This window comes from Malania oleifera, chromosome 9, assembly GCF_029873635.1.
Source record: "Malania oleifera isolate guangnan ecotype guangnan chromosome 9, ASM2987363v1, whole genome shotgun sequence".
NCBI classification, from domain to species: Eukaryota; Viridiplantae; Streptophyta; class Magnoliopsida; order Santalales; family Ximeniaceae; genus Malania; species Malania oleifera.
The window spans coordinates 50,110,885-50,182,973 of NC_080425.1; the positions used below are offsets into that span (position 1 = coordinate 50,110,885).

The 72,089-nt window shown below is 35.7% G+C and overlaps 1 protein-coding gene across 1 annotated transcript; it reads right to left on the reverse strand.

Moving 5' to 3' along the window:
- Positions 1–20,599: 20,599 nt before the first annotated feature.
- LOC131163453 (serine/threonine-protein kinase RHS3-like) lies at positions 20,600–22,510 on the reverse strand. The gene is made up of 2 exons (XM_058120042.1): positions 21,756–22,510; positions 20,600–21,497 (listed from the first exon to the last, which is right to left on the reverse strand). Exons 1-2 carry the CDS (start codon positions 22,508–22,510, stop codon positions 20,600–20,602), a joined length of 1,653 nt encoding a protein of 550 aa, XP_057976025.1.
- Between the last annotated feature and the right edge of the window lie 49,579 nt (positions 22,511–72,089).

The following is a 72,089-nucleotide window of genomic DNA, read 5'->3' on the forward strand; positions in this document are numbered from 1 at the left end:
ATGAATACGGACATCTGATTTTTTCACGCGTGGTAGTTTGAACTGTTGAACATTGGTGGTTGATAAATGGATCGTCCATATGAAGAGGTGCTCACCGAATACTCCATTTGATCTTTTACGTTCTAGATTTTACTCCGAAAATACAAGCGCCACACTCTGATACCACTTGTTGGAAGTCCCAACTCGGAGTATATAGTCTAGAGGGGGGGTGAATAGACTCTTTTCGTGGAATACGTATTTTTCTACAAAATAAAAACTCTTGACAAGATACAAGAAATTATATCATAATATAAATATAAATTATGCACAAGATATAAAATAAAGAGTGTAAGGGAGAGAAAAAACAACACCGGTATTTTTATGTGATTCGGCACCAAACCTACGTCCACGCCTTAGCACCAAGCCAAGGATTCCACAATCCACTAAAGATATTCCTTCACTGGGGGAGAAGCCTTACAACTCGAGAACAAATCCCTACACTCGGGAACAAACCCCTACCGCGCTCACCAAGAGCCTTCGTTTCGGTTCACAAAAAACCTTACAACAATGGTTCACAAAGAACCTTACAAGAGATTGGAAATACAATTTAATGCTCCTTAAATGAGCTAATATGAAACACAACCAAATCCTCACTCTATTCTCTCAAGGAATGAATCTTACAAGATAAGTGAGCAAGAGAGGATTGAGCACTTGTGAAAAATAACTAAAATGCAAAGTGCAAAGTGCAAAGTGCTTAGGTTTGGGATAAAATGATATTTTTCACAAATATGATCAACAATGCTCAAAACCATGTGAATACAAGTTTAATAGCTTGTATTTATATCCCAAGAACCTTAGGAGCCGTTAACTAGTCATTGGGGGGAAGAAAAAATATTTTATTTGACAAACTAGCCATTTTCCGCCCGTTGGAGCGCTTCTGCCCGTTGAATTCGTCGATGAAATCTGAATTTAGTCAATGAAGTCCCTGAATCAGAAAAAGTCACCAAAATAAAAGTTGTGGCATTTTGTCTTAGCTTTCCAGGGACACCAAGATAGTCCCATTTGGACTTTTATAGAAAAATTTATACCTAAAATACCGTAAAGTATTCAGAACTCAAGACTGCACTACGGCAGTGACGATTACTTTGTTTTTCCTTGTCAAAAAGTGTTTTAATGACTCAAAACATTCTTAAACAAAAGTATATGAAATATATTAAGTCTAATGAAGATTAAAACTTGTCCAAATGAGTTTCCTTTTGAATATAAGATATTTTAATTAATAAAACACGTTTGAAAACCCATTTTGATATCTTATATGCTTAGTATGTCCTCTTGTAAATATACTTGACTTTATTTGAACCTTTAGGACATTAAAATTGTTTTAACACAATCGGGACTAAGTATAAAAATGTTCTTAAAACTAAGATGTTAAAAACTTGTCCCTTTGAAAACATATTTGAGTTTTAGGATGCATTTGACAAACTCTTGTTTTAACTTAGAAAGCCATGAAAGGTGAGTTTCGGTTTATGTCTTTAGTGCAATCCTATAAACTCATGTGTCCTAGTATGCATGTGCTTTGCTCAACTCTTGCTCAGAAATCATGTAAGAAACACACTCACAAGAGTTACAAAACATACTACCTCACACAACCCTTTTTACAAATAATTCTACAATTAAGCTTCCTTTGGTTTTGCTTGAGTCATTCCGAGTATGTGTCCATTTGATCTTTCCTTCTTAACATCTACTCGGTCCGATCTTTGCCTTCGATCCAATAATTCATGTACGAGTACCTATAGTAAGCATGATATGCAAAGACAGGAAAACACTCGGAACAACATATAGGTTAATATCATCAAAACACATTAAACAATGATGGTGTAGCCACTAAGGCTAACATTTATGATTTAGATTTTTAAAACATCCACGCAGTTGTATATGAACTGAAAATAAAGAATAGGGAAAAAGAGAGTGAGACGGGGATTTTACGAGGGTCGACTTATACTCAGCCTACGTCCTCGCCTTTGGTAAACCACCAAAGGATTCACTAAACCTGTTCCTTTAACGGCTTGAACAAACCTTAACAACACTCCTTGGTTAAGGCTAGAACCCGCCTTTTCCAAACGATATCCCCTCGTCCGGTCACTCTTTAACTAGGCTAGAGCCCGCCTCTCTAAGCAGTATCCCCTTACTTAGACAACGATTCAAACAACCCTTGGAATCGTCAATCTACAAGATAAAGATCAAATAGATGTGTACAAAGAACTTGCTTCTCAAAGAGCTAGTTAGTACAACAATTACAGCACAACTAATATACTTCAAAGTAAATCACAATATGGAATATAACTTGAAGCTCAATGAAGTATATCACAAATTAATTCTTTCAATGATTGAAATATTTAGAATTTGTAGCACAATTCTGGTGGAAGAAGATCAACAAAATCTCAATTGAATTTGTGCACAATATGTGAGCTTGAGAGCAAGAGAGAACCTTGAGAATTTGAGAGCAATTTGAGAGAGACTTTGTATTTTTTCATAATTTGAATTCTTAGTTGTATTGGTTCAATGATATTTGAGACTTATTTATAGACTTTAAAAGGTATGTAACTTGGTCCCCAAGTGGCTTGAAATATTCCCCAAGTTTCCATAAGTTTTGAGCCCTAAGCAAACCATTTAAAAAATGTTTCCGTTGAGGTTTTTTTCAAAATCTGTTCGTGGCAGTCGCCTGCCCCGATCCACCAGTCACCTGCCATGCTATTTTTAAAGGAGCAACAAGGGCAGTAGCATGGCAGTTGCTTGCCAGGACACAGCTAGTCGCTTTGCTTGACCACCCAGGCGCCTATCTTGGTTCAAGCAGTCTACTGGTTGCTGTCAGTTTCGAGTATCCTTCTACTTTTTGATCTAAATTTTTTTATGTAAGTCTAAATTTAATGATTTTGGGGTCAAATGAAAGATAAGAGAAAATCCTACAACTTTCATGTTGAACACGTTTAAAAATAAAGGGTTTCTAATAGAGAAAAATGCACCTCAATTCAAATGTATAAAAATTAACAGCATTTTGAAAGTCCTCTTTTTGATGCTTTTCGTTCCAAAAATGCTTCTAACCTTTTTGAAATAATTGTCGACCTTATAAAAATATTTTCCAAGTATGTTAAAAGGTATTTAGGTCCAATAAATTAAGTTATGAGTTTCATGTATCCATATTGAAATTATTTGAAGTACTTACATGAAATTTCCTATAGATTTTTTCAAATTTGCAATTCTTGAATTCCTTGAGGTCTTTATGCTTGCTTCATCTTTCTTTGAGATTTCCATGTTGATCACTTGAGCTTTCATTCTTGAAGCTTTTTCTTTAATATTAATGCTCTCATGATCTTCAAGTTTTATTCTATGCCTCAAGCTTTGGTATAATCATCATTTTTTGAAGTACAAGTTTTCATGAATTCTTTAACCTTGCATTTATCATTGAGTCTTGAAAATACATCATTTAAAAAAAGCATGTTAAGTTCTATTTGTTTGTTAGCATCAAAACAAGATATTAAGCCTTGTAAGACCAACAAGAAGATTATCAAATTGGAATGGTAAAAATTTACCAAATCAAGATTCAAACAAGATTTGGAAAATGACCAGATGTGAGAGTCAAATTATCAAGCAAAAGGGTTCAATTGAAAATCATGAATAATACTTTATCAAGATAATTAACAAGTCTATTTCATTAACAACAAATGAAGCAAGACAACAAAAGAGACTTTTAGATTTAGAAGATCTAGAGTCCCTTAGATCAAAATATGATAGGATCTATATTAGAATGGTCCAAGTAGGATTATTTCCTTTAACAAGAGCAGGCCTTAACAAACCAGTTTGTGTTGTCCTTCGTGATGCCAGACATCATGAGTTTAATGACTCACTTTTAGGCATGTTAGAATCAAATATTGCAGAAGGTCCAATTTATTTTGAATGTTACCCAAACATTAGGGCAAATGTTCAAGATAAATCATTATACAAGCTTTTAACACTTGATATTCAAACCAAAGGTTACGACATGGATTCATGAAGTTCAAATCTTGAAATGATTTACAAAATTTATTACAAATCAACAACTTCAACAGTTTTACCTAATTCACTTCAAACAAGTGAAAAAGGAGAAATAATTATGCTTCAGGCAAATTTTAACAGAAAACCCTTAGTATCTCATCCCAAGAAACTCCTATGGCATGAGATTCAAGCTGATGGGAGATTGGGAATTCAACAACTTAAAAGAAACAAATCATGAAATTATTCCAGATATTCAAAAGAAAGCTGCTACAAAAATTATTTAAGATGAAAGTGGAAATGTTAAGATTAACTTTCAACCATTATTAACAAGAAGTCAAAGTGTTGGACAATCTTCAAAATAATCAATTGATTTAGGAAGAAAAAGTATCTCAAGTCTTTATACATACAATGAACCTAGTAGAAATCTCAAACTTAAAGGAGTTGATTTTAGTCCTGAAATACCTCAAGATTATTATCAAGAAATCCTTGAGTCAAATTTTCCAACTGAATCTCAAATCTTAACAGAAGATCAAAGAGAAACACTTCAAGAAGAAAACCAAAGGAAAAATATTATGGTTTTAAACAAAAAATTTGAACCAAATATGGAAATTATAAAGAAGGATTTTTTCCATGAATTAAATGAGAAAAATAGAAATTTATTCTTTAAAAAATTTAATCAAGAAGAAAGAGAACAAATTAAAGCAGATTTATTCAAAGAAATGGAAGAATTAAAAGAAAATATCCCCTTTTTCAAATTTGTTAAAGAAAGACAATCAATTAATGTTATTCAAGATTGCAAGAAGAACTGGAAAACTTCCAATAATTATTATGTCAAATTAGTTCATCCTCCAGAAAACTCAATCAAATTTAATTACAAAGGAACAGAGGTTATTGCTTCACCATTCAAAGAATCAAAGGGAAAAACTGATATTGATCAAATAATTAGTCAAAACAATTATACAAATCAAATGTTAAGAACAATGGCTGCTCAAACAATAAGGATTGAAGAACAACTTGAAAATCTTACATAAATTAAAAATAATAGTACCTACAAAAAAGGAGAATCTAGCAAGTCAAAAGCAAGATTAGAAGAACCAATACCCTTTAATACATTAGACAAAAGCTTAAAGGATTTCAATTTTGAAAAACAAAATGATCTTCTTATTAAAAAGATTGATGAACTTGTCAGTCAAACCTCCAACCTCAAAATTAATATGATATCAAAAGAAGAAGCAATTAATGCTCTTGAATCAAGTTTCACAAACAATGAAGATTTTGAAATAAATAAAATTAAAACTGAAAAAGTCAAAATCAAAGAACTTATTAAAAAAGCCTACACCTCCAAGCCTCCTATCAGAAGAAACAAACGACCTTCTTCCTCAAAAGATTTTTCAAAGAAATGAAATTCATGAATGGAGAATTGATGGTTTAACAGAACATCAACTCCATGCTTTATTACATCAAATGGTCATGGTAGCAACTGCTTTCAAACTTCATTCATCTAGAGTGAGTGAAGAATAGATTGTTGCATTAATTACTCATGAATTTACAGGAACTCTTAAGGAATGGTGGGATCATTATCTTACCCCTTTTGAGAAAAGTCAAATTATGGAAGCAAAAAAGGTCAAAGAAGAAAATGGAATACAAAGCCAAGAGAGTGATGCAGTTGCAGCACATTTCTGGTCAATCTTTAAACAATTCATTGGGGACCAGAGTAGTCAACACGAAAAGAATAGTGTAATCCTACTCAATCTCACTTGTCCAAAATTATCAGATTTTCAATGGTACAAAGATGTTTTTATTGCAAAAGTTATGAGTAGACCAGATGGAAGATCTGGATTCTGGAAGGAAAAATTTATTAGTGGTCTACCAAAATTATTTGCTCAAAGAGTTAGAGATCGTGTCAAAGAAATTTTAGGAACAAATTATGAATCAATCACATATGGACAAATTGTTTGTACAATTAATCATGAAGGTTTGAAACTTTGTAATGAACTCAAAATACAATCACAAATGAAAACTGAGTTCAAAAGAAACAAAGGAGAACTTGGAGATTTCTGTGCTCAATACAAATATGAAAAAATTCAAAAACCTTCAAGAAAACATCAAAAGAAAACTCATAAAAAATACAAACCTTCAAAAGGATATTACAAAAATTACGACACAAAATTTTATAAGAAGAGAAGAAGAAAACGTGAAGGTACTTCAAAATCCCAAAATAAAGATAAAACTTAAAAAATTTAATAAAAATCAAAAAACTTGTTTTAAATGTGGAAAGAAAGGTCATTATGCAAGAGATTGTAGAGTTAAGTAAGAAATTAAAGAACTTAACATAGGGAAAGAATTAAAATGGCAAATGCTTAATTTAATCTTTAACAATGAGCTAGAAGATTCTGATACTACTTCATCATCCTCTGACAAGGAATTTATCAATGAAATTATCTCAAGTTCTGAATCTTCTGAAAGAAATACTTCTTCTAAAGAATCTTGTCAAGAAGAAATGGGGTTTTGCTCATGTGATAAATGTTCAAAATCAGTCAATGTTATTTCAAAAGAAAGTGAAATTATATTTGAAATGATTGAACATATTCAAGACCCGGAAATTAAAAATAAATACTTATAGCAATTGAAGAAAAATTTAGAAAAAGAAAAAATTCCAAAAATTAATAAAGAATATAATGTAGAAGAAATTATAAATAGATTCAAAGACAAAGAAGTTTCACTTAATAAAGAAATTAGTATTCAAGATTTACAAAGAGAAGTAAATCAGACAAAAGAAGAAATCAAAAAAATAAAAGAACAAAATGAAGAGTTTAAGCAAAATATGTTTCAACTTCACTTAAGAATAGATAAAATTGATTACAAAGGAAAGTCAAAAATCAATCCTAAAGATGAAGAAGAATTTCAATTTCAAGTTAATCAAGGATTTCTCAATTACTTATCAAAAGTCAATATTCACAAATGGTATTTAGAAATTAAAATTATTATTAATAAAACTTTTGTTCTCAAAGCATGTGCTTTGCTTGATACAGGAGCAGACTTGAATTGTATTCAGGAAGGACTCATTCCAACATGCTATAATAAAAAAACCAAAGTACAATTATTTAGCCCAACGAACTCGACCCTTAAAATACAAAATCTCAAATGCTCATGTCTGTAAACAAGATATTTGTCTTAAAACAACATTTATTCTTGTCAAAAACATGCAACAAGAAATTATTCTTAGAACACCATTCTTTACCATGATTTATCCATTTAAAGTCAATGAAAACGGTATTCATACAACAATTGGTGGTCAAGACATTTCATTTGAATTTATTGAAAAAATGCATGAAAAGGAAGTCAATACATTAAAAGATTTAGGAATTAGTAGAATAAATCTTATTCAAAATAAACAAAAGCATGTTCAGTCTTTATCAAGAGAAATTTATCACAAAAAAATTGAAGAACAAATTCAAACTCCTGAAATTAAATCTCAAATTTAAATATTTAAAGAAAAACTTGAAAAAGAAGTTTGTTCAAATCTTCCAAATGCATTTTGGAATAGGAAAAAACATTCGGTCAAACTTCCTTCAACAAAAGAATTTACATAAGATAAAATACCTACAAAAGCAAGACCTATACAAATGAATCAAGAATTACTTGAATATTGTAAAAAAGAAATACAAGATTTACTTGACAAAGGACTTATTTGAAAAAGCAAATCTCCATGGAGTTGTGCTACATTTTATGTACAAAATCAAGTAGAAATTGAAAGAGGTGCACCCAAATTAGTCATTAACTACAAACCACTTAACAAAGCTTTACAATGGATCAGGTACCCGATACCTAATAAAAGAGACTTACTCAATCAATTAAATACTGCTTTAATATACTCAAATTTTGACATGAAGTCAAGATTCTGGCAAGTACAAATTGATGAAGAAGATAAATATAAAACTGCTTTTACAGTTCCATTTGGTCATTACGAGTGGAATGTCATGCCTTTTGGATTGAAAAATGCTCCTTCAGAATTCCAGAATATTATGAATGAAAATTTTAATGCGTATACAAAATTTACAATTGTTTACATTGATGATGTTCTTGTTTATTCAAAATCAATTACTCAACATTTTAAACATCTTAACATTTTTTACGAAATCGTTAAAAGAAATGGATTGGTTGTTTCCCAACCAAAAATCAAATCATTCCAAACTAATATTAGCTTTTTAGGTCATCAAATTTATCAAAATAAAATTTCTCCTATTCAGAGATCATTAGAATTTGCCGACAAATTCCCAAACGAAATTACGAATAAAAATCAATTACAAAGATTTTTAGGATGTCTTAATTATGTCGCAGATTTTATTCCAAATATCATAATTCTTATTAAACCATTATTTAAAAGACTTAGGAAAAATCCTCCCGTCTGGTCAGAAGAATGTACTCAGGTTGTCATTAAAGTCAAAGCTTTAGTTAAAACCCTTCCTTGTCTTAGTCTCCCAGACCCTAAAGCATTCATGATTGTTGAAACAGATGCCTTTGATATTGGATTTGAGGGTATTCTCAAGTGTTGACTCTACGAGTCCAATCCTGTTTTGATAATGACAAATCACTTGATATTTGATCTGTGCATTGAGTTTGTGAATAGGAACCATATTAAGCATGCTCGGAAAGATAACAAATCATGGAAGTCACAAAGTAAAGCTAACAAATCTTAGCAAGATCCATGAAACTCAAAGAGTACGAGAATCAAGATGCAAGCAGCAAAGTTCAAGAATATCTTGGGAATGGGTATTTTAGAACTCATATACTTACATTTTCGTATAATTTGAGGCTCATCGTAACTTAGAATGATTTTAGGATTCATGCATTTCATGTATATCATTAGGGAACCTTCATGGACTTAGAAATTTTTTTGAAATCATGGAAAATATGTTTTATAAAAGGCCCAAGAAAAAGAGCAAAGCATTTTTTAAAATTAGAAAAAGGAAATAAAAAAAAATGGACTTCGGTAGCCTAAACTTCACCTCAGTAGCTTGAAGAATTTCTTCAATTGCATGAAGATTAAGTTCGGTAGCCTGAAGAATTAAATGGGAAAACAGAACCTAGCAGAGGTACTTCAGTCGCCTGACCCTGGAACCTCAGGCGCCTGAAGTTGCCACTTCAGGAGCCTGAACCCCACTTCGGTTGCCATAAGTCGCGGGAAAGTCTAAAAATCAGATTTTTATTAAAAGGACTCGCAAACTATTTTATTGATCCAACAGTTGAGATCAATCCTAAGGGTAATATACTATATATTCTGAATATCTAAACCCTAGAACATAGGTTAGACACACAAGAAAGAGAAGAACACACATTGTTGAAAGAACGTTGAAAATCTGCTCCTAGTGTTATACGATTGCCTACACTTCAATCTTGAATCTTCAAGCTTGGGCAAATCAACTCATATTTTCAAAGGGAACTTGTTTACTCAACTGTACTTCAATCTAGTATTGAGTTTGATCTTTCCAGTTATTATTCTTAAGAACATCTCATCTCATCTTATTACGTGCTCTTGACTATCATTAGAAAAGTTCTGATCTTGAGTGTGCATATTCGTATAAAAATTGAGTTTTGAAAAGATCATTACTTGAGAAAACTTATTTAACTTGGTTGATTGATTTTTTGATTCAAGTGAGTGTTTTCTAAAGGATTTATATTTTAGATATATTAAAGCTTGATTAAATATCCTTGGTACTTATAACTATACATTTAATTGAGGGATATTTTCTAAAAAATAATATACTCAGTTTGTGATTAAATACTTGAAATAAAACTTTGTGATTTTGATTGATTTAATATTCAAGACAAAGTTTTTGTTAACAAGTTCACTTCAAATAAATTTGTGCATTTTTGCAAAGTGAATCAAGAACCCTAGTTTATTCAAAAACATTTTAAATATACCTTTACTTGGGAGTTTTGGTTAAATAGGAATTTGTGTATTGAAGCATGTCATACATTAAAACGATTGCATCGTTTTCATACATTCATGAACTTCAAGTTATATCATATGTTAATGTATTAGGATTTTGAATTGTACTCACCAGCTTTTGTTAGAAGCATTGTTTTGAGTGTTAATTTTCAGATTCTATTGTATACACGGTTCGGTGTGTGAACCGGTGTGTGAGAAGAGAGTTGTATCTCTTGTAAGCAACGGAGTACGAGGAAGTTGTGTCTCTTGTAAGCAGCGGATTGTAAGGGAAGCTCTGTCCCACTTTAAGGAGCAGGATTTTAGTGAATCGTTGAGTGGTTGCTCAAGGCGAGGACGTAGGCCAAGTCGACTGAACCTCGTAAAACTGTGTTTGTCTTCTATCTTTCCTTTACTATTTATTTTCAGCATTGCATTTAAATTGTGTATATTGCATGCATAGGTTGGATAGTCTTGCACAAAAGTAATTGAGTAACTTTAATTTATTGGTAAATATATAAGAAGGGTTTAAGCAGTAAATTAGTGCCAAAGAATTTTTAAATACCTAATTCACCCCCCTTTTTAGGATTACACCTGATTCAACATTTGGTATCAAAGCGGGTATACTTAGACTTGATAGTTAATTTGTAAAACGATCACATGGAACACATTGGTGTAACTCCATTCGGTGAGGGACACTCATCCACTAGACCACCCATTTTCTGTGGTGTAAATTACACCTATTGGAAATGTAGGATGAGCATATATCTACTGAACGTAGATTGGAAGGTTTGGAAAATAGTGACTAAGAGAATCACATTCCCATAAAAGTAATTGATAAGATTAATGTAACTAAAACTGAAGATGAATATAATGAAGAGGATTGGAAGTCAGTTCAAATCAATGCCACTGCCATGAACTTACTTTTCTATGCATTAGATGTCAATGAATTTAATAAGGTAATGACATGTAACTCAGCTAAAGAAATTTGGGAAAAATTAGAAGTTACATATGAAGGCACTAAGGAAGTCAAGGATAGTAGGATAGACATGCTCACTAGTGAATATGAAACATTTAAAATGACGGTTGATGAATACATACAATCCATGTACACTAGATTCACACACATCATTAACTCTTTAAATGCTTTTGAAAAAACTTACCCTACTTATGAGTTGATCAGGAAAATACTCAGGGGATTACCTCCAGTGTGAGAAGCGAAAGCTACGTCAATAATAAAAGGGAGAAATCTCAAGGAGATGTCGGTGGACGAATTCATTGGATCACTCATCACCTATGAGCTGGCAATAAAATAGAGGAAAAATGAGCAGAGTAAAGCTAAGAAGGTCACTGCACTTAAGGCATCATCAAGCTATTCAAGTGAAGGAAGCGACTCCGAAATGGATGATGACATGGCCTTGCTAACAAAGAAGTTCGGGAAGTTCTTGAAGAAGAACAAAAAGTTCAACATAAAATTTCGGAACTCTAAATAGGAAAGAGGAGAGCAAAGCATGAAGAAAAAGAAGAACGATCCACCAACATGCTACAACTGCCGAGAAGTTGGACACATAAAGCCTGAGTACCCCAAGCTCATAAAATCTTCAAAGAAAAAGAAGAAGGCGCTAAGAGTCGGCTGGGATACACAAAGCACTAGCAGTTTAGAATCTGAATCCAGTGATGATGAGGTTGCCAATCTGTGTCTAATGGCACATGATGACCTTGAGGTACAATCATCTTTTTCATCATCTTCATACTATTCTAGTGAATCTGAAAATGAAAATGATATGATGTCATATGATGAACTGAAACAAGAATACCTATACACTATTAAAATTCTTGAGAAGAAAACAAAGAAAATTTCTGAATTGAGAAGCAAAGTCAAAGAGCTTTCAAATCTAGTTGAACACCAAAATGAAATCCCATGCATCTTTCATAAAAGATAAAGATTTGAAAATTAAGGAGTTAGAAAAGGATTTGAAAGATAAATTTGAAATTATTTGTAAATTTACTGAAGGGCAAAACAATTTTGAAAAGCTCCTAGGATCTCAAAGAAATTCCCTAGAAAAGGAAGGGTTCGGTTTTAATGGTAAGGAAAATATAAAGAAAAGACATCTTTACTTGGGGTATTTTACAAAAGAATCAAAGTCATATGTTCAAACTAAGAATCATTATAGATATACTACTTGCTTTAAATGTAGAAGTTTGGGTCACATACAATTCGACTATCCTTTCAAAAATAAAGATGTAAAAATAAAGAAAGTATTGAAGGTCAAAGGTCAATCCAGCACTAACCCCCCTGGACCCAAGACAATCTGAGTACCAAAGCTAGTTGTTTAATTGTGTCTTGCAGATTTGCTTAAGATCAACATCCTCAAAATACAAATGGTATATGGATAGCGGATGCTCACACCACATGACCGGGGATAAAGTAAAATTCATATCTATCATACTTAAGGATGAAGGGTTTGTTACTTTTAGAGATAATGCTAAGGGAAGGAACACTGGTGTCGGTAAAGTTGGTAATGATTCCTCACTCATTATTGATGATGTTTTATTAGTTGAAGGTCTAAAGCACAATTTATTGAACATAAGTCAACTATGTGATAAAGGCTACAAAGTATCATTTGAACATGACAAGTGCATAGTTGAACACAAAACTGATAATAAGATACTGTTTATTGCTAAGTGTCATGAAAACGTATATACCACAAGCTTTGATAACTTAATTGCACAGAGTGTGACATGCTTATCTGCAATGAATGAAATAAGTTGGATTTGGCATAGGAGACTAGGACACGTAAACATGGATTTTATCTCAAAACTAGTCAAGAAAGAATTAGTTAAGGGACTACCTAAGACTAAATTTGTGAAAGATAAAATCTATGATGCATGCCAACTAGGAAAACAAGCAAGACTAAGCTTTAAGAAGAAGAATAAGAACTCCACTACTAGGCCACTCCAAATGCTACACTTTGACTTATTTGGACCAAATCAAATTCAGAGTTTAGGAGGAAAATCATACGCTTTTGTCATAGTCGATGACTTTTCAAGATACACATGGGTACTATTCTTAGGTCATAAAGATGAAGCATGTGAAAAATTTATAAACCTGTGTAAGAAAGTCCAAAATGAAAAGGGATACACAATTACTAAAATTCGAAGTGATAGGGGTAGAGAATTTAAAAATTAAGGCATGGAAGACTATTGTAATTCATTAGGAATTTCCCATAATTTCTCAACTCCTAGAACACCATAATAGAATGGTGTAGTTGAAAGGAAGAATAGGTCTATACAAGAAATGGCCAGAACTATGCTTAACGAACATAAATTACCTAAATACTTCTGGGCCGAGGCAGTGAATACCGCCTGCTATATGCTAAATAGAGTTCTGATTAGACCATCACTTAATAAGACTCCTTACGAATTATGGAATGGCCATAGACCAAACATATCATATTTTCATGTCTTTGGCTGTAAGTGTTTTGTGCTTAGAGACAATGAGCATCTAGGAAAGTTTGATGTGAAATCAGATGAAGGTATCTTCCTAGGGTATGCTTTAGATAGTAAAGCTTATAGAGTGTATAACAAACGAACATTGACAATCATAGAATCTATTCATGTAGTGTTGGATGAGTTAAATCCCTTCTCCAAAAGAACAGATGAAGATGAAATTGAATTAAACAAGGAAATAGAAGAACTGTCAATTGAGAATGATTCAGAAAAGAAAAATGAACTTAAAGAACCATCCATTGAAATTGATCAAACTACAAATGAGGTTAATAAACCACCTAGAGAATGGAAATACATAAAGAATCATCCCATAGATCAAATAATAGGTGAACCATTACGTGGAGTAGCCACTCGCTCCTCTCTTAGGAACATGGTTAGTCATTTTGCATTTCTATCTCAAGAAGAACCTAAGAATGTGAGTGAAGCTTTAGAGGATGAATATTGAGTGCTGTCCATGCAAGAAGAATTAAATCAGTTTGAAAGAAACAAAGAATGGACTTTAGTTCCCAGACCAGAGGATAAGTCAATCATAGGGACCAAATGGATATATAAAAATAAGAAAGATGAACATTGAGTAGTTGTGAGAAATAAGACTAGATTAGTAGCTCAGGGATATAATCAAGAAGAAGGTATAGATTTTGAAGAAACATTTGCCCCTGTAGCTAGGATGGAAGCCATACGAATGCTTTTAGCATATGCAGCTTTTAAGGATTTCAAGCTATATCAAATGGACGTGAAAACCGCATTTTTAAATGGCTATATAAATGAAGAAGTGTATGTAGAACAACCCCCAGGTTTTAAAAACCATAAGAATCCAGATCACGTGTATAGACTGACAAAAGCCTTGTACGGTTTAAAACAAGCTCCTAGAGCTTGGTATGAAAGGCTAAGCGGTTTTTTAAAAGGAAAGATACAAGAAAATGGATTTATAAGAGGAAAGGTATATCTAGAAAATGGATTTATAAGAGGAAAGATAAATACAACCCTGTTCATAAAGTCTAAGAAAGATGATATTCTCCTAGTGCAAGTATATGTAGATGACATCATATTTGGTGCTACAAATAAAGAATTGTGTAATGAATTTGCCAATACCATGCAAAATGAATTTGGGATGAGCATGATGGGTGAACTAAATATCTTCCTAGGACTTCAGATCAAACAAGCAAATCATGGAATATTCATAAATCAATCAAAGTATATTAGAGACTTAAGTTCAATATGGAAGACATAAAAATACCAGGTATACCTATGAGCGCTTCATTAAAATTAGACAAAGATGAACAAGGTATAATAGTAGACGTTAAGCTATATCGTGGAATGATAGGTAGCTTGTTATACCTGACTGCCAATAGACTAGATATAATGTTTAGCGTATGTTTGTGTACGAGATTTTAGTTAGCTCCAAAAAATCTCATTTTCTAGCTATTAAACGGATACTTAGATATTTGATAGGAACCGTGGACATTGGGTTATGGTATCCTAAGTACACATCCTTTGAGATTCTTAGTTATTCAGATGCTGATTTTGCGGGTAGTAAAGTGGATAGGAAGAGCACTAGTGGTACTTGTCATTTCTTAGGACACTCCTAAACAAAATTCAGTTGCTTTTTCCATAGCTGAGGCTGAATACATAGCGGTAGGTAGTTGTTGTGCTCAAACGCTTTACATGAAGCAACAACTGAAGGATTTTAGATTAAGCTATGAAACAATCCCTATAAGATGTGATAATACGAGTACAATAAATATCTCAAAGAATCCCATATTACATTTATGAACTAAGCACATAGAAATATGACATCACTTTCTTCGTGACCATGTACAAAAAGGGGAAGTAACACTAGAACTTGTATGCACGGATGAACAATAGGCAGATATATTCACGAAACCACTTGCGGAGGATAGGTTGATCCAAATTAGGCATAAATTAGGTTTTATGCGTAGTCGAGAGGTTGCTTAGAATCATGTTAGATGATATAATTTAAGGGAAGCAACATCACTTACGATATAATCACTTGGTATTGCATTAATCAACAATTAGACACATTTAAAACCTTAAGATTTCTAAGGGGAGAAGAACATAAGGGTACGTTTACTCATACTTTATTAGTTTACACCTTTTTGTTGATGTCAAAAGGGGGAGAAAAATCGGGAGCAAAAATAATAACACACACAAATCGAAAGCAAAGAAAAATTGGGAGCAAAAATTGTGATTGAAGTTATGCAAAGGGTGAGATATACAAAGGGGGAGAAATCTAGCATATTATATTCATTATGAGCATATTTCATATTTCATTTGGATTCGGGCTAAACACTTTGTATATGAACATGAGCATATTGTCACTCATTGAATATTTAATGCATAAATTGAAGGGGAGCCTTGTTGGGCGTAACCCATTATATATTTTTTCTCGTGCATTTGTCGTTATCAAAAAGGGGGAGATTGTTGACTCTATGAGTCCAATCCTGTTTTGATAATGACAAATCACTTGGTATTTGATCTGTGCATTGAGTTTGTGAGTAGGAACCATATTAAGCATGCACGCAAAGATAACGAGTCATGGAAGTCACAAAGTAAAGCTAACAAATCTTGGCAAGATCCATGGAACTCAAAGAGTATGAGAATCAAGATGCAAGTGGTAAAGTTCAAGAATATCTTAGGAATGGGTATTTAAGAACTCATGTACTTACATTTTCGTATGATTTAATTTGAGGCTCATCATAACTTAGAATGATTTTAGGATTCATGCATTTCATGTATATCATTAGGGAACCTTCATGGACTTAGAAATGCTTTTGAAATCATGGAAAATATGTTTTATAAAAGGCCCAAGAAAAAGAGCAAAGCATTTTTTAAAATTAGAAAAAAGAAATAAAAAAAAAATGGACTTCGGTAGCCTGAACTTCACCTCAATAGCCTAAAGAATTTTTTCGGTTGCCTGAAGATTAAGTTCGGTAGCCTGAAGAATTAAATGGGAAAACAGAACCTAGCAGAGGTACTTCGGTCGCCTGACCCTGGAACCTCAGGCGCCTGAAGTTGCCACTTCAGGAGCCTGAACCTTACTTCGGTTGCCTGAAGTCGTGGGAAAGTCTAAAAATCAGATTTTTATTAAAAGGACTCGCGAGCTATTTTACTGATCCAACGGCTGAGATCAATCCTAAGGGTAATATACTATATATTCTGAATATCTAAACCCTAGAACATAGGTTAGACACACAAGAAAGAGAACAACACACATTGTTGAAAGAACGTTGAAAATTTGCTCCTAGTGCTATACGATTGCCTACACTTCAATTTCGAATCTTCAAGCTTGGGCAAATCAACTTAGATTCTTAAACGGAACTTGTTTACTCAATTGTACTTCAATCTAGTATTGAGGTTTGATCTTTCAAGTTATTGTTCTTAAGAATATCTTATCTCATTTTATTACATGCTCTTGACTATCATTAGAAAAATTCTGATCTTGATATTCGTATAAAAATTGAGTTTTGAAAATATCATTACTTGAGAAAACTTATTTAACTTGGTTGATTGATATTTTGATTCAAGTGGGTGTTTTCTAAAGGATTTATATTTTAGATATATTAAAGCTTGATTAAATATCCTTGGTACTTATAACTATACATTTAATTGAGGGATATTTTCTGAAAAATAATATACTCAGTTTGTGATTGAATACTTGAAATAAAACTTTGTGATATTGATTGATTTAATATTTAAGACAAAGTTTTTGTTAGCAAGTTCACTTCAAATATATTTGTGCATTTTTGCAAAGTAAATCAAGAACTCTAGTTTACTCAAAAACATTTTAAATATACCTTTACTTGGGAATTTTGGTTAAATAGAAATTTGTGTATTGAAGCATATCATACATAAAAACGATTGTATCGATTTTACGAATTAATTTTGATTGAAACCAACTCGGTTGCCATTGATCATACCTTCGATCTTCAAGATGCTCTGAAGATAAATTTTTTTAAAATCAAAATTTTGAAAATCATTTCTCCCTCTGAATGGGGACATCATCCATGTGCTTCGAAAAAGTTTAAAGGGGTTTATGTCCCTCAAACCTATGATTATCAAGATTATCAAAAGGCCTAGGTTTTTGTTATGTTTGTTAGAAATTTTACTCATTCTTGGTTCATCCGTTTTGACCAAAAAATTATCAAATATTTTCCTAGATGGTTTCTTTCATGGTTCAATTTCTTTGGTCCAGAAGTTGAAATTTTTCCAAAATAAAATCAGGATGATTTTGAGTTATTTAAAAAGAACTTCAAACTTCCCTTTGATTACTCAAAAGATTCAAAAGATTCAGCAAATCTACTTTTCTTTTGTTCAACTTTTATGATTACCTGGATTTCCTGCTGGGACTATATTCTAGTTCCTCCTTCTGAGAGTTCTTTTGGCCATACAAAGACTTTACGAAGAATTTTCAAAGTTCGATGGTGGGACAAATTTTCCATGCCTGAAGGATAAGTTCGTGCATGGCTTGCGCAGTCTCTTTGCCCCGAAACTCCTTATCAAATTCAAAAGGAAAAGAAGAAAGCTTTTGAAGACAATGATGCTATGTCGACAGTATCATCAAGAAGGTAAAAATCCTCTACAAAGTCTAAATTACTCAAAATGATTGCACAGCTCAACTCGGATGATTCAAAGTCCGATCCGGATTCTCCTGTTGCTCCAAATTTCAACCTACTGGGATCAGATATTAACACTTGGTACTTATTTACTCATAATCCAGAGGGAATTTCCTCAAAGAAGACTTGAATCAATTTTGTCAAAAGTTTCAACTCGAATTATTCAAAGTTGACAGGCCACCGTGTCACCTTTCAAGACTTATTCATGCAGCGACAAGCCGTTTGTCTACTTCTCAAAACTTGTCGAATAAGTTTTATAGCTGTCAGCCAATTGGCCCAGCTTGTAATTTATCATTTACATCTGTCCACCTTTCGGCTAGGATTGTATTTTCTTTTCTTTCAAGTCAGTCTGTTAAAGTTTGGGTTGTGGCTCAGCTTCAGAAATGCTGCCGTCCATCTGCAGTAACCCTTACTTTTTTGTGTTGGCTCAAGTGTCTTATCTAGGAACCCGTGATTACTTTAGTGGTTGATGGGGCCCATTGTGCACCCGCACTAATTTTCCTAGATTCCAAATGTTTTAAAGTCCGAGCCACATTGTCTATAAATTAGAAGTTTTCTTTCTTTTAGAGGGCGCACCAAATTGAGGGTTTAATTTCCATTAGGGAAAGCCTGAGTCTCCGAGCTCCACTCAACTTCTCTCTTCTCCCTCTTCTCCCTCCTTCTATAAGTTTTCTGTCTATGTAAGAAAGCTTTTAATAATACAACTTTTGTTTTATAAATCTGCTGTTTATTATTCATAAGTATGCTTTGTACTTGCGATTTTGATCGATCTGGTACATTAGAAACAATTGTTTGAATGTTTATTAATCAAAATATCTGCAGTTCTTTTGATTGCTTAAGGGTTGTCATTCACGCTTGGCTCGGCCAGTTAGTCTGACATAATAGCACGTCCCCCTAGCGGACTAATAGTCATCCCTTAAATCAGAGAACTACTTTTACAATATCTTTCATCATCTTGTTCAATTTATGATGCTTATGTCCTTGTTTATTTTTTAATTCTTGTTTACACTTTCCTGCTTTAAGGACGATCTAGGCGTCTGATATATATATATATATATATATATATATATATATATATATATATATATATATATACACACACACACACACACACTAGATGATTTACGAAAATAATCGGATATAATCTGATATATATATATATATATATATATATATATATATATTAGATGATTTATGTATATAAAACCATGAAAGAAATCATCTACTTATTATCTTGCCGACGAGAATAATTCTGAAACCCTAGAAGATCATGGCACCTAAAAAACCTCGCCCTATGAGTTTTTTCTCTTTTGAGTTTTGAGATTAATTATTTTTGTTCCTATTATTCAAAATTAGTGTAGGCGAGTACGAAATTTCAGTGTTTCGATTCTTCCGTCTACATCCTATCGTCACATCTTACAATTATCATGTGCCGACTACAAAGATTACATTGATGGGGAACTCATCCAAGAAATTTGAAAAGATTTAAAGGAAATTTTATTCCTGACTACAAAGATTACATTGATGCTTGGTCAAATGTTCTCTTCCTCCGAAATTACTCACATTCTTGGTTTATGCATTTTGATCCAAAAATTTGCAAATCCTTCCCAAATTGGCTTTTAAAATCAAAAACTCTCAAAGGGATATATCAAGTAGAGAAGTATAAGGAAGTTTTTGATGATTCTCTCTATTGAAAAAATGATAGGTTTGATTTAGTTAATGTTCATTATATATATGTTCCGTGATCAAAAAAATTATTTTTGTTTGTTGAAGTTCATTAATCTTTACGACTGATCGGCCTATTATCACTAGTTGTTACAATTTTAAATTGACGTAAACTTATCACTAATCAATATAGTTTTAACTTGAAAGGTTACAAGTTGAAAGATTCCTCAAAAATAAATATACACCTGAAGAATATAGTATGTCAAAAGCTCTCAAAGGAATAAATCAAGTTGAAAAATATCTCTATTGAAAGAATGATAGGATCCATTTAATATGTTCATTATATATATGTTCCATGACTAAGACTTTGACCATAATTATATATATACATGTTCAGAAAAATCCTCCTACGTGGACGGATGAGTGTACTCAAATTATAATTACAGCATCGGATGATTTACATATATATATATATAACATTAGATCTATTGCATATATATATCGGATGATTTTTATTAGATCTATTGCATATAATATTTTCTCGTCATTTTTGGATAATAATTTTGGGCCGAAATCTGACCCAGCAAGAATCTGACTTTCCTAAAATTAATAAAACATCATCACAAAATATGAGAATATCATTCCTGCGATACACCACTAAATTTCATAGGAATTTTACTTTTGAATAGTTTGGCTAGTTGGAGATGATATTTTTTTTAAAAAAATAATTCAATATACTTTTTAAAATCTTTGTACAAAATGATTTCTCCGGCGTGCTATGAGTGAAAGGCGATACATACATGTTCAATTATGATCTAACTAATCATAAAGCTATGAGTGAGTGTGATCACTAAAAGTACTCAAAATCAATGTAAGGAGACTCATCCTCAGTAGTTGTATTGGGAGGACTGCTCTTCTTCCTGCCTACGCCAACCACTGCCGCTGCCTTCTTCTCCGCGTGCACCGCCTCCTTGCTGGCGTACTGCGCAAAGTCCACAGGCTCCGGCAGGTGCGGTGGCATCGCGCTCCGCACCAGCGCCCAGTTGACGCCCTCAAAAAACGGGTGCTGCTTGATCTCCGTCGCCCCCCTCCGGTACGCAATTCGCTTGTGCGGTTCCTTCACCAGCAGGCCCCGTATGAGATCGCGCGCCGTCAAACTTACAGCCGGCGTTTCGGGGAAGCGCAGCGGCTGCCCCACCACGTTGAAGAGCGTTCCGCGGTTGCCCGACCCCTTGAACGGCGTCGTTCCGTGGAGGAGCTCGTACAAGAAGATCCCGAAGGTCCACCAGTCGACGGCGCTGCCGTGGCCCTCCCCTCGGATGATCTCCGGCGCCAGGTACTCGTGGGTCCCCACAAACGACATCGATCGCACGTTCGACGGCTCCGCCATCAGCTCCGGCAGGGACCCCCCCACGAAGAGCCCGAAGTCGGATTTGGACTTGCGGTTCTTCTTGGAGGGCAGGATGCGCGGGAGGAAGCTCGACGGCTGCATGCAGCCGTGAATCGCCTGCTCGTCGTCGATGATGCCCACGCTGGCACCGATGCCGGCCGCCGTGCTGGAGCTGACGTGCACGGAGGATGACTTGACGAGGGTTGGGCTGACGGAGCAGCGGAGGGAGAGGTCAAAATCAGAAAGCATAATGTGACCCTCATCCCTCACCAGCACGTTCTCTGGCTTCAGGTCTCTGTACACAATCCCCAGCATATGTAGGTACTCTAGCGCTAACAACACCTCTGACGCATAAAATCTGCATCCAAAACCAAAATCAATATTAATTAATCAAATCAAACGACAGTCGCATTACGCATCACGGACTGTAATGACTTGAATTCACGTAGCAAAAAATTATTGAATAAAATAATGTGAGATCCGATAATTATACGTGCGTCATTAAATATTATATATATGTATGTAAATATTAGTTAAGTCTGTTTATACTTTAAGTCTAATTATATGATTTTGTCATGCCTAAAAAAAGATCTAATTTAGGAAAATATATACACACCGAGCTGCTTCCTCCGTAAAATGCTTGTTGGGTTGTTTCTGGCGAAGGGAATGGAGATTGCCGCCACTGCAGAACTCCATGACCAAGCAGTAGAACTTGTCGGTCTCGAAATAAGAATAGAGAGTGGGTAGGAAGGGGTGGTCGAGGAGACCGAGGATCTCTCTCTCTGTCTGTGCCCTCAGCAACTTGTTTCTACTGGCGAGAGATCCTTTGTCCATCACCTTCATCGCAAAGTACGTGCTGCTCCCTCTCAGTTCCACCAGGTACACGCTCCCAATGTCTCCGTACCCCAGCCGCTTCAGCAGCCGGAAATGGCTCAGCCCGATCGGCGATTCCTTCGCCTTCGCTATGTTTATGGCGTCCCATCTGACGTCGCCACCCGTGTGGGGCTTCAGACTGGACGGCGCCCCCGTCGAACTGTCCAGGCTATCGCTGCGGCTGTACCCGCAGCCGCGCGGGTTGGGGTTGGGGTTTGGGGAATACTTTGTACAGATAATTTTGCCGGCGGTGGGGGGTGGGTGTGCGTCTGTCTTCTTATTGGGGTCGCATGGTGGTGGGACGTCGATTGCCGGCACTGGATTCGGGTCGGGTTTGGATGGCGGGTTGAGGGCATTGGAACTCTCTCGCCGGCCACGCGGCGAGTCCGGAGCGAACTTGGCATTGAGTTTTGAATGAGTTTGGTCTTTTTTGGTATGTGCAGGATCCCCTTTTCTGGGTTCACGCAGTGATTCTTCGGATGAAATATTGTAGCTCATCTGCGTTTTTAGTTTAGGAAATTGATTAACACGCATGCATTTTACAGTACTACGATTGAGTTGAATGTGAATCCATCTATTGAATCAGAAACTAATAAAACCACAGGATGAGGCAATGGGATAATCTTAATTTCTTGAAAAAAATTCCCAAACAGCTGAACGACATAAAATAATTAAATCTTTGTTTTGATTTTATAATGATAAATCATGATGAACACGTACGTATACGTGTGAGTTTATATATATAGATATGGGGAGAATCATGCCATACCTCTGATGAATGAAGCCCCTTCTCAGGCAGCTCTGAAGTCATCAATTATTCTTGTGAGATCAGATTCAGCAGGCGCATAATTAACTTTCTCTGTTTTTCTGTGACAGGCGCGGGCTATATATATATATATATATGATTTACTTTGCGATATTCTTGATCAAAAGCCAAACTTTGTGGTCTGGGGAAGATGGAAAGACGCACAAAAATGCAAGCCAGGAAACGGGGGAGCTGCAGAGGAGAAAGGCCATTTGGGTTATATATATTGTAAGATATTAGCTACTAGGCAGCTTCAATTCTGATTGAAATTCAACGCACACAGGCTTGGAAATTTTTAGACTTGTGAAGCATAAGAAAGAGAATCTGAATAATCTTCCATTAACTAATTCGAAAATTTTCAGATTTGTGAAAGGTATGAGAGAGAATCTGCATAATTAATCTTCCATAAATTAATACATAATTTTAGAAAGCTTCGAAGAGAGAGAGAGAGAGAGAGATGAAGAAATAAAGCAGGACGTGAAGGGAGGAAAGGAGAGGGAAATGGTCGCCCTTGGGCGATGGGAGCACGGACGGATAGCCGGTTATTCCTGTAAAATCATGGTTGACGACATTTCTTATCCCCTGCAGCGCCACCCTACCAAATGGGTGTGTAACACTCCCACAAAGAATAAAATAATTTTTTAATAATGATCAATTTATACTATTAATTAAGAAAATTTATTAATTTAAATATTAAAAATTAAAATTAAAAATATTTTAACATAAATTAATTTGATAATCATGTCTAATAAATATACGATAATAATAAGATTATTGTTAATTGGAAAACAATATTATATTATTCTTACTTATTAAAAATATATAAATATTAATTAAAAATAGCAATTAACATAACTATTAACTAAATTATCAACTGAAAATATTATACTTTTAAAAAAAATTAACTATAATCATAAATTATTTTATTATATACTATAACATATTAATTTTTAATGAAATATAATTTAATTTTGGAATGAATAAAAAGAATTGTCTATAATTTAAAATAGCATTAAATAAATTGTCATTTTTAATTTAATTATTACTATTGTTTTGAACATAAATTAATGTGATAATCCCATGTTATAAATATACATTGATGACAAGATTATTTTCAATTAAAAATTATATTATATTAATTTAACTAATCGAAAATATATTAAAAATAATTATATACTATTTTATTATGTATTTTGACATATTAGTTTTTAATAAAATATAATTCATTTCTAGAATGAAGAAGAACTATCGATTAATTCAAATTAAAATTAAATAAATTATATTTTTATTTAATTAATAATAGTATCATTATCATAAATTAATATGATAATCATATGCTATAAGCATATATTAATAATAAGGTTAGTGTTAATTTAAAATGATAACCCACAATTACCTCACCTTCATGCTGCTCATAGTGTGCTTCGGAATCTTAAATCTTCTCCTGGACAAGGTCTCTTCTTTCCTGCTCATTCATCCCTCAAACTTACTAGTTTCACTGATTCATACTAGGCCAGTTGTCCTGATTCTCATCGATCAGTTACTGGGTTTTGTATCTTTCTTGGTCATTCTCTCGTTTCATGGAGATCTAAGAAGAAAACTACTATCTCTTAGTCTTCTTTTGAAGATGACTACGGTGCTATGACAACTATTGCTTGTGAATTAACATGGCTTGTCACTTTACTCAAAGATCTCGGTGTTTCAATATCTTTGCCTATTTCTTTGTTCTGTGATAATCAAGCTGCTATGCACATCACCTCTAATCCTATTTTTCATGAACGTACGAAGCATATAGACATTGATTGTCACTTAGTTCATGATAAAGTCCACGCTGGATTTCTCCATCTTCTTCATATTTCAACTCATCACCAGTTAGCAGATATATTTACAAAGGCATTGGGATCTAATGCATTTCACCATCTTTTTGCGCAAGATGGGTTTGTTGAATATTCATTCCCCATCTCCATCTTGAGGGGGCGTATTAACATTTTAATAGGTGCAGTATACACAGCAGCAGCAGTAGCATTTTTTTTATCAGGATGCAATACACAGCAGCAGCTCTCCAGTTCTCCATCAAATGTTCTTCATCAAATGCTGCAACAACAAATCATCTCCTGCAGCAATTCTTCATCAGGCTGCAGTACATAGCAGCAGCTTTTCTATTCTCTAACAGATGCTGCAACAACAAATCATCTTCTCAAGCAGTAGCATTAGTTAGTTAATAGTAGTAATAGCAGTTACTGTTTAGTTTAAGGTCTTTTATTTGAGTTGTTATTTTATTCTCTATTTGTTGATCCAGTTGCTGAATTATTGTATATATATATCATGGTTCGAAATCGCGGTCGCGGGTAACGTCGCATAATAGTCGTGGGCCATGGGAGATGTGGGTGTTACGTAACGGGAAGCGAGCGTAATGGTCGTGAATTTTTTTCACACATGCACAACCATACCAAAATTAAAAAATAAGCATGAAATCCATTAATACATGATTTTTAATAATTTTTGAAGGTTTTCATTCAACCTATGAATGCTTTTTAATATGCATTATGATTTTTATATTAATTTTAGTGCGCTGTTTAAAAAAAAAGCATTTTTTTTTTTATAATTTATATTACTTTAATGAGTAAAAAGATGTAGAAATGTAAGAATCAATTAATTAAAGTCAAAAAATTACTAAAAATGAATCAATAGACTCAATACTCAATATACACATTACACATACATGAATTTAAAAAGTGATTAATATCAAATATCAATAAATAGTTGAAAATACATGAATACAATATTACAAATTTATAACATAACACATGTCACCACAAAAAATAATGACATGGAGAGTCTTCATAATTTGCATCTATATCTTGAGATTAGGATGAGAAATTATCTCCCCATCCTTGTGGAAATACATAGTTGAATAAACCCAAGTTTGCGTCATTTCGTTGTTGCTCTTGAAAATGCACTGGTGGTGAAAATCCTCCTAAATAATGTCCATAAGTTGGGGTAGGGACTGACTTTGGGTAGTGTGTAGAAGAAGACTCACTAGATCCTGAGATTCCTGATCCACTAGGATAAAAATGTGAGTCACGAGATGCATAATGTGGATATGCTAGACGAGATCCATATGATTGTGATGATGAACTATCTAAACCAAACTCGCCAAAATTACGAACCACACCATATGAATCTTCAGTAGAATCACTAGGGTCACCACGAGCACTCCTTCTCTTGGGTTGTGAAGATTGGTTCCCTGGAGGAATACCCAAGTCATCATTTTCAGGTATGTCATGTAGTCCATAAGGATCAGAAGGATGTATATCCCTTACAAATGATGTCTCTGTGTCATATCCGTAATTATATTCTACACCGCCACCTCCACCACCACCACTACCACAACCCCCCCCCCAACCCCAGCTCCAGCACCACTATTACCATCATCATCACTTGGTGGGCTCAAACCAAGATTGTCATCACTTTGTGTACGTTCAGGGCTTGAACTTGAATCATCATGCGCGTTTATTGGTGGTTGATCACCTCCTTCTGTAGTACCACCAACTTCTTCATTTAACCAATTTGATTTGTCTTGGCTGTTGAGTAGTGATGTCTCTCTCTCCTCTAACCATTGACTTAAAGGATCATCTTCTTTGAAATGTAGTCCAAATTGATAAGATTGAAACCCTCTTCAATTTCTCATTGGCTTCTTCTCATTGTACGTCTTAACTTTAACCTCATGTTGTAATGTACAAAAACAAGTTTTTGTAGTCTCATGTACTTTAATCTATTTCTTGTTTTCATATGGATGAGGCTAAAGGTGCTCCAATTACGCTCATAGTTCGAAGCTGATGTGGTATAACTAAGAACTCTGATTGCTATTCTTTGGAGTTCAGGAACACACAAGCCATAATGAATTCACCATTCAGCTACATGAATAATTAAAAAAAGTTTTATGTTAGTATAACGTATATTTCAAAAGTCAAATTTGAACATAAAGAGAGAAAATAGAGTCATTCATCAATTATTTAGCTATATAGCCATATTTATCAAGATTTATTTGTTTCACTGCCCTTTGAGCCAACGGGGTTCCAAAAGTTTCATGCCTATCTCGATATAGCAACAACTAAAAAAGGATGATCGTGAAATATAATTAATTAATTAGATATATTAATAATTATTCTTGAAAGTATTACAGAATACTAGACCAATTCATTATTCAATTTAATGGAACCAATACTTGATTAATAGCCCGAATTTGAGTATCTATATCGGGTACCAACTTGGTTATCACTTTTTTAACCCCATCCATGACTTCTCTAGCAACTTCAGGAGAGGGTAGGGCACCATAAAGAAATTATGGGTTCAAAAAATACCCTATAATAAAATTTAGAAACATATTAATCAATAGTTTTGTAATGCAACTATGCATAATTTAAAAGTTAAAATAATAAGAAATTGTATTTGATTTACACTTACCAGCGGCTTGAAAATCTTGGTGCAACTGAAAACTCTACCGGTTGTCAATAATTTTCCAATAGTCTTTGTAAAACCGGCAATCTTTTTGAATGACCAACTTTGCCTTATCAATTGCCTCGTATATGAAGCCCATGATTGGTTTTTCATCACCATCAACCAATTTAAGAACTTTCACTAAGGGTTCTTGCACTTAATTATATCAGAGGCCTTTTGCCAAAACTCTTTGCCTAAGATAATTTTTTTTGAATCATATGTTGGGCTTGATTTTGCCATCCCAAACCTTGAGTTTTTTCAAGCATCAGATGTAAACATTTCCCTTAATGCTTGTTTATTCTTGACAATAGTCTCCAAAGCAATGAAATTTGTGGCAAATCGAGTGATGGCAGGGCGAAGTAACTCTCTATTATTTGTGAATTTCTTCATTAAATTCATTATTCATGTGTGGTTGTAAATAAATTAGGTTATTGTTCTTGCATCTTCTAAGACTTTCTTCATGTTACTTTTCTTACCAATATCTTCAAGAATAAGATCTATGCAATGAGCTGCACATGCTTTCCAATAGAGATTGGGCCTCTTCTGCATTAATAATTTTCCTCCTGCCTTCATTGCAGCTTCATTATCAGTCACTACTTGGACAACATTCTCCTCTCCAATTTCTTCAACCACCTTGTCCATTAATCTGAAATGAAATTATAGATTCAATAATTATTACTATTTAATTAAAAACATGCAAATTCATAATATTATTTGCATATACAAATAAAATTAAAAAATTACCTGAAATAATATTCAGCTATTTTGCTTGACACATCAGAGGCATTAATTGATTTATGAAACACGGTGCCTCTATCACAATAAACTAAAAAGTTTATAATGTGTTTTCTAGTTCGTCTTGACCAATCATCACACATAAGGGTCACACCTCTCTCCTCCCAAATTCCAGAAAAAGAAGTTATATAATTTTTCATTTCTTGATACTCTTACTCCAAATAAATTTCAGATATCTCATAGAGTGATGGACCCTTCACCCCCTTTCCAACCTCTGCAGCAATATAAAGCATAAGCTGCATAAATGGAGAGTCAGCTACATTCGTTGGAATCCGATTATAAATTAGGAATTTTCCAACTGCTTTTCCTAATTTACTTCTTAAACCTTTCAGTAACTTAGTGATGATTTTTTATTGTTTCACACTCTTGCTTATTTCTAAAATAGGATCCATTGCCTTTAGTCTAGCTTCAGGGGCATTAGGATTGATCCATTGTCATCCACTACCTCCAGCTTCTTGACCAGTATAAGATCGAGCTCCTACTCTATTGAAACCACTGGTAGCACCACTGCCAGAGCCACCTCCCTTTTCATAAATATTACCCCCTCTAGTTGTTCTTTCTCGAAATCTTTGTCTCTTTTCCCATTGTTGCTATGATCGTATGCTTTCTTGACGAGCAAATCTCATACTTTCTTCTTCCAAGTCTTCTTCATCGCTCAAATTCTCAAAATCTCCTTTAATTTAGGCTTCTGCTTCTTCTTGCCTTTTTTGTTTATCTCTTTTCTTCTTAGCATACTGTTGTAGATATTTTATCATTTATTCTCTTACTTGTGTGGTCACATTTGAGCATCCAGCTACTTGACCATTTTTATGTGCCAAGTGTTGTTTCAAGCGTGTAATGCTCCCTTTAATTATCTTCCCACATAACTTACACATAATAACATGTCTATTACCATCCACCGCAGTACCAAAATGTCATCCAATATCATCACTAGGTAAGTTCTCATTTCCTCTATCACGCGACATATTGATAGACTTAATTTGATGATCTTTACACAAAACATAGAGAAAATAAAAAGTTACAACCTTTCTAAAAAAATGACAGGAATAATATTATAATTAGTAATTTAGTAAATATTAAATAATAAGTACTAAATTGTCCTTCTAATTTTAAATACTTATTACGTAAAAATAAAATATAATATTTGATTAAAAATAATAAGTAATGTTTAATTTATTTTTATATTTAAATAAAAAAAATTATAAAATATTAGATATTTTATTACAAAAAAATATATTCCTTTATCTTTAAAAAGATATGTTGACCTTATAGGTCACGGCCGGTTTTGATGATAACAAATACTCTTGTATTTGATGAATATCTAGTTCTTGTGTAGGTCTACATTAGCAGATACATTGACGGCACGAAGAGAAAGTGAAGTTAAAGATCAAATCTCCTTTTGTAATGCATTTCATATCTATTTTGTATGTAACAGTAATTAGGACATTTGGTTTGTAAAAAGCTCACACACATCACATGTATGATTTATTTTGTAAGCTCAAACTATATACGAACTAAAAGTGACCTTAGAAAGACCTTAGGGTTTTCCCTTCGGTCGACCGACACCGGACTTTTTCGGTGTCTTAATTTTGGACCCCAAGTGACCCTAGGACACACACACTTTCACATATACTTGTTAGGCACTTGAATAGGGCTTGTATGCTTCAAGATGGGATCAAAATGCACACTTGGTGCACTTTCGGTCGACTAACCAAGTCAGTTCATTTTGACTTGGTCGACCGAAACCTCCCTAGGTCAACTGATTGACCAAGGTCCTAGTCGATCGAACCAAAATAGTTCAAAAAAGCCCCGGTCAACTGAAACCCTCTCTGGTCAACATTTTGACCACCTGGTCGACCGAACCAGGTAGTTCAAGAACTCCTGGTCGACCGAAACCTCTCTGGGTCAACTTTTTGACCATCTAGTCGATCGAGCCATTTTTGTACTCTAACTACCTAGTTGATCGACGGTCCTCAGGAGAAATCCCAATGGTCTAGTTGACCGAACTAGCCAGTTCAAAATGGTCTGGTCAACCGAACCTCAAAAAATTGAAGAAATCACTCTCTCCTGGTCGACCGAGCCCTCAGTTCAAAAGTCCCTTAGTCGATCGAACCATATGAGACTTGGTCGACCGAACCATATGAGACTTGGTCGACCAAATCTATTCTGGTTGACCGAATCTATTTTGGTCGACCGAATCTATTCTGGTCAACTGAATCTATTCTGGTCAACCGAACCTCTCGGGTTGCCCTGATTTTTACCGCAGTTAAATATTTTTTAAGCAGGATTAAAATGCTTTAAACATCATTAAACTTCCCTAATAATACCCAGTAGGTCTCCAACCGTCATATTTTCTCTCATGCCTATATATATGAGATCATTTGTTAAAAAGAAGCAAGATTAACTACTTTGATTAGGGGAGAATCCTCTGAAAACCTAAAATCTTATACTACTTATTTTTTAGCCTCATTCACTCAAGCTTACCCTCTATTAGTGTCTAAATCATTAGCAAATGGATTGAGTGTTCATCTGCAAAGGTTTGCTCTCCTTATTCTATTTGATAGATACGATTTTATTTGAGAGCAAAACCTAAGAATTCTTAAGAGACTTTATTGATAAGTCTATCCTAAGAAGACTTTGATAGATCTTCTAAGCTTGCACCTTCATTGCAAGATCTTGAGAAGATTGTATTTGTTTTTGGTTGCAAAATATTTTCAAAATACCTTCAAATATCTACTATGCTTTATCTTGATAAATATTTTAAAGAGATATTTGATTGTGTGAGAAAAATCTTTGTTGCAGTATTCATTAATTCATATCTCTAGTTGAATACAAAGATTACACATCTTTTGCAAACCAAGCATATACTTCATTTGATACTTGCATGCTTGAAACATCCTACTGATTGAAATACTTGAGACTTGACATCTTTGTGTGAACTTATTGGCTGAATATCTTGTGATACAAAGATTGCTTGTTTGACACTCTCACGTATGCATTACACTGATAAAAAATACTTTTGAGAGTTGAACCATCTAGACCACATTGAGCTTACATATTGAATCATATTGTGGTGTGTGTTATTGCGCGTATTTGGGTACATATCTGCTTTACATGAAAGCACAATCACTATACCATTTGATAGTAATACACATCTGTTGTATTTTTAGGCACGGGTCTGAAGAGGGAGATTAGCCCTGGAATAGTCTCAGATTGGCTTAGACCTAATTAGAAAAGCTAGGTGCGCCATCCTGTTAAGGCGTATAGGTTGAGGTTAGCCCCGCTAATTGACCTGGTTAAGATTGAGGTCAGCCCTGTGTTAATTTGACCTGGTTGTAAATGGTGCCGCTCCATCCTTAAGTGAGCTATTAGTGGAATCCTCTGGCTTGCGAGCTAGAGGCGGGGACGTAGGCACTTTTGATCGAACCCCGATAACATATCATGTACCTTGTCCATATTTTTGCATTTTATATTTACTGCACATGTATGTTATTGTGTGAATGATGCGCTTAATTTAAATTTATACTATATTTATCAACGCATTTGGAATTGCATAGAAAGACCCTAGGTTGGTGTAATACTGATTGTAAGATTAGTTGAACCTAAGAAGAAAGTTTTAAATTCCAATTCACCCCCCCCTCTTGGGAATACACCTTTTCTAACAAGATATTTTCATTATTTTTTATAACTTGATTTTATTTTCATTTATAACTATAAGAAATTAACATTGTAATTTTAAAGGTGGAAAAGACTTTTGCTCTACTTTCATATACATCATAGCATCACTAATAGAGATCCATACAGTATAAATTGACTATTTAACTTTTTAAGCATTTTCTCAGTATATGGATTAAAATAAATTTTTTCTACAAATTCTAGTAGTAAACTAGTAATTAGTAAAAATCTGAATTATTAATATATTAACTATTAGGTTAAAATTTTTTTTTATTAAGTTATCAATTTTTACTTTATTTGATAACTAAAAACAAAAAATAGATCATGTAAAGATTTATTTTACTTAATTTTAAATTTAAGGTCAAAATGATGTTTTAAAACTTAAAAAATATTTATAAACAAGAAATATGTGATGGAACTAGATTTTCCTAATTACCTTTCAAAAAATATAAGACAATTAAAATATTTATAAATTAAGAAAATTTTATTTTACATAATTATTATTGTTTTCTAATTTTTTACTCTATTAAATTACTCTTTTTTTTAATTCAATTTAACAAACATAATTTACAAAAAATTATAATTAAAAAAAAAACATAATAAGAATTTTAAGATGGATGGACTGAAATTTTAAAGCTTATCTCATACACTGAGATGAGCAGAGAGTCTGAGTGAGACCAAGAGAGGGGAGGGGACTCGGAGGAGCCTCGAAGCCTCGAAGCTTCGTGCGACGACTGGAAAAGGGCTAGCTGGTGGCGGTGAATGCGATGACTGGCAGAGGAAGCTACCGAAGGGCTATCGATGACTCCAAGCTCCATGCGACGAGTGGCAGAGGGCTGGCTGGTAGCGTTGAGTGCGATGACTGGCGGAGGAAGTTGCCGAAGGCCGCTCTCAGGCTTCGAAGAACTTAGTTAGTATTAGGAAGGCAGAAGGCTAGACGAAGGGTGTGAGTAGATCTACTCAAGCTTCGAAGAAGTGAAGCCTTCTTTTTGCTTCGGCTGAATCGGCCAACAAAATTTCAAGGTAAGTTTTTTTGCTCTTTGAATGTTATATTTAGTTAGATATGACAGATGGGTGGTTGGGAGAGGGGGAAAGGAGCACTGCAGTAGAAAGGAGATTCAGATTTTTGTAAGCTATCGGCATGTAACGGTCCGTAATGGACCGTTACGGAGTGTAACGTTGGGGTAACGTTTTTATATGGATTGGTGGTGTCATCCTTGCTCACCTCTCACCTTTCAATCATCTAGTCTGCATGTGACAATGAAATGGGTTCAAAAGGCTTGAATGCTATGGCTTACGGGACCTAAGTTATCATATTTTATGGCATCCTCGACGCCATATGAAAAGCTTTATTAATGACCATTAATCCCAAGAGGTAAGGACTTGAGGCTCCTTATAATTTCATGTCCCATGCGATTTGATATTTGAAGAAGGATTATGATTGATATCGTTGTTGATACTAAGCCAGAAATTAATATCTAAAATATTCAGATTTTCTTTTGGTAGTCCATCAATTTTTGTCTTACACATCTTCCTATGGATGATTGGTTAGCCAAAAAACCTCCTAGGTTGCATTGTGGCATCATTACTTTTGAAAAGATCTAAAAAAATTGACATTTCAAAAGCATCTTGGCAATTAAAATTTACATTCAAATTAAACCCAACTTAAAAAAATTACATAAACGACACTTCAAGTGGTTTTTATCTGCTATAGTTTTGTAACCTCAAGGATGGACGATTTTTGTAATCTAAAGGCGAAGACTTTGAAGTGAGTGAACACTTGGCTCTGCAGGAGAACGAGTTAGGCTTTGGCTCTATGCACTTTTTAACATTTTTTAAAACACTTCCTAATGTGCACTTAGTTTAGAATGTGTCCTCAGTATTAAGAGTCCCTACAAAACTCTTCTCCCCTTTTCTTTTATGAACTCTATGATTATTCATAATGTGTTGCTTGTATTTATATTGCTTCTACTTTGTGAACCACAAGTTGCCAATGCCTTTCAAAGTTTTATAAATTGCTTAACTACTAGACATGCCTTTCCCCTTGATATCAAATTGGATTTGCAGGGCCCTAAATCACTAAACTTCTCCAAACACAAAAATATTCTACACCTAATTCACTAATAGTTGCAAAAGAAGAAAAATCTTGTAGTCCTTAAGGTTTTCACTCAAGGATCAAAGAAAGGTTGCCTCCTAGAGAACTCAACAATATTTAGTGTGGTATGTTGACCTTATTGGTCATGCCCGGTTTTGATTATGACAAATACTCATTGTATCTAATGAGTGTTTAAGTTTTTATGCAGGAACTAAGAATGTTAAGATAAAGATGTGCACAAAGCAAGTAAAGCCCGGAGACCAAATTTTAATTCAACATTGTAACATATTTAATTGGTCTGTAATAGTAAGTAGGTATTTGGTTTGTAATAAGCTTACACACATTATATGTATGATTTACTACGTAAGCTCAAAACAAACCACGGATGAGAAAGGACCTTAGAAAGACCTTAGGGTGTAACCTTCGGTCGACCGACACCAGACCTTTTCGGTGTCTTCAAATTGGTCCCCAAGTGACCCTAGGATACACACATTTACACATATGCTTGTTAGGCACTTAAATAGGGCTTGTTTTCTTCGAAGCGGGACCAAAATGCACACACGGTGCACTTTCGGTTGACCAGCCAAGCCAATTCATTTTGGCCTAGTCAACCGAAACCAAGCCTGGGTCAACAGTTGACCAAGGCCCTGGTCGACCAAACCAGGTAGTTCAAAAGGCCCTGGTCGACCGAAATCCCCTGGGATCAAAAGTTTGACCATCTGGTCGACCGACTCTTTTTGTACTCCAACTACCTTGTCGACCAAAGGGTCCTCGAGAGAAATCTCAGCGGTCTGATCAACCGAACCAGGTAGTTCAAAATGTCCTCGTCGACCGAACCTCGAAAAACTGAGAAATCACCCTCTCTCGATCGGCCGAGCCTTCAGTTCAAAAGTCCCCTGGTCAACCGAAGCATATGAGTCCTAGTCGACCGAAACATTTTTGGTCGACCGGACCTTTCAGGTTGCCTTGATTTTTACCGCAGTTAAATATTTTTTAAACAAGGTTAAAATGCTTTAAACATCATTAAACTTTCTTAATAATACCCAATAGGTCCCCAACGGTCATATTTTCTCCTATGTCTATATATATGAGTTTATTTAAGAAAATTAAGAGTGATTAGCCACTTTGATTAGGGAAGAATTCTCTGAAAAATAAAAACCCTATACTACTCATTTTCTTACTCAAATCACTCATACTTGCCTTCTATTATTGCCTACATCACTAGTAAGTTGATTAAGTGTTTTGCTTAAATAGGTTTGCTCTCCTTGTGCTACTTGTTTGACACGATTTTCTTGAGAGCCAAACCTAAGGATTCTTAGGGGGCTTTTTCTAATAAGCCTATCCTAAGAAGACTTTGTTTGATCTTCTAAGCTTGCACCTTTATTATAAGATCTTGAGAAGATTGTATTTGTTTTTGGTTGCAAAAACTTTTCAAACACTTCCAAATATCTATTACACTTTTATCTTGTAAAATATTTGAAGAGATATTTGTTTGTGTGATAGTGGTCTTTGTTGCAATATTCTTTCACTTATATATTATTTGCTGAATACAAAGATTACACATCTTTTGCAAACCAAGCATATACATCATTTAATACCAACATGCTTGAGATATCTTGCTGATTGAAATACTGGAGACTTGACATCTTTGTGTGAACCTTTTTTGTTGAATATCTCGTGATACAAAGATTGCTTGTTTACCACTCTTACGTACACATTACACTGATAAAAAATCTACTTGAGAGTTGAACCATCTAGACCACATTGAGCTTATATATTGAATCATATTTGTGGTGTATGTTATTGCGTGCATTTGGGTACATATCTGCTTTACACAAAAGCACAATCACTATACCATATGATTATATACACATTTGTTGTATATCCAGGCACGGGCCTGAAGAGGGAGACTAGCCCTGGAATAGTCCCGGATTGGCTTAGACCCGGTTAGGAAAGTTAGGTGCATCGTCCTGTTAAGGCGTGTAGGTTAAGGTCAGCCCCGCTAATTGACCTGGTTAAGGTTGAGGTCAGCCCTGTGTTAATTTAACCTAGTTAAGGTTGAGGTCAGCCATGTGTTAATTTGACCTAGTTGTAAACGGTGCCGCTCCACCCTTAAGTGAGCTATTAGTGGAATCCTCTGGCTTGTGAGCTAGAGGCGGGGACGTAGGAACAGTTGGCCGAACCCCGATAACATATTGTGTGTTCATTTACATTTTTGCACTTTATATTTACCGCACATATATGTTATTGTGTGAATGATGCGTTTGATTTAATTTCCACATCACTGTTATCTACGCATTCAGAAATTGCACAAACAATACCTTAGGTTGTGTATATACTGTTGTTGAATAGATTAACCTAGGAGGAAAAGTTTCAAATTCCAATTCACCCCCCCCCCTTCTTGGGAATACAAGGAGATTCCTCAGGTGAAAGTTTTATGGAGGAATCATACCATTAAAGAGGCTTCTTGATGTCTGAGGAGTAGATGAAGCAGAAGTACCCACAACTATTTCAAGAAACTTAAGTAGTTAGGTAGTATTTCTTTTGTAGGTGCATGTAATGGTTTAATTAGTGTAGCATTTTAGTTTTGGGAGAAATTTTTTCTTTTGTATATGTAATCTCCCAAGACTCGGAATGTAACCACGGTATTCCTTTGTCATAAGTGAGGGTAAGTAATAAAATAAGTAGGCCCTTTTCTTGTTAAGGGATGACAAGTTATGTGAATAATAAATTTTGAGGACGAAATTTTATAAATAGGGGAGAATGTAACGACCTGGAGAAATAATGGTATTTAAATAATAAAAGAAAGGGAAATGGAAACAGGAAACAAAAGAAAGGTTCGTCGACGACATTGCATTTTGGAAGGCATAAATTCAAGGAATTTTTCAGCTCCTCGTTGACGAACACAGGGGACCCATCGACAAGGGTATAACAGGAGCTCGTCGACGAGGACAAGATTCATTGGCGAAAATATAATTGGGCTCGTCGATGAGGTGACGTGGCACGTCGACGAGGAAATACCGAGGGGATGATTTTGGGGTTTCTGAATTTCGTTGATGAAGGGGAGAGTTCGTTGATGAATTTTGTATTGACCTCGTCGACAAGGTGACATGGCTCATCGACGAAGGCCACAGTTTAAATAGGCCTAAAACTCGTTTTTGGATGAAATTTCTTGCTCAGCACTTCTCTCTCTCTCTCTCTCTCTCTCTCTCTCTCTCTCTCTCTCTCTCTCTCTCTCCTACGCTTTGGTCCCTCCTCCTTCTTTCTTCGATTTCGGGCTGAATTTTCGTCGATTCGACAATCTGAAGGAACCATGACGCTCCTGGGAAAGTTCTCTATAAATCTGTCAGAACGGATCGTTAGTGGGGCTGAAGTGGAACCCATCCCAAATCCAGGGTAAGACTTTCTACTTAATATTTGGATTTTGGGCAGTTGTAGAAAGTGTTATAGGCTTAGAAATACTGAACTTTAATTATGAGGAATGTTGTTTCCAGGGTGTTGAGTTTGGAACCCCGCGGGTGCGAGACAAATTTTCTTAGGGGATTTTCAAGAATCAGGTATGGGGATAAACTAAGCTAGTATTTAATGAAAAATATGAATATTGTTATAGCATTTGATTTCAGGAAAATAAATATATTTATATATGATTTATATTTGGAAAATACTATTGAAAATGATCATATGTTGAATATGAAAAAAATCTATTAGTGTGGCATGAGTATAAAATGTTATGAAATACTGTTTTCTGGAAATGTGATTATGATACGGATTTTTATAATGGAAAACCGGCGTATGGGCCAAGATTTTTATATATTTTTCTGGTGTACGGGCCGTGCTATGTATATGATTTTTCGGCATACTGGCCGAGCTATGGATGTGATTTGCCAGCATACGGGTTGTGCTATGATTTGCCGACGTATGAGCAGAGCTACGATAAAATGTGAAATACAAGCGTACGGGCTGATGATTTTTCATGATATACGTATATATGCAAAATGACATGATTGATTTGATAATTAATGATATGAAATATCCATGTATCATAGTTTCAATATATGTTATATGATATCAGAACCTGATTGGCTTGGTCTAAGCTAGTACTTGCACAGTATCATTGCTACATGTCCATGGTCTTTGTGATCATGATATTTGTGTTAACGCCGCTGTATGGAGTGGTGTGATATTGGATGGTCGATGTGGTTTTTACGAAGTGTGTGAGGGCCTCTGGTGTACGAACCAGGTCTAGCAGACCCATCAGACTTACAGACTGTACTTTTGACTTGATAGTGGTCGGCCAACCATTGTCAGGTCCCGCCTTCGGGCCACACAACCGAGTCATGTGGGGGTAATACATGACAACAACCAGCTAACCTACTAGGAATGTTTTTGTATTATTATTATATGAGATGAGATATGTTTATGAAAATGCAGTATGTTCTGCCATGTTTTGATGATATATTTGTTTTCCCAGATTTGACAAAACAGTTACTGAATATGTTCTGTATGGTATATATATAACACGGAATACTTATGTTGCCACACACTGATATTAGTTTATTTCCTTTACTGATAGGTATCTCACCCCTAAATTTTATAAACTTTTTAAGAGCCCTTGATAGGAGAGCGGGTAAAGCCCCGCTAATCTAGTACGATAGAACTGCCCTTCTAAAAGGGCAAGTATTTTGATAGAGTCTGATGTATTTTGTGGAGATGGCCCTAAGACATAATTTTGGGTTGAGTGTTGTGTGTATATGCATACAGTGATTGTAGTAACTCTAGTATTGTGATGTATGGTATAATGAGATGTATGTGATTGTATGTTTCCTGCTGCTTAGGCTTTTGTTATGTGTTCTGATGTATCCCTGGTATCCATGGGTCCAGGTGGATTATGATCTGCTGAGATTTGTGATATTGAATTTATTATATTATAAATAAATAAAAATATGTTGAAATTAAGCAGGTCGTCACACGAAAGCCCTGACCCAAAAGCCCTATATTTGAATACCTGGGTGAAACCTACCTATTGACTTGGGTTAACGTGATCTAAGTCCAAGCAAGATCCCAACCCACAACCTAAGTCTTAAACCTAACCTAATTCACAGCCCAAAACCAAAACCTAGAGCAAGTGTAGCCCAGTCCCTAACTTCCCTAAGACTCCTAACCCATAGAACTATTTATCCTAGTTAGGCCCAATCCTAAATCCTAAACCCAAGACCCCGACCCATTTAAATCAAACCCACTAAGCCCTAAACCAAGGCCCAAACCTAACCAAGCCTTCGAACACTAGGCCCAACCTAGCTTAAGCTTACTCCTAACCCAATCTTACCTAAAACATAAGACCCAAGCCCACAAGCCCATAGCCCATTTAAGACCTAACCACCTAACCTAGGTTAGTTAACCCTGAACTCATTGTCCCATTTGGCTCATAAGAAAGTGCGAGAATACCCAAGAAAATAGAAAGAAAATGGGAAGGAAAGAGTAAAGAGAAAGAAAAAAGGAAAAAAAAAAAAAATTGGGGGGGGGGGGGGGGTTTATCTTTGAGCTAATATGAAAGATAACCATCACGAACCTTTGCAAACATGCAAAAAAAAGAGAGAGAGAATTTCAGAGTGAGATTTGAAAGAAACAAAAGAGATTTGAGAAAGAAGAGAGATTTGAGAGTGAAGAAAGTGAGAAGGAAAAAGACCATAGAGGTTTGAAGGAGAGTCGAAGAGAGAGTTATGAGAATTAGAGAGTTAAAGATTAAAGAGAGAGAAGTCAAAAAAAAAGGTGGACACCTTCGGTGGTAGCTATAGTAGCCAAAGGCTACGGAGCTGAGACAGAGGGGTAAGAGAGAGACAGGTAGTAAGTTAAGAGAGAAAAGAGATAATTCGAGAGAGTTCAGGAGAGGGAGAAAAGAAAGAAAGAAAAGAAAAAAAAGATAAAATATTTATATTCAAGTTTTTATTAAATCTAGCCAATGTAACATGGCCACGTGTCTCCATCGATGTGCGACACATGGTAGGCCTAGCCTCTTCCCACCTCTTTTCCTCTCCTCTAAATTGGGTCTACCAGTTTGACTCAGTTCATCTCCCTAAACCAGCTCCCATTTTTTTATTATTCAAAAATAATATTGTAAATAAGTTTAATTCATTTTTAATTCAAAAAATTGGGAAAATTTGTAGAAATTTTTTTTAAAAAAAATATAAAAGTAAAGAAAAATTCCGTGAGTTATTATTGACCTAGTGAACCAAAAAAATAAAATTCTCAAAGTTCACAAAAAGAAATAAAATTTGATAAAGGCCTTAAAAATCTTGAAAAATTGAAGAAAAATCCTAGAAAATAGGAGAAAAGTTTAGAAAAATTATAGGCAAATTCTAGGACCATTTTTGCTCATTTTTTATATTTTCTAGTAGTCTTCCCTATGTAGTTTACTTATTTTGTGCTCTGCTTTTTGAAAGAATGTGTGTTTTTCCTTTTCTTGTGTGCGTGTGTGCACAACCCCAATGAGGAATATTTAATTAATTGGAGCTCTTTGGTTCTTAGTTATCTCCTTTGGGGAGGAGGTTATAATAGAATCACTTTGAATATTTCCATTAGTGATTTTATAGAATTTTTGAATTTTGGTGCACACACCTTGCATATAATTTTTTCATGAATATTAATCATATGTTGTGTGTTGTGCAAATTAATGTGTGTGGAACTAATTATGCAATGCAACAACTAGTGATGAACAATACGAAAATACAATCACTCAGATAATAAGAGCAATAAACACACGACACAAGAATTAATGTGGTTTGGCATAATGTCTATGCCCACGGGAACAAGCAGTAGTTGAAATTCACTATCTGTCAAAACCAGGGTTACAACATTGTATTTATGTTAAACTTACTCGTATAGAGGGATTTGCCTTTGTATCCCCAACCTATTGATCTTCCCAAATCAAAATTCAAAAAGCAGTGCCGAACAAAACCATTGATGGGGTATGCAAAACCGTCGATGATTTTCTTCTTGACTTGGCTTCTACCTGAAACTGTCAAAGTAACTATCAACTAACTATGCAAACAGTCGACAGTTTTCTTCAAACTAGCTTCCTTGTTTTTTCCTCAGCATGTTTTTAATGTACATGTGTTCCACTCGATATGAGCCACATTCTACAACAATATCCACCTTGGTGAATATTCACCCCTTAGGAAAAAATGAAAAACATAACCGGCTGCTCCATCTAGGAAAATAGGTTAAGATGCTCTCATCTAGCATCTGGGGACATTAATCAAGTCCAAGCAATGCTTGAACTTGTACGTGGTACTAGGTTTTGTCAACATGTCTGCTGCATTGTCAAATGTGTGAACTTTATCAAGTAGTAGTTCACCAGAAGAGACCAATTCCTTGATCCTATGAAATCTCACATCTATGTGCTTGGTCCTCCCATGATACACCTGGTTCTTCACCAAATAAATGGCACTCTAACTATCACAATTAATTGAACTCCACCTTACTGAATACCCAACTCCTTGACCAATCTTACAAGCCACAAAGCTTCTGTCGTAGCCTCAGCCACTACCACATACTCAGATTCAGTAGTTGATTGTGCAACTAGATACTAAACCATGGACTTCCAATAAATAGGCCCTCCCACAAGGGTGAATACATACCATGTGGTAGACTTTATGTTATCCAAGTCCCTTGCATAGTATGCATCCACATATCCCACAACTGAAGGATCACTCTGTTGTCTGCCAAACATGATGCCATAGTCTGTAGTACCCCTCAAGTATTTGAAAATATACTTGACTACATCCCAATGTTGTCGACGCGGATTTGAAAGAAATTTGCTCACCACACTGACATCTTGTACCAAGTCCAGTTTTGTACAAGTCATAGTATACATCAAGCACCCCATTGCACTAGCATATGGGATCTTTGACATGTCATGAACTTCATCATCTGCCTTCGGGCACTGAGCGGTAGACAATCTAAAATGATCTGACAACGGTGTACTCACTGGTTTTGCATTATCCATGTTGATCCTATCCAACACCCTCTCAACATAGCTACATTGAGATAAACACAATCTCTTAGAAGTTCTGTCTCTGCAAATCTCCATCCCAAGAATATTATTGGCTACACACAAATCCTTCATGTCAAATTCTTTGCTCAATAAGGTTTTCAAATTATTGACCTCAGTCAAACTCTTCACAGCAATCAACATGTCTTCACATAAAGCAACAAAAAAAATTAGTGAACCATCATCAAGGATCTTCACATAAACACAATAATCATACTCACATCTCCTGTAGCCAATCCGGATCATGTAGGAGTCAAATTGATTATACCACTGCCTCAGAGGCTGCTTCAATCTGTAAAGTAATTTCCTCAATTTACAAACCAAGTGTTCCTGTCCATGTAAATTAGCTCCTCCAAATCACCATGAAGAAATGTTGTCTTTACATCCATCTGCTCCAAATGCATAACAAAATGCGCCAATAATCCTAACACTACTCTGATGGAAGTGTGTCTAATCACAGGGGAGAAGATTTCATCATAATCAACCCTTTCCTCTGTGAGTAACCCTTTGCTACTAGAAGAGCCTTGAATTTTTCTTCTTCTTTTTCTAACACTACTTCTTTCTTCCTATACACCAATTTGCATCCTATTGATCTCTTCCCCTCTAGAAGCTCCACCAACTCCCATGTCTGATTCTTATGCAGAGACTCCATCTCCTCCATCATAGCACCCATCCATATACTTTTCTTTTAACTGTGCACCACCTCTTAAAAAGCAGTAGGATCGCCGCTACTAGTAATTAGTGCATAAGAAACAAGATCATCAAATCCATACATGGGGGTGGCCTGATAGTGCACCTAGGCCTATTTATAGCTATAATGTGATACTGCTGGTCTCTTGAGCTAGAAATCCCTACATTATGAACATTGTCATCTCTACCATGAGTCTCAAGGTCCACTTGTACCATATGCTCATTGCTACTACAATTTTCTAGCACCCGTTTCTCTTCTTCCTTAGTACGCTGCAACATGGCTTTTTCATAAATAAATAAAAAAAAAACCACGTCTTTACTGATCACTACCTTGTTTGTCTTCAAATCCCACAGCTTGAACCCTTTCACCTCTTTCTAATACCCCAAAAAGATACATTATCTAGACTTTGCATCAAGTTTTGATTTATCCTCACTAAAACTATGCACGTAGGTTGGACATCCAAACACTCTCAAACTAGAGTTGTCTACCGCGCTGCCTGCCCACACCTCATCTGCAACTTTTCCATGCCTTCGGTATTCTATTAATTAAGAAACACAAAATATTCACTGCATCTGCTCAGAAGTTCTTTGCAAGCCCTACGTTCAACTTGATACATCGAGCTCTTTCAGCTATTGTTTGGTTCATCTTTTCTGCCACACCATTCTATTGTGGTGTCTTGCATACTGTGAAATGTCTTTTAATGTCATGCTACTTACACAAGTCCATGAACTTTGCACTTGTGTACTTAGTACCATTTTCAGACCTGAGGCATTTGATCTTTCTCCAAGTCTGGTTTTCCACTTTAGTTTTCCACAATTTGAACTTGGCAAACGTCTCTAACTTATGTCGCATAAAGTACACCCAAACCTTTCGTGTGTAATCATCGATAAAATTCATGAAATACAAATGTCCTCCTTGTGATGTTACTTTTACTAGCCCCTAAACATCTAAATCAATATAGTCAAGAATTCCCTCTGTCTTATATGTGGTTGTCTTGAATTGCACCCTATTTTGTTTCCCAATAACACAAAACCTACAAAAGTTCAGCTTGCATGTTTTGACACCCTCCAAAAGATTTCTCTTATGAACTTCCATCATCCCATGCCCACCCATATGCCCTATCTGCATATACTACAAGATAGTACTATCTGACTCGAATTCTGTAGCTGCAACTCCTCCTACAACTGTGGTACCTAAAAGTGTGTAGATATTTCCTGGTAATTTCTACCCTTTCATTATGGTTAAGACACCTTTACTCACCTTCATTACCCCACTTGCAAACTGGTAATTAAACCCATTACAATCCAAAATCCCTAATGAAATCAGATTCTTCTTTAACTCTGGTATATGCCTAACATCACATAACGTTCTAACAACATCAAACATTTTAGTTCTGATATTCCAAATTTCGACAACTTTTCATGATGCATCATTTCCCATCAAAATAGAAATAGACTTTACTTACATGTAGGTGGTAAACTAATCTTTATTGGGTGTCATGTGATAGAAGCATATCGAATCCAAAATCCAAGCATCCGTGAGTTGATCTAAACTGTATGAAATAGAAAACATATCCCCGTAACCGCTCTCTGAGCCTTCTTCTTCCACTACTTTCGCAGATTTTGATGGACCCTCTTTATTTTCTATATTCCCCTTCTCCCTCTATGGACAATCTAGTTTTATGTGCCCCTTGGCCTTTTTAGTGTTGCTAAAGCCTTTCCTTTTAACACCCTTTAGTGAAGTGCCACTCGGGCTATTCTTGTCAAAGACCTATCTAGGAATAGAGTAAGGGACTACTAATGCCTTGTTTGATTGCACATAACAAAGCACCATATGTCCTTCCTCTTCCTGGAATTGAATTGAGATTTATTGTTATTTGGTCTGCTTTGAAACTTGCTTCTCCCACGTTCCTGATTACCCTTCACCACAAACCCTTCAGCTTGTGAATTCTCATTACTAGCTTTCTTCCTCTAATGAAAACCCAAAAGAGTACTTGTGATCTCCTCCAATTCGAGAGTTTTCTTTCCCCACATCAGAGTTGTAACCAAGTTCTCATATGTAGGAGACGTAGGTAGGGAATTCAACAGCATCGACGTCTTGTCTTCATCTTTGAACTTCACGTCAACTCGCTTCAAATCACTGATGGATCTGATTGAACACATTAATGTGCTAGTTCAGATCCAAACCCTCTGACATCTTAAGCCCATACAATTTCTATTAAGTTGAAGATTGTTCGTCAACCACTTGGACATACACCTACTTTCTAATTTTAGCCAAACTTTCACTTGTGATTCCTCATCCATGATGTGATACATCACGTCCTCAACTAGAGAAGTATGATAATTGTCACAACCTTTACTTCTAGTTCGTTCCAACTCAGGTCATCCATGCCTTCCGACTGCCTTCCGTATAACGCCTTCACCATACATTGCTACACTAACAAATCCTTAACCCTCCTCTGCCATAATCCAAAATTTCTCAATCCGTCGAACTTGACAATGTCGAAGTTTGTAGAAGAAATTACAACCATTATAACCAAATCTCTGATACCAATTTGTAGTTCAAATTAATGCATGTGGAACCGATTGTGCAATGCAACAACTAATGATGAAGAATGTGAAAACACAATCACATAGATAATAAGAGCAATAAACACACGACACAATAATTAATGAGGTTCAGCAAAATGCCTACATCTACGGGAGCAAGCGGTGCCTAAAATTTACTATTTGTCAATACCAGGGTTACAACATTGTATTTATGCTAACCCTACACGTATAGAGGGATTAGAAAAATCCCAAAATACCCCTATATCAATCCCTGAAGGATTTGCCTCTGTATCCCCAACCTATTGATATTCCTAATTCAAAATTCAAAAAACAACATCGAACAAAATCTTCTGAATTAGCTTTTGTCTAAAATCGTCGATATAACCGTTGATAGGCTACACAAAATCGTTGATGATTTTCTTCCTGACTTGGCTTCTGCTTGAAACCATCGATGTAACCATTGACTCACTATGCAAACTTGAGAGTTATGGTGTATTCCCAAGAGGGGCTGAATTGGGTAAAAAAAAGTTCTTAGGTCAGGTATCCCAATTTAAACACAATCAGTATATCACAACCTAGGGTCTTACTAGCAATCTCAAAGCAATAACAATTTAAATGCTAACAATATTTAAGCAAGCACAATAATCACAATAACATAAATTAAAGCATACAAGTGCGTAAATAAAATAGTGTAGGGAAGAGAGAGTGCAAACACAAATTTTTTAACGAGGTTCAACAAATCCCGCCTACGTCCTCGTCTTGGGCAAACAACCCAAGGATTCCACTATTCGCTCCTAAAAACTAGGGTTGTAACGACCTACCTATTTTACCATATTATTTTTTTTTACATATTAACAAAATTAATAATTCTAACATCCTATTAAACTGTCATAATCATAATTAACCTAGACCCATGAGTATCAGGGATATACCTGTCATACAACTCTGATACCTAAGCAGCGGAAAACATAGGATTACATACATGTCATACAACACCAAAAACCATACCAGAGTTCTACTGAATCTGTCATATATATATACAATCATTCACAAAAGATCCAAAAAGTATCCTAGGGTCATAATCTCAAAAACCCGTCTGACCCTAGCTCACCTACTTACTCTTCTGATAGGGTAGCACGGTCAACCTCTATTGCTACAAGGCTTTACCCACCCTCCTACCTGAATTTCCTGAAATATTTGTATGGCTGGGGTGAGACACCTCTCAGTAAGGGAGATAAACTAATATCAGTGTGTGGCAACATGAGTATTTTTGTGTTATACATATAAATAGTACATAATTCATATCCAGTATAAACAGTTGTATCGTATCTGAATAAAACATGATTTAACATAACATAGTTTAACGTACTAAATTTCTGTATTGAAAAATCATCTTGTATAACCATATCCTACTGAATTATTACTCAAGATAGATAGTTAGTTATTGTCATGTCTTAACCCCCACATGAAAGAGTTGTGTGGCCAGAAGGTAGGACCTAGCAGTGGTTGGCCGACTATGCTAAGTCAAACATAGGTGTGTAAGTACAATGGGCCTGTTCCACCTATACTGGACTACCATGGGAACTACGACACTCCCATAAAGCCAGATCGACTACCATCTCCTGCACTTTATTTGAGATATGTGGTAGCACTAACATAAACATAATTGTGAACATATAGCTACGATACCGTGCTTCGTAAAACTAAACTAAGTTATCCTGGTTCTGATAACATATAGTACATTTCATGATATTGAAACATAGCAGTTTTATATTTCAGAGTAAAACATGACATTATAATATTTTCTTGAATCTTGACATAACATACATGATTACGACGTTTGCGCCATCATATCATAACGTAAAAATCATGACATTTACACCAGCATATTTCATAACGTAAAAATCATGACATTTATGCCAGCATATTTCATAACATAAAAATCACAGCATTTACATCGGCATATTTCATAACGTAAAAATCACGACATTTACACCAACATAATTCATAACATAAAAATTATGAAATTCTTACATTATTTAACATAATATTCTTAAAATCATAGTTCTTGTACTGTTTTTAGGGTTTTCCTGAAATTGTCATAACACGCTTATTCTAGAAAACATAATAATCTAGTAAATCATAATTTCCATATAAAATCATACTCATGCCACACAAATAGGAATAATATTCTAATCATAAAAATATGAGCTGAAATCATACTTTCTTATAAAATGTGTTAAAACCACTTCCCTATTCAACAACAGTATTCCCAAACATAATTCTATAATATACGTATTTTTCTGAAAATAAATGTTGTATGACAATAAATAATTTCATGAAAAATGCTGACTTAATTTATCCCCTTACCTGGTTTACTAAGAGCTCACAATTAAACCCAAATCTACACCCGTGGTGTTCCCAACTCAACACCCTAAAATTTATATTTTCCCCAACAAAACTTCATTATGATTCCATCTACTACACTTTCCTCAATCCAGAATACCAAATACCTTATAAAACTCAAAATAACCAACTTACCCAGATTTTGGGATGGTGCCCAAGTTGGCCTAACCAACAAACCACTCCAGCAGATTTGAAGAGATACTTCCAGGAGTAGCATAGCGGCTTACGATCGTTGAACCGGTGAAGGACAAAGCTATAAATCTAGAGAGAAGGAGGGGAAGACAAAACCTAGAGAGGTAAAGAGTTTGCATGAAAAATTCTTACTGAAATCCTGAGGTTGGTATATTTATAAAATGCGGATTCGTCGACGAGACACGTCACCTCATTGACGAGTCCATGAAGGGAGTTCGTCGATGAACTCGTAACCCTCGTCGATGAAATTCAGGCTCTACTAAACCCCTCTTGATAAGTTCTCGTCGACAAGACACGAGTCCATGTCAACGAGCCCAAGAAGACTGCTCGTCGACGAGCGCTCTGCGTTCGTCGACGAGACCCTACTGAATCCCTTTTTGAAAAATCCTTTTCTCTCCTTTCTTTTATTTACTTAATTTTTATTATTCTTTAGGTCTCTACAAGGGTAGAGTTTCCCATTTACAATCTACTTCTTACCAGGGCAAAATTTAACGCCCCAAACCCAAAACTAGGGTCCGGAGTGTTATTTGAAAAATATCTTTGATATCAAAACTTGTACTTGATTCTAAATCAATTACGCAATGGAAATAATAGCAATACCTCCATCATACTAGAGTTTCTACCTGTATAACCCCAAAAGTATCTTCCAAATAGCCAGTATTCACAAACATTTATACATCTCTGAAAACATAAATATATTACAACCCCAAAAAAACATTATCAAAGTTTATACCCTCTCACTCTCTTACCAAAAATGCTACACAACCCCGAGTTCTCTAAGCTCGATCTCACGGAGGCCCTAAAAAGATGAAATTCAACTATCGGGTGAGACATATCTCAGTAAGGATGGAATACATTAAAACAGTGTGTGGCTAACATGAGGTTTGTGTACAATATGTATATATTCATTATTTTCAATTGAACCATAGTCATAAAACCATTCTCTATTCCTACTCAAACACATGCAAGGTATTTTACCAATGAGATTTCCCAAGGATTAGGGTGATTACCTGCCCATACAAGTAGCACCTCTCTACTCTGATACTTTAAGCAACCATCAGTCACAACTGAAGCATATCAGGGCACTTACCTTACTCAGTAAGCCCTCAGGTAATTAGTGTATCTTGTACTCACACATTCACACAAAATATTACCGGAAGAAGTTCCCGAGAATAGGGAAGATTACCCGCCCATACAAATAGCTTCCCTCTGCCCTAATACGTTATGCAGCCCACAACTACATTTGCTACCTATCAGCGCACTCACCTTTCTCAGAAAGCCCTCGAGCGAAGAGTATACCCCGCCCCAAATACATGTTATAATACAATATATAATACAATTCTTTCTTTACTCTATATATGTTATCTCCATATCATTCATTACATTCATATTCATATTCCAGATTCTTATAATCTATTTCCTTATCATTCTTATCCATATCATTTCCATTTGCCAATTTTCCATATCCGTTGTTCTCATATCTGCCATTCCCCATATTATCCATGGTTAAAATAACAATTATGCATTTAAAACTCTCTGTAGCAATTATCACAGTCATGCTTCCGCCCTATAACGGGTTATGCGGTTCGTAGGCTGGACTTGACTTTGGTCGGCCCACCAGAGCTAAATTAACCACATTCTATAGTTTGTAGGTTCGATTAGTTGCTCCCACACTGGTCTAGACTCCAGGGGGACACTACCCTTCCTAGCACAATTGACCATCCCGTATCCACACTCTATCTAAGACGTGTGGGTGCACTAGCTCCTCCAAATATATCCGCAACAGTAATGTGCCCATTTTCCATTTTGCCCATTTCCGGTCTACCAGAGTTCTCAAACCATACATTGTCATCTAACAATTCCAAACACATGCAAAATATACCATAACACGTTTTATTTCTCAATACATTTCCAGTATTTCCTATATATCATACATATGTCATAGTTCAGCATAGAAATTTCCTTTTACTCATGTCGTACAATTTAACAACATATATTCATAAGTTTACTGAAAAATAAACCAACCCATAATCATTGTTAATATACTAAAAATATACATTTAATTTCTTACACATTTATCCAGAAAATTTGCCATTTTATCTTTCCTTTTGTCATAAATATAACTAGTAACATAGTCCTAGGCTCAGAAATTTACATTTCTAACAATTGGCTTTTCAAAACTCACAAATAAATCATATACATATATACATCAATTTTCCATTTTTACTAGTTAATTTCACAAAAATATTATTTTAATATATTCCCCTTACCTGATTTCTTGAACTACGCCAACAGGAACCCCAAAATGATGCATGCGGCGCTCACCCAAACCCTAAATCAAAAATCCTAGTTTAATCAAATAAACCTCAAATAACCTATTATTTCAGCAGTTTCTCAACCTATAAACCTCAAATAAGCATTTAAACCCCAAAAAACTATGAATCCTAATCTTTACCTCAACTTTGGAGCTATGCTTATAAAGCTTAGTTTAGAAATCTACTCCACTAGATGTGTAGAGAATCTCCCCTAGAACACTGTAGCGGTTTCTGTTTGGCGATTCAAGCTGAATCTGGGCCGAATTTGAAGAGAGAAGGTAGAGAAAACCATTTTAGAGAGAGAAAACGAAGGAGAAATGAGTTTTCTTTGCAAAGAAGCAACTTGGATCCTTTTACACACGATGTTGCCACATGGCGTCGTCGACGAGAAGACAGAGTTCATCAACGAACCACACAAGGGACTTCGTTGACGAGAGGATGGATTCGTCAACGAAACTTAAAATCTGAAATTCACTCACTCGGGATCTCTTCATTGAAGAAGGACTGAATTTTGTCGACGATCCTTAGAAGATCATTCGTTGACAAAGTCGGAAGATTCGTTGATGAAACCTGTTGCCTTTTTTGATGAGAAACAATAAGCACCATGGAAGGATCCATTATATGTTTTAGTTGGGCCTATCATCAGAGTGAGATCCAAGAAGATCAAAGAAATACTTCACGGGCTGATTCAAGATATTTGGGCTTATTCAAAAATGGGGTGCTCCAAGCATGGCCCAAAGAAAATGAAGACTTACTAAACTTAATTCAAGTTTGTGAAGGAGCTAATCCTGCTTAATGGTTTTAATCTCCTTATTAATAATTGTGTGCTAATTCAAATATGGGATTTGACTTAATAGTGTATTGCAAGGCAACTTAGCTTGCATAGGTTTTTAGTAAGTTGTGAGAGTCATTAATGTGTCTAGTAAGTTGGTATATTTAATGTCCTTGTCTCCCATGTTTGTATGGGAATTGTTAAGTATTTAATGTTCTTGTCTCCCATGTTTGTGTGGGAATTGTTAAGTGTTTAATGTCCTTGTCTCCCACACTAGCAATATATATCTCACCATTGTAAGAAGGAATGGAGAGGAAATAAAAATGTGAGGCTTTGAGGCTTTGTTTCTTCTTGGTTCTTTTGAAGAACTTTTCGAACTTATCGGGATTTCCCGTGGCGTTCACCAATGACTTATCAAACGGCTTTCCACCAGCATTTGTGGCGTCTTCCTTATACAAAGGTTCGTGTTTCGCACTAAACAATGGGTTGAGGTTGTATATACCAAAGTTCTTGTTTGTCGTAAACAACGGGTCAAGGTCTACCATTCATATCTATCCAAAAATCTGAATTTTAGCTTTCTTGGGCAAGCATTCCAATATTGTTTGTTGGGTCTCAACGCGTGTCGTTTGAGGTTCGCATCATTTTCCTTTTAAATTTTCCCCTTCTTCCCCTACTACTCATTTATTATTTTATTTATTTTTTCCTAATTATTTTAATCATTACAATTTTTTGGGTCGTTACACAAAGTTTTCCTTTACATTTGCTTTTTACCAGGACGAAGCTTCCCTTTACATCCACTACTCCTAGGCGCAGCTGCCTATCCAGACGATACCCCACATATGGCCCGATTCAGAACCCGAACTCGTAAATACAAATGATAATATAAATTTGAGTACAAGAGATGCTTCTTAAAAAGTTGATGTGTACAATTGAAAAACTATATGCACTCTTAAAAAATATTTTTTCAACAAATAAGTGAGAGTATGGAAAAATAATTTTCTCAATATGATTGACCTTATCAAATATGAGAACCTCCCAAGCAAGAAAATATGAGTGAAATATATGCTCAAGGCTCCCTTGTAAAACTTAAAACATTTTCTCCAAGAGATTTTTCAAAATGAAGAGTGGGAGAAAAATGTTTCTTCAAGATAGATCTTTGATAATTCAAATTGCAAGAAGGCTTTCAAGCAATATATATAAGTATAAATATATGCTCAAGCTCAAGTACTTGTAAACCCCAAAAAAAAATTCCCCAAAAATATTTTCAAAAGAAGAAAGTAGGAGAAATAGAGTTTGATCTTCAAAATGGGTTTGGAAATATGAACAAGAAACAAAATATATGCAAGTATGCTCTAATATGTTTTTTATAACATTTTTCAAGTGTCTTTGGCTTGTATTTATAGGAAAATACCATTTGTAGCCGTTATATGGTCATTGGGGGAAGAAAATATTATTTGACTTTGAAAACTAGTCGTTTTCGATCGTTGGCGTTCAGTTCCTGACACGACTGGTCGACCAGCGCCTTGTACTGATCGACTAGTGACTGGCAAAAATATTTTTGTGCGCACACCCTTTAGTTTTTTTGCCATATCTTTTTCTATATAACTCCAAATTGGACATTCTTGGTATCAACAGAAATCTAAGAGAAAATCTCACAGCTTTCATGTTGAACACTTTTTAAGATAACTTTTCATTTCAAAAAGGATTTTTGCACTTGAAATAATTTTTGCACATTTGTAAAATGATTTTCCATGAAATATAGAGGGCCTAAGGTCAGTTTAAGGTCTTGGTTGAGCTTCAATATAAATCATGAGGAATGTATGTACATTTGAACCCTAATTACTATTACAACTTAAAATAAATGAAATCTTCGTTCTTTTGCTTGTTGGAATATGTCGAGGTGTGATCTTTAAGTGCATTTATGGCTTCCTTTTTGCATCATCATCTGTGCTTCCAAAACTATAAACCTATTCAAACACTCAATGCACAAATGAGATACTATTGTTTGTCATAATCAAAGCAAGAATTGGACTCAAAAGGTCAACAAAACCTTTGACAGTTTTCTTCAAACCAGCTTTCTTATTTTTCCTCAGCATGTTTTCTTTGTACATGTGTTCCACTCGATATGAGTCACATACTACAACATTGTGTATATGTTAAGTTTTCTTATTTATGTTGGGGATGTGGCTTATATTTTGAGTGGAACGCATGTACCATAGGAAAGCATCTTGAAGCGAGGAACAAAGAGAGAAGCTTGCAAGAGGAAAACCATCTACAGTTTGGCCTAATCATCGATAGTTTCACGATAGTCTGCAAAGGAATTGCTCTCGGGTTAAAGCTGTTGACGATTTGGCTAAAATCATTGGTGGTTATGCTCGCACATGTCACGAAATTTCGAATCAGAAATCAGTAGATTGGGAGTTTTTAAAGGATTTTCCTCCAAGAGATTGCTATATAATTGTTTTAGATATAGTAGAAATCTTTTGTACGCATAGGATTAGTATTTAATCAGTATTATGTAATCCAAGTTTGGTAAGCTTGATGTAAGCTTCATTGTGATAGTGAAAAATAGCCGCTACTCTCGTGGATGTTGGGAAATTGCAAGACCATGTAAATTCTTGTGTCTTTGGTTTATTGCTTTCACTTATTCTCATTGTTGAATGATTTCTAGTTTCGTATAGTTCATCTGTAGAGACCTAAAAAATTAAATTAATGAAAATAATAAAGGAAAAAGTAAAGGAAAGAGAAAGAAAAATAAGGGGAAAAAAAATTTTAAAAAAGGGGCATCAGTAGGGACTCGTCAACGAACCCATTGTCTTCGTTGACGAATGTCCTTCTTGGTCTCGTCGACAAGTACACGTGTCTCGTCAACGAGGAGATACCAAGAGCAAAGAGTTTCAGGTCATTAAAGGTTCGTCAATGAACCCATTATCTTCGTCAACAAATGCTATTCTTTAGCTCGTCGATGAGTCCACGTGTCTCGTCGACGAGGACACGTGGATAGCTACCTATATATAGCCACAAATTGATTTTCAGCAAGAATTTTATTTCTCTCCCTCACTTTCTCTCTCTAAGTTCAGCCCTTCCTCCTTCTTTCTTCATTTTAGGCTCCATTTTAGCCCATTTCAACGATCAAGAACCTCCATGATTCTAGGGGTGATTCTTTGCAAGTTGATTAGAGCAAATTATTGATTTGGAGTCCTTGGGCACCACTCCAAAATCAAGGTAAGTAAGTTATTTTAGGGTTTAAATGATTATTTGGAATATGATGATTCAGGAAATGTGTTAGATGATAAATATACTGGGGTTGAGTTGATTGAAATGGGGATAATGCGATTTTAGGGTTTTGAGTTCTGAACGCCGCGGGCATGGTCTAGGGTTTTTCAACAAGCTTCTCAGGAAACGGGTAAGGGGATAGATTAAGTCAAGTATTTTCAATAAATTAATCATTGAATATACAATATTTGATTTAGAATGGTATATATATATATGAATTAGTATAGTTTTTGGGAATACCAATGTTGAATTAAGGAAACTTTGAAAATAGGTTTAATATTATTTTGTCAGCAAAATATGTTTTTTCTAGGCCAAATAATTTGTTACAGAGTAGTACTCACTTGTATGTGGCATGAATATAAATTTTACTGTGAATAATGGTATGTTAGAATATTTTATGAATTCACAGTATAAGCATGATTTGAAGACAGTTTTTAGAAAAACTATAAACTATACATAAATTATATCTTCAGTATATTATGATATTCAGCCGGCGCAGATGTTGTGATATTCAATCGGAGCAAATACTGTGATATTCAGCTGGCACAAATGTCGTGACTAGATATATTTATTACAGATATTCAAAAATATTATTATTATGACCGATTTTACACAGAATCATGAAATAGTGTCATTACAGATTTTATAGAATCATGATATTTCAGCTTGTACAGAATCATGGTTATTTTAGTCTATACGGAATCATGGTAGAACATTAATATACAATCATAGTATTATATAGTATCAGATCCCTAATGGACGAGAACAAATTACAGAGCACGGTACCGTAGCTAGCTAGCCAAATCAGATAGTATAACCCCTATGTGCCGACCCGAGAAGTGTTGCGCAGAGCAGGATGGGCAGGACCAGGTTGGTGATAGTCGACAGTGCAACCATACTATTCAAAAAGTGTTGGGTTGAAGGCCGATTAGCCCCGAAGTGATACGGAGAGCAGGATACCCACTGTGTGCCGAACCTAGAAGTGTTGCAGAGAGTAGGATGGGCGGACCAGGTTGGGTGGGCAATCATGCGTAGTTATGTCATGTTTGACTTAGCCTGGTAGGCCAGCCAGAGTTAAGTCCAGCCCACGGGCCGCACAACTGGAATCATGCAGGTTCATTCATCATATACAGTTATCCATCTAGGGTATAATTTCAATAATATATATATAGCAGATGATTTATATGTATACAAAAATTTAATATGATACAGTATGTTATGTTGATTTATGATTTACTCAGATTTATAGAAAACAGTTTTACATGACTTGTCAAATGCAGTTAAACTATGTACATATTTTCTTTACTTATCAGATACAGTTTATCATGAACAGTATATGTTTATAACACAATAATACTCATATTGCCACACACTGATATTAGTTTATCTCCCTTACTGAGAGGTGTATCATCCCAGCAATACAAACATTTCAGGAAACCCAGACAGACCAGCAGAGTGAGCTTCGAGATAGAGGAGGCTGTTAGTGCTACCATAACTGAAGGGTAAGTAGTTGGGTTGAGATCAGGATGGATGTTTAGGGTATGACCCTAGGATATTTATAGTCCTTTTTGGGATGTACATGTATTTTGGTTACAGTAAAACTCTGGTATTGTTTATAAGGTTAAGTACATCATGGTTTTCGCTACATAGTTGGTATGTACGTATGGACAAGTTTATCCCCAATACCCCTTTAGGTCTGGATTGACTTTGATTATGTTTTATGGTATCAGAGAATTATTATTATTATTATTATTATTATTATTATTATTATTATTATTATTATATATAACAGAATTTTCGGGGTGTTACATCATCGTTGAGTGTTTGCATTATTGTTCAATGATTGTTTCATGAGTTTTTGTGAGGTCTTCCACTACCTTCACTCTGGAACAACATTTGGTATCAAATCGCCAATTGTGCACCAACAATTGGTATTAGAGCTATTAGTTCACAATGGCTAGGATTTCTTCGATGAAGTTCGATGTCAATAAGTTTGATGGAATAGGGAACTTCGAGCTTTGGCAGAGGTGGGTGAAGGACTTGCTAGTGCAGCAAGGTATGGTGAAGCCTCTATATGGAAAGAAGCTAAAAAGCATGGATGACGCAAGTTAGAAGGAGTTGGAAGCAAGAGCTCAGGTTATGTTTGGCCGATGACATGTTGTATCATGTCATGGATGAGGAATCGCCAGTAGTAGTTTAGCTGAAATCGGAGCGCTGGAACATGTCCAAATCATTGACGAACAAGTTGTATCTTAAGTAGAAATTATATTGGCTTAAGATGGTAGAGGGTTCGAACTTGACTCAGCTCATAAACACATTCAATCAGATCATTAGTGATCTAGAGCGACTTGATGTGAAGTTCGAGGAAGATGACAAAGCGTTGATGTAGTGATCCAAAAAAAATTATTAATTAATTATTTATTATTTAATTGAATTAATTAAATTAAGTTATGTGAAGGTTATATATATATATATATATATATATATGCCTAAATGTATAAGGATTGGTCAAATATATATATATATATATATAAGTATATAATATAATATTATTATAATATATAATAAAGTAAAAAAAAAAAAAAAGGAAAGGAAGGTAGAAACTTCCTAAGGGATTTCAAATTGAAATCACCTCTCAGGAGGCAGACTAAACAGAAGTATTGACCTTATAGGTCACACCCAATTTTGATAATGACAAATGCTCTAGTATTTGATAGCTATCAAGTGTATGTGCAGGTTTTTATTAGTAGATCAAGAAATGGCACTTGAAACAAAGCATGAAGACCCTGAAGACTACTTTCATGTTGTAATTCATTTTAACTCAATGAGGATAAGTAATAGTAATTAGGAGAAAAGGTCTGTAATAATTATCTGCATATCATGCATATAGGATATATGGTAAGCTCAGTAAGACCTTAGTGAGACCTTAGGTCCCAACACTTATGCACAAATAAGTCCTAATTATCATTCACAAATCAGGGGATCAAAACTGAGACAAACTGGACTTAAAATGAAAATCATGAAAATCCTATGAGAGATCGGCCGATCGAACCTGTGGTGTTCAAAACACTTCGGGTGTCCGAACAGTTAGGAAGTCAATGGATAGACCTGGTTTCAGGCGACAAAACTAGAAATGAGCATATTGTCTCCAGGAGACCGAACCCTTAAAAGGACACTTTTCACCAACTCGAGCTATCAAACATTTTAATTCAAAACAAGCCCCGGGTGACCAAACACTTAAGTTTGGTTAACAAAACATAGCTTCGGGCACATGAACCACAGACAGGAACTTTCTAACTTTCGTTCAGCCAATCGAACTTGAACTCGGGCACAAAAACCTAAAAAATGGATTTTTTAGCTGAGTCTATTCAGGCAACCAAACCATAGTTCAACCACCTGAAACCTCTCGAGTTACTTAATATTTTATCGTGGTTAAAAGGGTTAAACAGAGTTAATTTTTCTAAATTGATTTAAAACAAATCTAATAATGCCTTACATGTCCTAAACGGTCATAATTTGGCCTTGGTCTATATATATGAGTTCATTTGTAAGGATTAGTAGATAAAGAAAATCATTAGCAAAAATCCTCTCTATTTCAAAATCTTATTTTTCCCAAATACTCTCATTTCTTCATTCCCTTGATACATCTTAGTATTGTGAGAGTTCCTTTTATTGTGCTAGTGCTTATCATATATTGCTAATACTCTCATTGCTTTGGTTGATTATTGATATTGATTTAGGGAGTTTAGTTAAGTTTATCCCACAGATTTGAATATTATAAATCTTGTGTTGGGATAAACTAATAAGCTTAAGGATTCTTGCATTGTCATTGCAATATTCCTAGAGCTATATTTTGTTGTGCAAATATTTTTCACAAGCTATAATATTTTCAAACTACTCTTGTGCTTATTTCATTTAAGGAAAATATTTTGAGTTAGTTTGAATATTTGATTAGCATCTTTGAAACTCTGATTTGTTATTGAGATTTAATATAACTTGTTTCAAAGATATAACTTGATTAGAACACTTTTGAGCATACTTGTTATCACATCTTGTTGAGTGTTGCTTGTACAAAGACACACATCACCGAGCTTACATAACCTATACTGATGATGTCCATGTGATTGATTACATTTGGTACATATCTTTACTGAGAAGCATAATTACTGTACCAGTTATATTATGAAAATATTGTTGTATTCCAGGCGTGGCCTGAGTGGGCAGTAATCCAGTTCGGAAAGGATTGTTTGTAAAGGTTGAGGTCAGCCCTGTGCTAATTGACCTGGTTGTTTGGGTGCTGCTCCACCCATTAAGTGAGCCTTATAGTGGTAATCCTTGTGCTTGTTAGCCAAGACGGGGATGTAGGCAGTTTGTTGAACCTCGATAACATTTCTGGGTGTCATCTTTATTTACAGCTTTCTTGTGCATGCTTGGTTAATTTAATTGTGTAATTTAATTTTCGTTGTATATTTAAATTGATTTAATTTATCTACACTAGATTGACCTTAAGGTTATGTAATATTGCTATTAGGGGATTGACCTAAGGCATCAATTTTGAAAATACCAATTCACCCCCCCCCCTTCTTGGGATTACGGTAAAGCTAACAAGAAGCCCCCCTGAAACGTCTCTCTCTCACATCTCCTCATCGCCGCTCTCTATCTCCATTTCTCTCTCTCCTCATTTCTCAACGGATATTTGGTCGATCGGGAAACGGAAGGTATCATTGGGTTCCTAGCTCCTCCACCAACATTTCTACTGAAGCGGATTTGTCGTGGGAGCGGCATAGGCACCATTCCTAGGGTAAGACAACATTTCCCTATTTTCTCAATTTTCCCTTAAATCTACCACTAAATCAACGATCGGGCACCACCACAAGGTCCTAGTCACCATCGTCGTCATTTTTGCGGGAGTAAATTTCCAATTTGGGTTTCGTAGGTCCCACTCCAAAGCGAGAGTAGGATTTGGAGAATTAAGTAAATTGGTTATATTTGAGGGTATAATTATTTATTTGGAATTTATGGGTCTAGGAAATATTAAAATAGTATTTTATTTAGGGTTGATTTAATGGAACTAGGATTTTTATTTCAGGGCTCGGGTGAGCATTGTAGGTATCTTTTCGGGGTCCCTGTTGGCGTAGTTCAAGAAACTAGGTAAGGGGAAAAATATATATTAAACCATAATTTTTATGAATTTAATGGAAAATCAATTGTGTTATATATACATGTATATGTTTTGGTATGGGTTTAAAATGCCAACCATTTAAATTATGTTTTCCGAGCTTAGGATTGTTTATTAGATACGTATAGTGAAAGATATTTTCTGGATTATTATGCAAGATAAGAAAGGTATATTTTGAGTATATGAATGTTAAATGCAGGTTGGCTTATTTTATGGGGAATACATATATATGAATTTTAGTGCTAAATAGTATGGCATAAGTAAATTGAACCTTGTATGTGACTATGTTATATGTATAAGATGCATGTTATGCCGGAAATGCACTAAAATGAAATGTTATATGGAATATGTTGCATGTGTTTGTTAATGTAAATTATGTTTACGAAAACCAAAAGGGAGTTGTGGATCACGTTTATGACAGCCAAAAGGGTGCTGTGGATTATGCTCATGACAACCAAAAGGGAGTTGTAGATCATGTTAATGACAGCCAAAAGGGATTTGTACAAATAATAGGCAAAAGGGAGCTGTTGTAATTAAAAGAAAATGAGAATGATAAGAAAATATGAAATGCGAACAATGTGAAATGGAATGAGCCACGTAAAGTGAAATGCTATGAAATGGTTAAACTAAGAACATGAACAGTTAAGAATTACAGGATAACGACAGGCAGAATAATGTATTATGGTATTATCAGTATGTATGTTAGTAGAACGTGTTACATTTGGCCTGGGCAAACTCTTTTCCCAAGGGCTTGCTAAGAAATGTGAGTGCCCTGGTAAACCTTTGTATGAATTGTGTGAGTATGAGATTACATCACTACCTAGGGGCTTACTGAGTAAGGTGAGTGCTCTGATATGCTCCAGTTGTGACCTTTGGGTTACCTAAAGTATCATAGCAGTGGGGTGCTAATTGTATGGGCGAGTAATCACCTCTATCCTTGGGTAATCTCGTGGGTAAAATGTCTTGCATGTGTTTGATTAGGAATAGGAAATGATTCAGAAATTATGCTAATGATTTGCAAATGATGAAAATGTATATACTTATGTTATTTACAAACCTCATATTAGTCACACGCTGTTTTAATATATTGTTTCTTCCCTTACTGAGATGTGTCTCACCCGAATATGAACTTATCTTTTTCATGACCTCCACGAGATCGAGCTTAGAGAGCTCGAGGTGTTTGTAGCATTTTTGGAATATAAAAAAGAAAGGGTATATACTTAGCTAATATTTTGGTTTGTATATAAGTTATGTTTTATGTTTTAAGTCTTCTAAGATATGGATGGTTGTGAAATATACTGGTGTTTGTGAATACTGAATGCTTTTGGAGATATGTGTATATATGAGAATATATGAGAATACAGGTGTTGAATAGTTTTTTTAGATTATAGATAGAAATAGTAAACTCTGATATCATATTTGTGGAGATTATATTTATGTTTTCCTCTACGTACATGATATTAGAATGTGAATTATCAGGTAAATGAATGGATTAGTAGCACTCCGGGCCCACATAGAGGGTCGGGGAGAATACATGTGATGAATTGTTATTTTGGATTATAGATAGAAATAGTAAACTCTGGTAGTATATTTGTGGAGATTATATTTATGTTTTCCGCTACGTACATGATATTAGAATGTGCATTATTAGGTAAATGAAGGGATTAGTAGCACTCCGGGCCCACAAAGAGGGTTGGGGAGTTACAGTCGATGCTGCTAAATTCCCTACTTACGTCGCCTACATACAAAAATCTGGTTATGACGCTGACTTAGGGGAATGAAACCTTGGAGTTGGAGGACATCACGAGTGCATTTCTAGTATTCCATCAGAGGAAAAAGGCCAACAATGAGGGTTCATATGGTGAAGGGCTCTGGCAAAGGGTAATCAAGATCGTAGGATAGGTAAGTCCTTGAGCGGATCGAGTGGTAATAAAACTCAATTACAGTCTAGGAGGGGGTTCACTGTTTTAAGTTCAAGAAAATAGGGCACATAAAACTGGAGTTTCTAGAGTGGGAGAAAGGCAAAGTAAAAATTCAAGAGAGTTTGTCAAAATCTTCTAATGCAATGGAAAAAGGAGACTCAAGGAGTAGTGATTGTGAGATGCTTTCTGTTTCATCAGGTTTAGAATGCCTCACGGATTATTGGATCCTAGAATCGGGATGTTCTTTTCACATGACACCCAATAAAGCCTAGTTCACCTCTTACAGATTGGTGAGTTTTGGTTCCAATCTGATGGGAAACGATGTTGTCTGCAAAGTTATCGGAATGGGGGTTGTTGACCCTATGGGTCATACCCTGCTTTGATTATGACAAATACTTCGGTATTTAATGTCTATCAAATTTGTGTGTAGGATAATACTAGTAAGATCATATTGATGGCATGTAGCAACTTGAAGAAGAATGAAGACCCCGACATATTTACTTGTTGTATTTTCATATTCGGGTCTATAATATTTAAATTCAAAAATGTAACGACCTGCTTTTTCATGCCATATTTTTTTAATATATATATATATATATATATATATATATATAATATATAGCAAATCTTTCTGTATTAACTACTGAAAACATCTTAGGCCCTAAGGGAGCACTGAGGAAATTTTGACCACTTTACATTCCTATGTAGCTGTAATCATAAAACTGTAAACTATATTTACAATACCAGAAATCTAGAAAGTCCCAAAATATACATCACAAAAATACCCAGTGACATCAATCAAAAACCCTAGGATCTACCCCAAACAACTAGCACCCAGGAAACACTCACCCTTCCAAAAAGGCAACGCAAGAACCTATCTACCTGCGAGCCTAATCTGCTCACCTTGCTAGATCACCTGAAAAATATTAAGTCACTGGGACGAGATGACGCTCAATAAGAGAAAATATACTATCACTAGTGTGTGGCAACTGAGTTACACATTTAATATACTGATATATATACTAAAACTGTAAAACTGATAGTCTAGTATACCGTACAAATTACATTTATTATAGTTTAAAATACAACTATATATCTGAGTTTTCTAGTTACTCATAATTCTAATATTATAATAAATCTGCTGCTGTACTGTAAATCTGTATTTATAGAAATAGTTGTGATAATACCCTGGGAACTGAATGTCACGATTTAACCCCTCATGACAGAGTTGTGCAGCCCGTAGGCGGGACTTAACTCTGGTTGGCCTACCAAGTAAGTCAAATGAAAACTCTACCAATCAACAATCCGGCCCACTGCAATCTCTCCGAGCACAATAACTAGCCTCTATCTCGTCAAAACCAGCCTCCTTAACCCAAAATACTGGGGAGACTGCAATCTCTCCAGGCACGGTAGATGGTAACCCACACACTATCTAAGATATGTGGTTGCATTCTGATATGAAATAGCAATGGTACCATGCTCTACTATCTGAATCTGACCAAATATTTCCACAGGGTCTGATACTATTTAGTATTGATATATATGTAATTATCTTACTGTTTTTACCATGATTTTGAAATAACCATTACATCTTTAAACTAATCTGCATAATCTATATATCTGGTTGAATAACTAAATAATTGAATAACTGAATAACTAAATAATTGAGTGTTATGGTTCTGTAATCATGGCATTTTGAAAAATACTATAAACTATATTTTCTGGAAACTACATACTAATATCTTCTGCTAATATACTGTAAAACATGATATTTGTAAAATTGTATTAATACTTTATTAAACTATTATGAACTCATGCCACACATTTAAGCGATTAGATTCTCATGCTCTAAAATCTGTAACTCCTGTTGTAATTATAATAATAATAACATTCTGGAAAAATTGAATAATAAGTTGGTATAAATATATATATATATATATATATATATATATATATATATATATATATATATATACACACACACATAATCTTCTGACCTACTTTCTAAAATCCCTAGTGTAGCATATTTCTTTTACCTATCTGACTAGGAGGCTGACCTCCACTCAACTCTTGCACCCTCAGTGTACCAACCCCAAAAACATACATTTACATATACAAATTCTCTAGTAAATCAATACACCCATAATTCCTGAAATTGCCTATTCATAAATTCTTGAACTATAATTTACCTGGGCACCCAAACAGGTACTTGCTGGGGTCTTCAACCCATGATTATAGGGGCCCAAAACACTCTATTCCTGAAAATATGACACCTCAAATTTATTCCACAAAACGCCAGTATATTCTCATAGTATACAAAATATGGCCTCAAATAACACTGGTAATAATGAAAATACCTAAAAATTCACTTACCTAAATTTTGGGATGGTTTCCAAGTTGGCCTGACCAACAAATCACTCCAGCAGATTTGTAGAGAATCTTCCTATGAGTGACATGGCGACTTCGGATCGTCAAACTGGCGAAGAATGGAGCCAGAATCGAAGAGATAAGGAGGGAGAAGTTGTTTTCTAGAGAGAGAGAGAGAGTTTCCCGCGCAATTTTTCATTGAAAAAAATCTGATTTATGCTTACTTATAAACCTGGATTTGTCAACAAGACACGTCACCTCGTCGACAAGTCTATGAAGGGAGTTCGTCATTGAACACGAGTCCCTCATCAATGAACTTCAGGTTCTGAAAACAACCTCTTAGTAAATTTTCATCAACGAGACACTCATCCACGTCGACGAGCCCAAGCAATCGATTCGTCGACGAACGCTTCCTGTTTGTCTATAAGGCTCTGCTATATTCCCTTTTAAAATTCTTTCCCTTTCTCTTTTCTTTATTATTTAATTCCAATAATTATCCGAGTTATTACATTCTCCCCTCCTTATAAAATTTCATCCTCGAAATTTACTATCTGTACCATACACCACTCTCTAGAAAAAAAATTGCCTACTTATTTTATTAATTACCCTCACTTGTGGAGGAGGAATACCGTGGTTACATTCAAGGTCTTGGGAGATTACAAATATACTCAAAAGGAAAATTCTCTCAAAACCAAAACATTACCTATTCTATAAACTAAAGTACAACCACATATATATCACTCTACACTAAACAAACTTTATCTTCATCTAAACAACACTGACTAATACTATATTTCATTATATAAATGTGGGTATTTCTGTCTGATTTCTTCCTCAAGTTCCCACGAAGCTTCTTCTATAGCATGGTTCCTCCACAAAACCTTCACCAATTGAATTTCATTTGTACGCAATTCCTGTGTCTTCCGATCTAAGATCTGTACTAGTGCTTCCTCATAGGCTAGTAAATCTCTAAGCTCTATTTATGCATAACTGATTATGTGGGATGGGTCTGGAACGTATTTTCTTAGCATAGCTACATGGAACACGTCATGTATTCTAGACAAAGCTAGTGGCAGAGCTAGCCTATAGGCAACTGACCCCACTCTCTCTAGTATCTCGAAAGGGCCAATATACCTAGGGCTCAACTTGCCCTTCTTCCCAAACCTCATAACCTCTCTCAAAGGAGCTACCTTCAGGAATACCCGATCCCCCACATCAAATACTAACTCCCGGCGGTGAGTATCTATGTAACTTTTCTACTGACTCTAAGTCTTACTAACTCTGTCTTTAATTAGTCAGACTTTATCATACGCCTGTTGCACCATCTCTGGACCCAAAACTCGCCTCTTGCCTACTTCATCCTAGAAAAGAGGAGAACGACACCTCCTGCCGTACAATGTCTCGTAAGGTGCCATGCCGATGCTGGCTTGATAGCTATTATTATAAGCAAACTCAACCAACAACATAAACTGGGTCCAGCTACCCCCAAAATCTAGCACGCACGCATGAAGCATATCCTCTAATATCTGAATGGTCCTCTCAGTTTGACCATCCATCTGAGGGTGAAAAGCAGTGTTGAATGCTAACTGTGTGCCCATAGCCTCCTGAAAGCTTTTCCAAAATTGTGAAATAAATTAAGGATCTTGGTCTGAGACTATGGATACTAGTACACCATGGACATGAACTATTTCCTGAACATATATTTCTGCCAATCTGTCCATAGAATAGTCGACTTTAATAGGGATGAAGTGAGCGATCTTCGTTAGATGATCAACGATTACCCAAATAGCATTAAACCCCTATCACACTGGTGGTAGCCCAGTAAAAAAAGCCATAGAGACGTGATCCCATTTCCACTATGGAATGAAGAGTGGCTGCAACTGTCCCGCGGGTCTCAATTGCTCAGCCTTTATCTGCTAGCACGTCTAGCACCGCTTTACAAATTCAGCGATATCCTTCTTCATACCGCTCTACCAAAAGGATTCCCATAGATCTCGATACATTTTAGTACTACCTGCGTGTACGGTGTATAGGGATCTATGAGCCTCCTCCAATATAATTCTACTGATCTCGGTATCTACAGGAACACATAATCTAGTACGGAACTATAGAGCCCCGTCATCGGATATGCTGAAATCCTCTTCATGTCCGTTTTGCACTTCCTCTTTCAACTCTGCTAAATCTGGGTCAAAATTCTAGCTAGCTTTAATCCTTTCTTGCAATGTAGGTTGAATGACCAAGTTATCAATGAATTACCGGTGGTCACCCTCTATCAGCTCCATACCTAATCTCTCCAAATCGATCAGAATAGGGTGTTGAATCTCCACTGCTGATAATACTGCTCCCACTGACTTTCGAATCAATGTATCAGCCACCACGTTTGCTTTCCCTGGAAGGTAGCCAATAGTATAATCATAATCTTTAATAAGTTCCAGCCATCTTCTTTTCCTCATATTTCGCTCTTTCTGAGTGAAGAAATATTTTAAACTTTTGTGGTCCGTAAAGATTTCACATATTCCTCCATACAGATAATGCCTCCAAATCTTGAGAGTGTACACCACTACAACCAGTTCCAAATCATACACATGATAGTTCTTCTCATATTCCTTAAGCTGCCTAGAAGCATATGCGATGACCATGTCGTGTTGCATCAATACGCACCCAAGTCTCTTCAGAGACGCATCACTATATATCACAACCCCATCCTCTCCTGATGGAATAGCTAACACTGGGGCAATGACCAACCTTTGTTTCAATTCCTGAAAGCTCTGTTCACAATCATCGGTCCATTTAAACCTCACATTTTTCCTCGTGAGTTGTGTCAGTGGACCCAATAATCTGGAGAAACCGTCAACAAAGCATCGGTAGTAGTCGACCAAACCCAGAAAACTTCTAACCTCTTGGACATTCCCTGATCTCACCTAGCTCACCATTGCCTCTATCTTACTCGAGTCAATTGATACACCTGCCTCCGAGATCACATGACCGAGAAAAGAAACCTGCCTCCATTAGAATTCACATTTCTTGAATTTTGCGTACAGCTTCCTCTTTCCCTCAATGTCTGCAACACTAGCCTCAAATGATGCTCGTGCTCCTCAAAACTCCTCGAGTAAACCAGTATATCGTCAATGAATACAACAACAAACTGGTCCATTAAATCCATAAATTCTGCTGGTGCGTTAGTCAACCCAAATGGCATCTCCAGAAACTCGTAATGGTCGTATCTAGTTTGGAATGCCATCTTCAAAATGTCTTTTGCCCTAACTTTCACCTAATGGTAACCCGACCAAAGGTCAATTTTAGAATAGACCTGGGTCCTCTCTAGCTGATCAAACAAATCATCGATCCTAGGAAGAGGATATTTATTCCTGACTGTCAGTTTATTTATTTCTCCATAATCTATACACATCCTCATGGTCCCATCTTTCTTCTTCATAAATAGAATTGGTGCTCCCCAGGGCGACATGTTAGGCCTAATAAATCCTTTATCCAACAATTCTTGCAATTGATCTTTTAGTTCCCTCAACTCAGCTAGAGCCATTCGGTAAGGTTCTTTAGATACTGGTGCTGACCCCAGAAGAAGATCCATGATAAAGTCAACTTCACGGTCTGGTGGTAAACCAGGTAATTCTTATAGAAAAACATAAGAAAACTCTCTAACCACAGGAATATCTACTTGTTTTAGTTCTTCTTTTGGCAATCCTTTTATGTAGGCAATAAATCCATAGCATTCATCTTGAATCAGTTTCCTCACCTAAATAACTGACACAATTTGTGGCCGAACACACACATGTGAACCAATAAATCTGTATCCTTGCTCAACAGGAGGTCTGAAAATCACTTCTTTCAAATGACAATCAATACTGGCATGATTAACTGCCAGCGTATCCTTACCCAAAATTATTTCAAACCCCTGTATATCTAATATCACAAGATCAGCTTGCAGTACTTTTCCCTGAATAATCACCGAAAAATCCCTAAGTACCTTCCTACATCTCACCACTGATCTAGTCGGCGCAACCATAGTCAACTGAACATCTAACAACCATGCTTCAAACCCAGTTAATTTATCATACCCCGATGAAATGAAAGAATAGGTGACACCTGTGTCAAATAAAACAACAACTTTATATGAAAAAATAGTAAAAGTACATGTAACTACGTCTCCAACTACCTCGTCGACGAGTCTATGAAGGGAGTTTGTTACCGAACACGAGTCCCTCATCGACGAACTTCAGGTTTTGAAAATATCCTCTCAATAAATCCTAGTCGATGAGACACTCATCCACGTCAATGAGCCCAAGCAGTCGATTCGTCGACGAACACTCCCTAATCATCGACGAGGCCCTACTATGTTCCCTTTTAAAATTCTTTCCCCTTCTCTTTTCTTTATTATTTAATTCCAATAATGATCTGTAATAATATACATATCATGCATGTAGGACTATAAGCTCAAGACCTTAGAAAGACCTTAGGTCCCAGCACTTGCACCTAGGAAAGTCCCCACTATCACATATATTATCTGGGGAATCTTATGTTTTAAATTGAACTTAAATGTGCAAAATCCTATGGATTCGGGTGACCAACTTGGCAATACATTTTGCCTCAATGGACCGAACGTTGGACTAAGTTAATAAGTTGACTTAAGTTCGGGCAACCAAACCAAATTGGTTGTAGTGCCTTCAGTCGACCAAACATATATTAATACTTGGTTCAACAACTCGAGCGCCCGAACTTTATGTTCAAAACACCTTCGGGCAATCGAACATATGAGTTCGGTAAATCGAACTTAAGATTGGGTGACCAAATCTCGGACTTTTGGAAAATCGCCTCGGTTCAGCAAATCGACCCTTTCCTCAGGCCCCCGAATGTTTAAAAAACACTTTTCTTCATATGTCTGTTCGGGTGACTGAACCAAGGGTCGGGCACCCTAAAACTCTTGTGTTGCCCTAATTTTTACTGAGGTTAAAAGAGGTAAATCAGGGTTAATTTCTTAAAACTCAATTAAAATAATTTGATAATTCCCATGGTGTCCCCCAACAGTCATAATCTTTCCCTTCTTTATATATATGAGTTCATTTGCATGTTTAAGCAAGGATTAGGGATTTGGATTAGCCAAAAAATCTTCTGTATTTTTTAGAGCAAATTTTTCCTATACTAAGTCTATACTCTCACAGACTACTACCTTCTTGATAATCCAAGCCTTGTGAGAGTACCTAGAGTGATTATACTCCATTCAATCTTGCTCAAAAACTCTCATTGCATTATTTGTTATTTGATTTTCATATTGAGAGTTAAGATTAAGTTTTCCCACTGATTTAATCTAATAAAATCTTGTGTGGGGAAAACTTAGGAGCTTGTGGGTCTTTGCATTCATAATGCAAGACACCTAAGGCTTTTATTTTGTGTGTGCAAAATATTTTTCACAAGCTATTTTCAAATATTTCTTATGCTTGATCATTAAGAAAATATTCTTGAGATATTTTGATTGCTATTGGTTGAAGTCTTTGAAACCCTAGATTGTTATTGAGATATATTTTTATACAAAGTTTCAAAGATTAGCTTATTGATACACTCTGGTGCTAGATTGAATATAGACATTATCTTGAGTGTTGATTGCACACATACACCACTGAGCTTATAGTTCCTATATTATTGATGTGCTTTGATTAATTATCAATTGGAACATATCAGCTTGATTGAGAAGCACAATCAGTATACCCGATTTGTATTGTTTTTCAATATTTGTTGTATTCCAGGCGTAGGCCTGAAGAGGGAGACTAGCCCTGGTGAATAGTCCAGAAATGACTTAGAATTGGTTAGGAAAGTTAGGTGCACCATCCTGGTAAGGTGTTGTATTAGGTGCCGCTCCACCCATTAAGTGAGCCGTAGTGAAATTCTTGGGCTTGCGAGCTAAGGCGGGGACGTAGGCAGTATTGGCCGAGTCCTGATAACATATCGTGTGTCTACTTTAATTTTCAGTGCTTTGTATTTATGCACATGTATGTTATATTTAATATATTGTGAATGTTGCACATGATTTAATTTCCATATATCATTATCTTTGTAAATGGTATATGATTAGAAAGACCCTAGGTTGTGTAATACTATTGCTAGACTGGTTGACTTAGGAAGAAATTTTTAAATCTCCAATTCACCCCCCTCCCCCTCTTGGGATTGCACCAAAGCTAATAGAGGTATCAAAATCAAGATGTGTGATAGTGTGGTAAGGACATTACGTGGTGTAAGGCATGTACCTGATCTACGGAAGAATGTGATATCATTGGGCACTTTGGATTGTAACGGGTATAGTTGCAAGTCTAAAAGTGGGACAATGAAGGTGTGTAAAGGCGTAATGATGGTGATGAAGGAATAGAGGTTAGTAGGGAATCTCTATGCACTACTGGGTAATACGGTTGTAGGTGGAGCTGTAGCTAAAAGTTCTGAGTTAGGTAATACCGTTTTGTGTAAAACAACAACACACAAAACGAAGGGTATTCTTAGCTATATTATTTTGGATGTTTGGGGACAAGTGAGGGAAGCATCACAAGTTGGACATTGCTACTACATGATGTTATCATGAAAGGTCTGGGAGTATCTCATGTGACACAAGTTAGATATGTTTGACAGGTTTAACTTGTGGTTGTGGTGGAGTACCATACTGGGAGAGAGTTCCTCAAGTCATGCATTGGAGCTAAGCATGATGGTGTTCAAGAAGTTTTGTGAGCATGGCAGGGCTTGTAAGGTACTTCTTGGTAAAGTTAGAAAGTATGGCAGATTTCTTGATTAATTAATCGCTAAGGGTATCACTAGATAAGAGAGTTACAGGATAGGTATGGACATGTTATGCGGTAGACTTCTCTAGTTTAAGAGAGTTTGGAGGTCCAGCCATATACGTTTCTAGTGACGTGGGATCTAAACTTGGTATAATGTCTAGACGGTACATCTTTCTAGGGTATAAGAAAGATAGGTTCAAGTTGGGTGATCTAATGGCAAATAGGGTGGTGATCGGTGAAGCCATGGTTTTATGTGTTAAAGTCATGATGATGCGTACTCAAGTAGATGAAGAGAAATAGGTGTTAAAAAACTGCTACAGCAATGAGCATGTTGTGCAGGTGGAGTTGGAGACTTGGGGTAGAAGTGCAAAAAGTTCTAGCTCAGGAGACTTGCAGTATCATAGTATAAACTAGAGCAAAAAGGAGATTATGATGCTGGTGGAATTATAGATTCAAGGTAGAGATAACATTGATCATAATGCAGGGAGTTCAAGCTTGGGAGACCAACAATATCAGAATGAGCTTAGATGCACTATCAAGCCACCGCCCAAGTATAAATTTGATGATTTGATGTCTTATGTGTCCATTACAACTAGGAAGGATCCTACTACCTTTCAGGAGGTAGTGCACGGTCAGGAGAAGGATAGGTGGATAGGTGTCATGGTGGAGGAGATGGAGTTACTGTGTAAGAATCAGACGTAGGGCTTGGTGGAGCTCTTAGAGGAGGAGAGGGAGATAGGATGTAAGTGGGAAATTATTCTATTGTTTTATGTGAGTGATATGCCAATTGTTGGAAAGGTTCTAACTGAGGTAAATCAGTCGAAAACTCTATTGAGAAAGTAATTTGACATGGAGGCTTTGGGTGTGGCTAAGAGGATTCTTGGGTTGGAGATTCACAAGTATAAAAGTACACGGAGATTGGGATTATCTCAGGGTGGCTTTGTGGTCATAACCGTAAAGAGATGGTGGTTATCTTAGGGTGGTACACCGGTTGTGAATCAAAGTAAATAGTATACCACTTAGTACTCAAGGACGAACGGTGATGTTTGGGACATGTCAAAAGTTTCCTATGCTAGTGCAGTGGGATACTTTGATGAGCAATAGAGTGATCTGTTAGTTGTGAGATTTGTCGATGCAAACTACACAAGGGACTTGGATAATAGGAGGCCTACAACGGGGTATGTTGTGGGAAGGCCTAATTGTTGGAAGTACAGGGTGCAGTCTCAGGTCGCACTGGTTACAATTGGATTAGAGTACTTGGGAGTGGTTGAAGCTACTATGGTAGCATTGTGGTTTATAGGATCGTTCAAGGAGTTGAGTATTCAGCTAAGTTGAGCTCCAATTACCTCAAACAAGTTCAAGTGTCGCTTTGACTTGGTTTACTTCTCCAAGTGTTATACGGGAGGCGGTCTCAGTCTACTGGCCAAGGTGGAACAGCGGGGTTAGGCTTTTGGTTTTCTCCTAAGTGGTGAATATTCACCAAGGTGGAGATTGTTGGGGATGTGACACATATTTTGAGTGGAACGCATGCACTAGGGGAAAGCATCGTGAAGCGAGGAAGAAAGAGAGAAGGTTGTAGGAGGCAAACTGTCTACGATTTCGCCTAACCGTTGACAGTTTCAGGATAGTCTGCAAGGGAATTGCTCACAGGTTAAAATCGTCAACAGTTTAGCTGAAATCGTTGGTGGTTACGCTCGCACACGTTATGAAAT

Bases quoted from the DNA above. Each gene is read 5' to 3' on its own strand.
- LOC131163453 (XM_058120042.1), bottom strand. From the start codon at position 22,510: ATGAGCTACAATATTTCATCCGAAGAATCACTGCGTGAACCCAGAAAA. The intron at 21,498-21,755 runs GTGTGTATATAT...TTTTGGATGCAG, and splicing joins TTTACGGAGGAAGCAGCTCG to ATTTTATGCGTCAGAGGTGT.